The sequence below is a fragment of the Elaeis guineensis genome, chromosome 10 (genome assembly GCF_000442705.2).
Source record: "Elaeis guineensis isolate ETL-2024a chromosome 10, EG11, whole genome shotgun sequence".
Taxonomy (NCBI): Eukaryota; Viridiplantae; Streptophyta; class Magnoliopsida; order Arecales; family Arecaceae; genus Elaeis; species Elaeis guineensis.
Window position 1 is genome coordinate 42,401,662 of NC_026002.2, and position 72,089 is coordinate 42,473,750.

Below are 72,089 nucleotides of genomic sequence, written 5' to 3' on the forward strand. Positions count from 1 at the left end.
GATTGTACCTACAAAAAATCCTCTTGCTAGAATTTATCAGATGAGGGACCCTCCGATGCTTAAGTTATCTAGAGTTCAAGGAAGAGTAGAAGAACCATAGAAGTGAGAGCATAATAAGCTCAAAAAAAGCTTACTCTGATCCACCTCCTACCTCTCTTTATATAGGATGGGATGTACCATTACTTTGTAACTTCCATCCCTTGGAGTGTGGGAATGTGGGAGTTATCAAATTCATTATGGATTTAGTGGGTAAATCAAGCCCATGATCTCTTGGTTATGAATAGTTAATGCCCCCATCATGTGTTGTAACCATTCTGATGACCTCTAATCTTTGGTCATGGGTTACAATTCCATAGTAAATACTCGATTAACATCTGAGTTAGGCGATTGGTTCAATACTAATATAGTTGTCGGTTTATGAGTAGTTGTGCTGCCCGACTAGTCTTTGAGTATTGTTGATAGTCATCCGAGTAGATTTGGCAATGTAGGTGATTGTTGGTCCTCAATCGAATAGAAAAGTTGGGTATCCACTGAAGTCATAATTTCAAGTAAATGCCCCAATAGTTTCCCCGCACTCCTGAGTCTGAAATGGTCTAGAGATGTTGGGCGATGAGAGTAAATTGGGGTTTTGGAATTTGAACCAATGTAATGAAATACAAAGTATTTGCATAATATAACTTGTTACAAAGACTTACTGATAATACATTCATAGATTCTCAACATTCCAAGTTCGAAAAATTTCAATGCTGTCTAAAATATTCAGAACAAAAGAAAAAGAGTGGGCATGAGATTTGATCTAGACACCCACCCCTCTTCCTCCACGCCATCCATCCTCTCCTGCTTCCTCTTTGGTGTGATGCCTAAGCTTTCATCCCCTCTCTTCCATGGAGCGAGACATGCGAGCGAAGCAGAGGAGTGGCATCTGTGACTCTTGCAAAGCAGATTCAGAATATCCGAAACCAATTTCTTCTGCTGCGTAGAAGGTATATCAATACCTTATCTCTAAAATTTTTAAATCTGAAATCTATCATCCTTCCTAATTTTTAATCTGCATTTGGATTCAGATTGAAAGTTTTTCTTTCAACTGGTATCAAAGCTAGGTTTCGATCTGAATGCAAATTAAAATCTAGTAGTAATCATGTATGCAGATTTTTTTTAAATTTGGTTTTGACCAGATTTCTGTTTTGAAATCAGATCTGATTTTGATCTGATTTCCTTAAAGTTTTGATCTGATTTTGATCAGATCTTAATGAATAGGAATCAGATCTGATTTCATATTTTTTCTGTAAAGTTTTGGATATGTTTAGAATAGGTTTTTAAAATCTGTTTTGAACATATTTTTTTTTAGGACATATAAATCTGTTTTTGAATAGATTTTTAGAACTGTTTAGAAAACAGATTTTTTATGCATTTTGAATCTATTTTTGAAGCAGATTAATAGATATATTTTGAACAGATTTTTTAGATATTTTTGGATCTATGTTTGAATAGATTTTCAGACCTGTTCAGAACAGGTTTCTGGTTCTGTTTAGAACAGAATTTCATGGTATTTCAGTCTTGTTATTAAACCAGATTTTAATTCATGTTTAGATCAAATTTTTGAGCAGATTTCCATGCATATTTAGATCTAAAATGAATGATTCATATGATGTTTAAATTTAGGTTCAGATCTGAATTATTTTTGGTAATGTTATGTTATGATCTAATAGGATTAGATGCATAATTTTTGGTGATGTTTTATTTTGATCTAATAAGATTAGATGCATGATTATGATATGATCATTTATCTTAGTAGCCTAGTATTCGGATTGAGTTAATCACCATTGCCATTTGATCATAAGAGGAAGCAAGGATTAAAATCTCTCTTGCCTATTTGATGGATTCTTTTATGACATGTAGGGGTGCCACTATGATCTCATCTCATGAAAAAGAACAGCAAAAAAAATATTAAAATTATTTTAATCACTAAATTTGTAATTATAAATAAGTTTAGATAGGATCTAAAAGAGATTTATGATTTATTTTGTTGCTATTTTTTGCAAAATATTTAGATCTGAAAATAGGTTTCATAATCTAAAATTTCATGACATATGATGTAAATTTTGCATGGAACTTTTGTAAAATAGTTTTGCAATTGAAATTATTTTAATACATAATTTCATACACTTAATTGATAATTAAGATATGAAATTAAAAGATTTAAATATGAGAATTGAAGATGTTAAGACATTCCATAAACCATGAGGTCATGGGTTAGTTCAAATCAGGTTATTTAACTGGGTTAGACCTAGGATTGGGATCAAATACAATATGGATCAAATTGAGAAATTAATTAAATCTATTTGAGAGTTGAATTAGATGAGGTCAAGATTTTTCTAGATCAAACTTAATAGTTGTAGCTTGATCAAGTCCATATTTTGATTCTAACAAATGAACCTTGATTATGGCTCAGTGGTTTGGGCTTGGATCAAAATGCTGACCTGACCAATTAGTATCTAAGATAAGTTTGGCAATCCGATCGGTGGCTTTTAATTGACAGCCTACTTACTTGGCTATTTTGATGGTGTCTAAGATAAGCTTTGGTAGACCTCCCACCGATCTCACTTACTTTGCTAACTTGATCAATTAAGTTTTGAGTTAGATTGCTTCATAATTCAAACTAATCCATGCCATTAGGGTTAATCAGTATGACTGATTTAGATGTCTCTGGACTAGCTTGTTCTTAATTCTTTTTGATGGCTTGGTGAAATCAGTGGAAGAATTTTCAAATTACTGGTTAATTTCTTCTCTTGACTCTAAAATATATAATTAAATTATCTAAATTATTAGATCCTCAAAATGATAATGTTAAGGGGTTAATAAGTTCATAGCCTCCCATTAAGGTGGATGGTAATAGGTCCAATAGTCTAATTAAGCATTGGAGGTGCCACATGCTTGGTGTTTATCTGACTATTGGAATTACCATTCATTATATGATAACTCAGCTATGACTTTCTAGTGAATGATCAGTTGGCCGAGCCACACTCAGATCTAATCATTTGTTAGTTAGATACACTGAGTATGGTCATGTTAATGGTTGGACCTAATCAAAATTTTTAGTGGAGGTGCCACACACCTGCTGAAGCAGAGCCTGGGGCAAAATTATTACTAAAAATTATTTAAAAAAATAATTGATTAAGAATCTATCTATAGATGTACAGAGATTGATCGAGCCATACTCGGGCCTATGTGCAGTCTATATGGATTCTGGTACCTGCTAAGGAATTAACCTAATTTTTTGAATTGGAGATAGAGACTATCATTTCGTATAAAATAGTAGGAGAACCTTTAGACTAAAGTTCAAATCTTTAAGATTAAACAATTCATATACTAATAGGTTTTATGTTTTCTTTTATACAGTAATGGCTAACACCTTGTCATTCTGATCACTGTTGGATGTGATAAACTTATGGGACCTAATTTTGATAGTAGGTATCGAAAGCTCAAAATTATCCTGGAGCACGAGAGGATCTTGTATGTACTTACAGATCCAGCACCTGAGGAATCCACCCCGAATGCTTGTGGTGTGATCAGAGATACTTATCAAAAGTGGCTCAATGATCGAACCATTGTGCGTTGCATCACGTGGGCAGCTATGAATGATGAGTTTAGTCGTAAATTTGAGAATACTTAACCAGAGAAAATACTTCAAGTATTGAACGAGTCCTTCGACACTCCTGATGATGTTGAAAGACAAAAAATATTTTGTGCTATCTCAATGCTTGGATGAAGGAAGGGACGTCGATCACTAATCATGTACTGTACATGATCGAGCAGATCGAGCGTCTGAATAAACTTAAGTTTTCCTTGTATGAGCAGCTCGGGAAAAATGTGATCCTAAATTCTTTGCCCCAGTCTTACCTATCCTTTCTTAGTCATTATAGAATGATTAAGCCTGCAATAAACTACCATAGTTTGCTAGGATTACTGCAAACCTTGAAGAAGGATCACTAGCTTCATAAGGAGCCAATGAATGTAGTGGGTGATTCCTCTTCTGGACATCATCCCTTTAAGAAAAGAAAGAAGAAAAAATAAAAATAAGGTGCAGCGTACTGGGGCATCTAAGTCCAATCAGATCAAGAAGCCCAAAGCAGATCAGAGTCAGGTAAAGTGCTTCTTCTGCAAGAAGCTCGGTTACTAAAAAAGGAATTATCCTCAGTATCTTACATCCCTTGAACCAACAGGCCTAACAAGAGAAAATAGCTAGCAGTTGCTGGACAAGGTAATTATATGACAATACTTTGTAACTTCTTTATTTGTGATACTACTGTCTGGATATTGGATATTAAAAATCTTATTAATATTTATAATTTATTGCAGGAACTTCAGGTCAGTAGGAGGTTTGAAGACAGTGAGAGATTCCTGAATGTGAAAGATGAAAGTCAAGTTTCAGTCCTAGCTTTAAAAATTATCAAGCTTTTTTTTAATTCTAAAATTATCATTTTAAGTGATTATCACTATTGTCTGTCATTTTTATTAAATATAATTTCTATAGATCTTTTGGCCAAAAATGGATATGAATTTTTAATAAAGAATAATTTTTATGATATCATTGTGAATGGTATTACTATAATGCATGGATAACTAAGAAATGACATTTACCTATTATCACAGCCTATTAATGCAATATACACGTCTAACAAATATCCTAGATTAGATGATGTCTTCGATATCTATCTTTGGTATTGTAGGCTAAGTCATATTAACAAGAACAGGATAAACAAATTGCTCCAAGAAGAAATTCTCAAAGTCAATGATTGTGAATCATTGTCGATCTATGAATCATGTCTTCTTGAAAAGATGACTAAATCACCTTTTATTGAAAAAAATGAATGAACCAGTGAAGTTCTAAGTCTAGTATATAGTGATGTATGTGGATCAATGAACACTTATTCCAGAGGTGGGTATTACTATTTCATTATCTTTACAGATGACCTATCTAGGTATGGATATGTCTATCTTATGAAACATAAGTCCGAATCATTTGAAATATTCAAATAATTTTATAATAAAAAAGAAAAGCAAACTGAAAAGTATATTAAAACTCTTCGATTAGATCGAGGAGGTGAATATCTTTTCAATGAGTTTTTGATATATCTAGAAGAGAATAAAATTCTCTCAAAATGGACCCCTACTGGGACATCGTAACACAATGAGATATTCGAAAAGAGAAATTAAACTCTATTAGATATGGTTCGATCTATGATAGAATTTGCCAGTCTGCCTATCTTGTTTTGGGGATATGCTCTTGAGACTATCAGCTATGTTCTTAATAAGGTTTCGAGCAAGTCTGTCGCAAAAACACTTTATGAGATAAGGACAGGGCATAGACCGACATTCTCTCACATTAGGATTTGGAGTTGTCTGACTTATATCAAATATTTAAAGATAGATAAACTTGAGTCTAGGTCAGATAAATGTAAGTTTATAGGATACCCAAAAAAAATTAGAAGATATTATTTCTACCTTGCTGAAGAGCAAAAGATGTTCGTTAGCTCTAAGATAGTCTTTTTAGAAAAAGAATTCCTTAGTGAAAGAGCTAATACCACTAAGGTCGAGCTTAATGAAGTTTGATAGGTAGAACAACCAACACAATCAAGTGACACACAAAACTAGATTTGATTAGAGAATCAAATCCGAAGTCCATTATATAAGCATCATTAAAGAGATCCGATAGAGTACCGCATCAGTCGTACAAATACTATAATTTCTTGATCTGAAATGGTGATCCTGTTGAACTTGATGAGAATAATGAGGATCTGATCACCTATATGGATGCTATGCAAAGGTCTGACTCTAAAGAATGACTTAAGGATATGAAATTCGAAATAAAATCCATGAAGATCAATGGTGTATGGACACTAGTTGATCTACCTAAAAGGATAAAACCCATAAGGTGCAACTGGATATTCCAAAAGAAAAGAGGCATAAATAGAAAGGTAGAGACCTATAAGGCCTATTTGGTTGTCAAGGGATATCGTCAATATTATGGTATTAACTATGATGAGATATTTTCTCCTATGATAATGCTAAAATCTATTTGGATTTTGCTTGCAATAGCAGCATACTTAGATTATGAAATCTAGTGAATGGATATTAAAGTAGCTTTCCTGAATAGAGAGTTAGATGAAGAGGTGTATATGACACAGCCTAAAAGATTCACAACCATAGATAAATATAAAGTATTCAAGCTACAAAAATTTATTTATGGATTAAAGCAGGCATCTTGGAGCTAGAACATACATTTTGATATAACAATCAAAATATATGGCTTCATTAAGAACAGAGCAAAGCCTTGTGTATATAAATGGGCTAATGATTCTGTGGTCATCTTTCTTGTACTGTATGTGGATGACATTCTTTTAATTGAAAATGACATCTCTATATTATAAAGTATAAAGCTTTGGCTATCTTCATAATTCTCTATGAAAGATTTGAGAGAAGCATCCTACATCTTAGGAATGAAGATCTATAAAGATAGATCTAAAAGATTGCTTGGATTGTCCCAATCCACGTATATTGATACCATACTGAAATGGTTCAACATGATAAATTTCAAGAAAGGCTATCTTTTGATAGGTCAAAAAATTACTCTCTCTAAGAAGGATTGTCTGACAACCTCACAAGAGAGAACATATGAGTAGAATCCCATATGCTTCGATAGTGGGATCTATTATGTATGTCATGACATGTACGAAGTTGGATGTTGCCTACTCACTAGTGGTAGTGAGTAGGTATCAATCTGATCCAGGAGAAAATCATTAAAAGGTTGTAAAAATTATTTTCAAGTATTTAAGAAATACTAAGAATCAATGGTTAATTTATGGAGATTCTGACGTAAAACTTATGGAATATACAGATTTTAGTTTTCAATCAGATCATGATGACAGCAATAGTGTGTCTGGTTATATGTTTACGCTCTATGGTGGAGCGATATGCTGAAAAAATTTCAAGCAACATACAATAGTGGATTTTATTTATGAAACAGAGTACATCGTGGCATCTGATGCTGCCAAAAAAATGGTTTGGTTAAAAAAGTTCATCGATGAATTTGGAATAGTTCTCTCTCTCAATGGTCCAGTTCTATTATACTATGATAGCACTAGTACCATAGCTCAAATCGAGAAATTCAAGTTTCATCAAAAAATCAAACACATTCTGTGTCGCCATCACCTTGTCCGTAAGTTCATGGATCGAGGTGACATCAATCTTTAAAAGATCAATAGAAAAAAAAATCTCACCGACCCATTTACTAAAGCCCTCAAAATCAAGAAGTTCAATGATCATAAGTTGAAGATGGATATTAGATACTACTTCGATTGACTTTAGTCCAAGTGGAAGATAGTTAGGAATGTGTCCTAAAGTCAATTATCTAAGTTATAAATGATTGTACTATTGTATATGAATTGTAATTGAATTATATTAATAAAATTTATTTTTTGGCAAGCTCATCATAATTTTGCATCTTCAATTTAGAACTCCTTTTATGATGACGTTCTTGGAGCTATTAATTATCGATAAAAGAAGATTTATCCAATAATTCTTAAATTTAGTTCACGATCAAATGATATATTATAACTAGGATGATAACATTATCAAGTATAAATCATTATGTGTTATATAGGTTGGTTATCCTCATAATCAAGAAGTGTGGAGACATTGGTATGGCATACAGATGAAATATAGAAGTATATTTTATTGAATAGTGATTCAAATGCGGAGTGCTCTACTGTTAAGAGCTGCTCACAAAGGATATGGATATAAGTGTCCCTCCAACCTGAGATCATCATGGTGACTTACTAGCAACTCACTGTGCTTTGGTGTCAGACTACCTATATTTTTAATACAGTGATGGAAGGTTTTCAGATGCAGTCAAGTACTTGCGAAGTCTGTGTGTGAGTCAAAATGGGATTGATCTGCTCCTGATTTAAGAAGATAATGCTATGATGTATTTCAATTTAGTAAGATCTTGGCTAGGGTAATCCTAAAAGAATAGTATCTTACAAGCCAATCGTATGATTGATGTGATGGGACTATTCTGTATAATCTTTTTACTCATGTATATGATATTGGTTATTTTATATATGAGGCATTATGTTTCATCATTTGCTGTATCATATTTTATTTATGACTATGACAAATTTCATAGATTAGGACAATAATTTTAGAGCTACGATGAAATCATGTCAGTGAGACCTAAAATTTTGATGGTCAAGTCTAAAATATTCTCAGTCGTAGGATCATCGAGTCGGAGATCGATGATACCGATAAGATTGGTACATCCTATATATGCTCTCGATGGAGAGGATGATTAATCTCACAATCACTTGTGTGGTGACACTCATACAAAGATGTAGGTGCTCATCAGAGAATGAGTTCATTGAACTGATCCATAGAAAAAATATCTGATGAAGCCTTACAGCATGTCAAAAAATAATTCTCCAGTGAGAGTGGTGCAAGTGATCTTTAGATCTAAAATCATCATGGTACCTCGTGTATGTGGATCCATGCTTTGGTTCATTCCCTAGCATGACTCTTTGAGACATATATGGGATGTTCTGAAAATGGTGAAGTATGTATGGAGGTTGTGAGTGGTCAATAAGGAATCGATCACTCTTTATAAGAGGAGAGAATATCCTATGTGATCTCATAGGATGATGATTTAGAGAGTCTCTAGCCACAGCAGGGATAAACAGTAGAAAGTATTTCTACTGATGCATCAATCGAGTCATCATCATCAGATCGAGATACATATGGATAGATATTTAGGCTTGACATGATTTCATACCCATGGTCTGTCTGGAATGTTGTGTAATCGAAAAATTAAATTACACAGTAACTCATCATTGAAGGATAATTTTGATATTTCTACTAAATTTTATATCTTCTGGATAGTCATGACATATTATTAGACATCAATCTTAACTTATGGACTTGTAAGAATTAAAAAAGTTTAATTTAAAAATTAATTAGAAGGTATTCTGATTAATTGATATATTTGGACTGACCTAATCTAATCGGATTGGTTTAGGTCATGAGCCTGAGTCTACTGCGGCTAGATATGGAACCCAATGGGTCACACATATTAGTATTTTGATCTTGATCTAATCTAATTAGATTTATTATAAATTTTATAGGTTAATTGAATTGCTAGCACATGAATTAACCCATGTTTCCAATTGAGTTTGGTGCAAAGGTGTTTGTGCTAACCTTATTCCTATTGCCTTGACCTAATAGGATTAGGTTCAAATATTTGATTTACTAGTTTGGCTAACCAATCCACTTGAAAGAGTTTCATCTGGAAATAAACTTCTCCACGCCACATTATCACGTCAAATAAAAGGAGGCATCCCATTTTAAATGTGCATCCAGAAGGAGGCTTCTGGATCACTCCTCTTAAAACCCCTGCCACTTATTCCCATGCATTGTTTTATGGGATGCACCATCAAATGGAACATAGAAATTTGTGGGCATAGAAGAGGAGGAATCCTTTTGTGTGAAGGGTCTTCTTTGCTATTTAATTAATGGGACACCCACCACTTATTTGCGTTGAATAGAAGGAAGAGTCCTTCTTTATTAAGTCTCTTAACAACCTCCCTTAATATTCTACGCCATTTACTTATTGGACGCGCCATGTGATGGCACATTGGTTTCCTAACATAGAAAGGAGAGTCCTTTTATTCTTAGAATTCCTCCATACCTCTTTGGTTTCATGCACTAAATTTATTTCTCTACATGAGAGAAGTGGAATGCCGAGATATATAGCACCAATGGAAGTGTTCCATGCCCCTTGGACTCTTATAAATAGTGGGCGCTACCTATGGTTGTGGCGTGTATTCCATAAGGAGACAAGGCATAAAATTTGTGAAGGAAAAAGAGAAAGAAAAAATCTAAGATAAAGACAAAGGAAAAGAGAGAAGAAAAAATAGAAAGAAGAGACAAGAGACAAAAGGAAAGGCAAGGGATGCTATTCTTTGGATTTAGAAATTTCTAATTGTTGAATTTTTGAATCAATTGTGGGTAGTGAGATCTTTTGAAAAAGGATCTATGGTGTGGCTTTTATGGAGATTTGAAAGCAATCAGATGGTGGTGCAATCCATTTTTGAAGAAGGAAAGTTGATAGTGTTCTTATGAAAAAGGCTGCAGTACTACATCGAATTGGAAAGGACTCTGATCTATCTCGTGTGGGTCACCATTGGAGGGCACCTATTTTGGTGTCTTGTGGAGACCATTGTTCACTAGATCCTCATCTTTAAGAAGGTATAATCTCTTATCTTAATGCATGCTTGCAATATCTGATTGTAATTATCAAGGTGTTCCTAGGTTATGTATTTTGGTTTGCATGTTTTAAATGTTAAAATTTATTTTTAATAGTTGAATGCATGTAAAAAATTTTGAAAATTATTTTTCACTATGTGACCAAAATCCAACAATGATATCAGAGCCATCCTTAATTGATTCAATCAAACATCATGTTATTGTTATGATATTGATTAGATCAAATTCATGTCATGTCAAAAATTTGATTTTTATTTGATGTTTAATTATTGTTTTGTTGCATCCTTCATTAAGAATAAATGTTATTAATCTATGATCAAATCTTGGTATGTAATTCCATGGCCTTTAGACTTGTGTGACAAATTTAGGATAGATCTTGCGATCTATTTTTCATGTAATTGTAAGTCTTGTGCATGCGATGCATGGAACCTTAGAATATTATATGTGATATACATTGTCAAGACATAGGGTTGTTGCATATGATGCACTCACCCTAAATCCAAGGGTTGTCTGCCAGTATTCATCATGGTGGGTCTTCTATCATGGTTCTTGTCCTAAGCATGTGGGCAGCTGAAAAATCTGATCATGATAAAAAGATGCTCCAAATAGTAATTAAGATTTTTGATTGATGGATTTGATGTTGACTACAATTCATTGACCCAATCAGATTGGAATTTATAATTGTAGATCAAATTAAATTCATAGTTCTAATTAGATTAAAAATTATGTTTAATTAAAGTTGATCTAATCATCATTGACCTAATCTGATTAGGACTTGAGTCTTAGTTGATCGAATCTTAGCAAACCTAATTTGATTAGGATTTGTTTAAGAAATGATTAACTTATCTCGAGAAGGTGATATATGGTTAACTCAAAATTAAAATTGGATCAAGAGTTGAATCCGAATCAAAACCCTAGATGGATCCTATGCCCATGAAATTAAACATTTTAAGTAACATGATCATGAATGATATCACAATTAGAATAATATGGATAGTTCATTTTCATGCTTTATATAATTGTTATAAAATGCATGATGAATGGTTATGGACTAAAAATACCCATGTGATGGATGAATTATTGAATGTATCTGTGATGGCTGATTGTATGGATGCATCTACAATGGTTGCAATAAGGGCTAGATACCCCTGATGTATTATATTTTCAACTATACTTTTCTATTCCTTCCTTTATATGTTTCCAACTGCTGATTGGGACTTTTACATATTGATGTAAAATTAAGGATAAAAAATTTTATTTGAAAATAGATAAAAAATATTTCTTTCTATTTTTGAATAAAAAAAAGATGGAGCATTCGTAAAAGCTTTTATTGAGATGAAGACTAGACTACCAGATGATTAGAGAGCAAAGGCACATATAGATCGACCATGAGATGGTTCTGTCTGTGATGCACCTAGGGTTAGATGCTTAATCCATCCAGTGACTCGGATGGATTACATTAGAAAAGTCTATAACCATCTGATTATTTTTATATGCTCTTATATGCTGGTAGTTAGAATTTAATATAAATTGCATATGATGAATTTATATGTTATAGATGTGCTTGAGATCTAAGTCCCTCATTAAAATTATATTAAGTCATAATGACAAAGTATTAAGAACACTACCCATACCTTCATATCAAGCCAGTATTATGTCAAGAACCATAGTAGATTTATTGTGCAACCATAAGGCTTACTATAGGGACCGATGTGATACTATCTTGATGCATAATGATGCTTATGATTTTTAGATCATGCTAGATCAATAGAGTATGTCAAAAGCTGTAATAATTTTTTTATGCTATCCACAAAGCTTGCTATAGAGTTTGATGTGATGTTGACTTGGTGATGCTTATTGCATATTTGGGTACTGCTACCTTATTGTATCATCCATAAGGATGGTATTATTTAGATATGATCATATAAAAATGAAGGATACGACTTAACTAAAAATATTATAATTTATTGTACTATCTATAAGACTATAAGTATTTTAGAGGCAAAAGATATATTGAAAGTTGCGTGAGATGTAATTGGTAAGAGTTACCTACTTTTGAACTCATAGGAGCTTGTTGTGCTATCCACAAGACTTTTTATGAGAAATTGAGATCTCAACCCCACTTAAAAATTTGATGATAAGGTTTCTCACTTTTTATACTGGAGGACTATGAAATTTGCCAAATAAATGGGAGACATAATTAGATAAAAGATTTTATCTAAATTATGCATGTCATCATGAGTAGTCCTTTTATGTTATTGTTCATATATATATATATATATATATATATATATATATATACATCTTCACTATCACTACATGGTATATCTGATGACTTTTAAAATGATCGAATCTTGTGGACTGATTGAGGAACCTAAGAATAGTTCTCACTTAGAAAATAGTCTCCTATTCTCTTAATTTTGATTCGATCAGGAATGTGCTATAAAGAAGAAAAATCGCATATGTGATATGGTGGGATGACAGTTTGACTGTCAAGTGTATCCTAATTAACTTAATCATGTGATTAAGTCAATTAGGTTTTTTTTATGCATGGTGAGTTAAATTAGGATTTGATCCTATTAACACTCTCTGATTCTTTCTGTTTTTGGATAGCATCATTGAGAAGAAAAAAATGAAGAATGTCTCCACCATAGGTACCTTATAGCAATGATAAGTATTGAAAAAGAAATTGCAAGGGTTGTCTTGCAAGTATGAAGTAATAGTAGAATGCAAATGTTGCATTTCCTATAGGTTTGTATAAGATATAAATTAGTTTATCATTAAGTGCTTCAGCTTCAGTTTCTTGGATATTAGATACCATCTATAGGTCCCACTTTTGCAAATTATTGTAGGGATTGCAAAGCTAAAGAGAGGTGACTTCATATTCTTTGGTGTTGGTGGAGAGTCCATCTAGGCTGAAGCTGAAGGAACCTATTTGTATGTGTTACCTTCTGGCAAGATTTTGAAACTAGTAGATTGATATTATATGCCTAAATTTGTCAAAATATTATTTTAATTCTTTTGTTATTGTAACATGATTTTGAAATTAATGTAAAAGGCAAAGATTGCTCTCCTTTTGATAAATTTTATGGTCATAGATTTTATAATAATGATCTCATATTTTTTATCACTGAATGATATTGTTTTTCATGTTGATGAGAACAAGAAAGAAAGAAAATAGGGGTGTCACATATTTTGGGCATTGCTAACTTGGCCATTTCAGTGTATCAAAGATAAACAAGTAATACAAAGAAGAATTCTTTGATCTACATAATTTTGAATCATATAAAATTTGTAAGTCTTATCTCATGGGTAAAATGATCAAGATCTCTATTTATTGGATAATAAAAAAGGTGAGTAAGTTGTTAAACCTCATACATATGAATATTTGAAGGCTAATAATAATTCAAGCTAGAGATGAACACCCCATATGAGATATGGTATGGTCCATCATATGCTTCACAGACCTTCCAATCTTATTCTAGGAATATGTCTTAAAAATTGCTGCATATATTTTGAATAAGGTACCATCAATATCTATTACTAGCACTATGATATGAAAAGAGAAGAGGCAAGTTGTCCAGCTTATGTAAAAAAAATTGATGTACATAAGTTTTATGCTAGATCAGATAAGTATAGATTTATAGGTTATCTTAAGAAGAGTATGTGATATTGCTTCTACCACCCTACTTGATAAAAAATATTTTATTAGTAGAAATATCACTTTTTAAAAAAAGAGTTTATCCAAAAAAGAGACAGTAGAAGGATAATTGAACTTAAGAAGTTCAAAACCTGCAAACTATCCCATTATAACATGTGGATAGTTCACAAGTTGATCTTTGACCAGATGTGCTCACTAATGAGGTACAATCATAACACACACCACCTCTTCGAGGGTCAATCAGAGTGAGTAAATATTATTTTGATATGAGCTTATTATTGAGAATGATAATACACCACACATCATTAAGAATAATGATTCTATGACCTATTCGGAAGCAGTCATAAGTAGAAACTCTGGCAGATGGCTTAAAGCTATGAAATCTGAAATGGACTCCCTGTATATCAACCAAGTATGGATTTTGGTTGAAGCACCTATAGGTGTAACCCAATAATTGCTAACTGGAATGTCCATCTAGATGTAGCTTACTATAGTGTATACCATCTAAAGAGTTTGTCTCTAATGGGAAGACAAATCTATTTATGGATTAAAGCATGCACCGAGGAGTTGGAACATCCATTTTGATGAGATAGTCAAATTATTTAGCTTTATCAAATTATGGATGAATCATGTGTGTACAAGAAGACAAGTGAAAGTCTCACTAATTTCTTGATTCTATATGTGGTTAACATACTGTACATTGGAATTGATATTCCAATGTTGCAATCAGTCAAGATCTTGCTATCATAGAAGTTTTCTTTGAAAGTCTTGGATGAAGCATCCTATATACTTAGTATATAGATCTATAGAGATAGATCTAAGTGGGTGCTAGGCTTATCCCAGTCTAGGTACATTAATTTTGTATTGAAGAATTTCAACATGGATGGGTGTAAAATTATTTACTTACCTATGTATGTTATGTACTAAGCCTGATGTGACTTATGCCTTGGGCATTACCATTAGATTTCAAGCAGATCCAGGATAGGATTGTTGAAAAATTATAAAAAGTATTTTCAAATACTTGAGAAGTACTAGAGAAGCAGTGAATTAGAAGAGTTTCAAACAGTAAACTATAGTTGATTCAATTTACTGTTGTAAGTGAAGATTGCTAAAAAAAGTTGTCTGATGAAGGAGTTCATCATTGAGTTTGGTGTAGTTTCACCAGAAACCCATGCAAATCTTAAGATATTTTCACCTCATTCATGATGTAATCATAGAGTGAGTTAATATAAAAAACTACATAATAGACCAGTTTACTAAACCTTGTCACAGCAGTAGTGGGATCGCCATCTTGATTGTGTGGACATTAGGTATAGGGGCGATTGGCTTTAGTATAAGTGGGAGTTAAAAGAATAGTATCCTATAAGCCAATCGCATGATTGATGCAATGGAACTATTCTATATAATCTTCATACTCATATACATGATATTGATTATTTTATATATGAGGTATTATGTTTCATCATTTGTTGTATCATTTTTTATTTATGATTATGACGAACCTCATAAATTAGAAAAATAATTTTAGGACCATGATGAAATCATACCAGTGAGACTTAGAATCTTGATAACTTCAGTCTAAAATATTTTCAATGATAGGATCATCAAGTCAGAGATCGATGATGTCGGTAAGATTGGTACATCCTATGTATGCTCAATGGAGAGGATAATTGATCTCACAATCACTTGTGTGGTAACACAAAAATAAAGATGTAAATGCTAATTAGAGAATGAATTCATTGAACTGATCCACAGGGAGAACATCTGATGGAGCTTTCAATATGTCAGAAGATGATTCTCCTGTGGAAGTGGTGTAAGTGATCCTTAAACCTAAGATCATCATGGTACCTTATATATGTGGATCCATGCTTTAGTTCATTCTCTAGAATAACTCTTTGAGATATGTGTGAGATATTTTAGGTATGGTGAAGTGTGAATGGAGGTTGTGAGTAGCCAACAAGAAATCAATCACTTCTTATAAGAGAAGAAAACATCTTATGTGGTCTCATAGGATGATGACTCAAAGAGTCTCTGACTAGAACAGGGATGAACAGTAAAAAATATTTTTACTGATTCATCAATCGAGTTATCATCATCAGATCGAGATATATATAGATAAGTATTTAGGCTTGACATGATTTCATGCTCATATTCTGTCTGGGATGTTGTGTGATCGAAGGATTAAATTGCATGGTAACTCACCACTGAAGGATAATTTTGATATTTTTATCAAATTTTATATCTTTTAGATAGTCATAACATATTGCTAGACATCAATCTTAACTTATAGACTCATAAAAATTAAAAAAATTTAATTCAAAAATTAATTAAAAGGTGTTCTAATTAATTGATGCATTTGGACTGACCTAATATAATCAGATTGATTTAGGTCATGAGCTTGAGTCCACTGCTGACTAGATATGAAGTCCAATGGATCACACACATTAGGATTTTGATCTTGGTCTAATCTAATTAGATTTATTATAAATTCTATGAGTTAATTGAGTTGCTAGCATATGAATTAACTCAAGTTTTCAATTGGATTTGGTGCAAAGGTGTTTGTGCTAACCTTTTTTCTATTGCTTTGACCTAACAGGATTAGGTTCAAATATTTGGTTTTCTAGTTTGGCTAACCAATCCATTTGAAAGAGTTTCATATGGAAATAAACTCTTCCATGCCACATTACCATGTAAAATAAAAGGAGGCATCCCATATTAAATATGCATCCAGAAGGAGTCCTTCTGGAGCACTCCTCTTAAAACCCCTGCCATTTATTCCCACATATTGTTTTATTAGACACACCATCAGATGGATCATGGGGATTTATGGGTGCAAAAGAGGAGGAATCCTTCTATGTGAAGGATATTCTATACTATTTAATTAATGGAACGCCCACCACTTATTTGCAATGAATAGAAGGAAGAGTCCTTCTTTATTAAGTCTCTTAACAACCACCCTTAATATTCCATGCCATTTACTTATTGGAAGCGCCATGTGATGGCACCTTGGTTTTCTAACGCAGAAAGGAGAGTCCTTCTACTCTTAGAATTCCTCCACGTCTCTTTGGTTTCATGCGCTGAATTTATTTCTCCATGTGAGGGAAGTGGAACACCAAGATATGTAGTGCCAATGGAAGTGTTCCATGCCCCTTGGACTCTTACAAATAGGGGGCGCTACCTATGGTTATGGCATGTATTCCATAAGGGGATAAGACATGGGAGTTGTGAAGGAAAAAGAAAGAAAAAATCTAAGATAAAGATAAAGAAAAAGAGAGAAGAAAAAATATAAAGAAGAGACAAGAGAGAAAAGGAAAGGCAAGGGTTGCTATTCCTTGGGTTTAGAAATTTTCAATTGTTGGATTTCTGAATCAATTGTGGGTAGTGAGATCTTTTGAAAAAAGATCTATGGTGTGGCTTTTATGGAGGTTTGAAGACAATCAGCTAGTGGTACAACCCATTCCTAAAGAAGAAAAGTTGGTAGTGTTCTTATGAAGAAGGCTGCAGCAATACATCAAATTGGCAAGGACTTGATCTATCCCATGTAGATCACCATTGGAGGGCACCTACTTTGGTGTCTTCTAGAGACCATTGTTTACCAGATCCTCATCTTCAGGAAGGTATAATATCTTACCTTAATGCATGCTTAAAATATTTGATTGTAATCATCAAGGTGTTCCTAGGTTATGTGTTCCAATTTACATGTTTTAAATTTTAAAATTTGTTTTCAATAGTTGAATGCATGTAAAAAATTTTGAAAATTATTTTTTGCTGCACGACTGAAATCTAACCAATCCTTATGATCAATTAAAGGATTTATGAGGTCAAAACACAATATGGATGACTTGTCAAGAGTTTGACAATTTAACTCTGTGCTCATCTTAAGCATTAGGTTAAAAGGATGAATTATACGGTAACCATATGCTAGAGTTCTAGAATATTGCTTTGTAATTATTCAACCTATCTAGATATCAGATATCATTGCTAAATGGTCACTTCGATTAGTGTAGGAATTAATTTCTATACTACCGGCTTAGTATTCGAATCTATGGAGTCATGCACATTGTCAAGCGATGTGGAAGAGGGCTGGACCTAGAGTCTGTATGTTCAATTTGGAAGTAGGTGACTTGATTGAATAAATAAACTTACTTGATTGAGAATTAAGTTTTGAATCATATAGAATTAAATACTGACTATGTCTAGCTAGCACTAGGCATGAGCTATAGGATTAATTTCAAGGATCAAGTTAAATTAATTTCTAATCCAAGGGATTTGAGAGAATTGAGTGTGAGTCCTAATTCGATTAGGAACTGAACTTCTGATAAGGATCTGATCTATAATAGGATTAGATTCAAGATCTAATTAATTTAAATCAGATTTAATTTAATTAGACTTGATTTTATTTATGACCAATTGGGTTTAATCATCTAAGTTAGACTTAAAATTTAATCCTAATTAGATTAGAGTCAACAGACTTTCGAATATGATTTGAATCATATTTGAATCGGATTCGAATTAAGCGTAGATTGGAATCAAATTTGATTTGGTCACTTAACCCTAAAAATCCTGGGCTTTTCTCTCATGATTGACCAACCATTAGGGAAGAGGGGCACTGAGAAATCCTGCCCCCCTCCCTTGCGCATGCAACAATATGAGGAGGCGCAACTTTAGCACCTCCCCTCCTCCTTGGGTCTCTTTTAGGGATATGATGCAGTTTGAATTAGATTCAAATTAGGGCTCTTATCTCTTGACGACATACCATATTTGGTTTGTGCGACAAACCATAAAAAGGGGCGATGAAAAAGGGTGTGCGATGGTCTAAAATCACAAAAGAAAAATGGTGGGCGTGAGATTTGATCTAGACGCCCCTCTTCCTCCTCCACGCCATCCCTCCTCTTCGTCTTCCTCTTTGGTGTGATGCCTATGCTTTCATCACCTCTCTTCCATGGAGCGAGATGTGCGAGTGAAGTAGAGGAGTGGCATCTATGACTCTTGCAAAGTAGATTTAGAATATTCGAAACCGATTTCTTCTGCTGCGTAGAAGATATATCGATACCTTGTCTCTAAAATTTTTAAATCTGAAATATGTCATCCTTCTTGATTTTTAATCTGAATTCAAATTCAGATCAAAAGTTTTTCCTTCATCGTGCCCATGGCCCTGATGAAAACGACAATAATTCTTCTTGTTATGAGCCATTGGTGTAGCCTTCATCGATTGAGGCTTGCAGAGATAATTTTGCCCCTCGATCTTCATAAGAATCTATGCCCAAGGAGTAGAGAGGGGCGGTATAGGTGTTCTACTTGCAACCCAAACTTCTTAGCATTGGACTTTATCATCGTTAAGGAGCCTCCTTGTTAGTGTAGGCTTTATTAGACCCATTTAAGGCTCACTTCTTTGGATTCTTCTTTCCTTCGGCTTATCACCAACCAGTTATGCCTTCCTAGGTGCGAATATACTTCTATACATGCTCGAGGAGTTTGGAGTAGGATCTGAAAAACTTCTTATCTAGGGAATAAGTAAATCTGAAATTATGAAGCCCCTGCTTCATGATCGATGACATGGCCACTAATTCATTGAGGTCGTAGATCTCCAACATGGTGGCATTGAAGCATGCCATTAATTCTCTTAGAGATTTCCCTTCTCACTGGTAGATGGAAAAGAGGTTGTTAGAATTTTATGACATCTTTTTACTGGTGCTGAAGTACACCATGAACTGCTACTCGAACTATTCAAAAGAATAAATGCTTCTAGGCTAAAGTCTGGAATACTAGACCCAAGTAGATTTTTGGAGAGTCGACGAGAAGGCTAAATAGAGGAGGGTATCTATAGCCCTCTGAATCATCATGAGAGCCTTATAGCTCTCAAGGTGGTTGAGTGGCTTGGTAGAATCATCATGAGGCTCCAGTTGAGACATCTTGAAATGAGTCAGAATCGGCTCATCCATGATTCATCGGGAGAAGGGAGGATGGGTGTTGAATCTGAGGCCATCTAACAAGCCCCTACTATCCCCTTGAAGCACAGTAAGTTGTTCATTGAAAAATTTCTCCTTGATCTCATCTGTACCCATCATGTGATCAACTAAGATTCTAGAAATGTAGTTAGCTACCACATTTTTAAAATCTTTTCTATCTCAGATTTTGAGATCAAATTTTTGGAGCAGAAGGATCCATCTGAGCAATCATAATTTAGTATCTTTCTTTGAGAGTAGATGTTTCAGAGTCGCATGATCAGAATACACTAAAACTTTAGACCCTAACAAATATGAACGAAATTTATCAAGGATAAATACCATCATTAATAGCTCTTTTTCCATCATGGTGTAATTTAATTGGGCATCGGATAGAGTTTTGTTAGCATAACAGATCACATATGGCTCCTTGTTGATTCTTTGACTTAAAATGGCTCCTATTGCAAAATCGAAAGTATCACACATGATTTCAAACGAAAAAGATCAATCAAGAAATTTTATTATGCGTGCTATTGTCAGGACTATTCATAACATGGGGAAGACTTGTAGATATTTTTCATTAAAGATAAATGACGTATCCTTGACCAGCAGATTGCACAAGGATCTTGATATCTTGCTAAAATTTTTGATGAAGCATCTGTAAAATCCAGCATGACCTAGGAAGGATCATATTTGTCGAACTGAAGTGGGGGGTGATAGTTTTGAGATGATCTTGATTTTGGCTTTATCTATCTTAATCTCCCTTTCCAAAATAATATGTTTCAATACGATTCTTTTTCGAACCATAAAATAGCTCTTTTTCCAACTTAAAATCAAATTTGTCTCCATACAGGGCTTAAGGACTTTGGAGAGATTATGGAGATAATTCTCAAAGGTAGTTCCAAATATGAAAAAATCATCTATGAATACTTTGAGATATTTATCCAGCATATCTGAGAAAATAGTCAAGATGCACTGTTGAAATATAGCAAGTGTATTGCAGAGCCCGAATGATATACATCGAAAAGTGAAAGTGCTATAGGGGCAAGTGAAGGTGGTCTTCTCTTGATCATCCAAAAATACAGATATTTGATTGTACCCCAAATAACCATTCAGGAAACAGAAAAAATGTTAACCTGCTAGCCGTTCTAGAATTTGATCGATAAAGAATAATAAAAAATGATCCTTCCTAGTAACAGTATTTAGTTTCTTATAGTCAATGCACACTCACCAACTAGATGGTATGCGAGTCAGAAGCAATTCACCTTTTTCATTCTCTACCATTGTAATACCTGATTTCTTATGTACTACTTGGATAGGGCTGACCCATTTACTGTTAGATATGAGATAGATGATTCCAGCATCTAACCATTTTACACCTCTTTCTTCACTACTTTCTATATTTTCAGGTTCAGTCTCCTTTGTATGTCTCGATGGGGTTTGGTATTTGCCTCACAATGAATGTAGTGCATACAGATGGAGGGATCAATTCCTTTCAGATCAGTAATGGACCAGCCGATAACCTCTTTGTTTTCTTTCAGAACACCAACCAATTGTGCTTCCTGATCTGGGATCAAGTCTGATGCAATGATCACCGAAAGGGTGTCATTAATTTCTAGAAATATATACTTGAGTGCAGCCAGAAGTGGCTTCAATTTTAGTATAGGTGGTGATTCTAATGACGGGGCTGTGAGTGTATCGCTAATACGAGCAATGGCTCGTACTTGCTTATCCAAGGAAAAATAGTTTCAGCATTTGATGTATCAACTAGAGTATTTATTTCTTCGCTATCTCTCTCCATATCATAGTCATCTACTCCAAAGTGCATCAAGTGGGTGTCTCAAAAATCATGTGCAAAAATTATTGATGTTGCTTCCTCTATGATGTCCTCGAATGTATCTATTTTGAAGCAACTATCCGTTGATAGTCCCTGGGATGCATCGAACACATTCAGTCTCAGTTTCTTATTCCCAAATGATACATTCATGATTTCTGTCCTACAATTGATGCATGCATTTGCCATAGCTAAGAAGGGTCTGCCTAAGATAATAAAAATTTATCTTGGATTGTCACTCAATTCTATGTCAAGGACTAAAAAATTAATTAAAAAATAGAACTCATCTACCTTGATCAAAATATCCTCGATCAACTCACATTGTGTCTTAATTGATCTATCAGTTAACTGTAAAGTGACCGACGTAGGTTTCAGTTTTTCAAACCAAAAAAGTTCATATACCGAGCTAGATAAAAAGTTCACACTGGCTCCTAGGTCTAGGAGAGCTTGTTCAATGTGAAAGTCTCCTATAATGCAAGAAATGGTAGGGGCACCTGGATCTTTAAGTTTTGGAGGGATAGCGTGCTGGAAGATAGAGCTAGCTTGCTCGGTGAGGCATACTTTTTTAGAAGTTATGATCGAGATTTACATTTCTGGATGCATAATTTTTTCAAAAATTTTGCGTAAGCTGGGATCTATTTGATTACATCTAAAAGGAAGAGATTAATTTGAACTTGCTTAAACAATTTCAACATCTCATCGAGTCTTCCTTCCTTCTTATTCGCAGGAGTAGGAGCTTTTAGGGCACTCAAAAATGTGGCTTTAGGCAAATAAAGTGATTCTTGTGCAGTTAGTTCATTCTCTACTATTGGATCCTTCTTGTTCTTGGGTGATTCGAGCTTGATCAGAGGTTTAGGGTTGGTCTCATTGATTTTACTCATGTGTTCAATGACCTTCTCACTTCTGAGAGTCATAATTGATTTGGCATGTTTAGAAAATATTTTTGGGGCATTGAAGCTCTCAACCATGAATTGTCCTCTTGGGTTCCTCTCAGATTGGCTAGGTAATTTTTCTCCTCTCTTATTGAATGCGGTTGCTAGTTGACCTATTTGAGTCTCTAGCTTAGTAAGAGATTGCGTGTGGGAGTTAAGGATCTGGGTGTTAACTTCTAATTATTCTAATGCTTTCAAAATTTTCTCCTTAAAAGCTGAACTATGACCAATGGTAGATGGTTGCGGAGGATTTTGAAACTGGTGGTATGGTCTATACTTATATGTCAGGTCCTGATAATTAGATCTAGGTACAGCAGGACCAACCACTGGCTGTGGTCTCCAAAAAAAATTTGGATGGTTTCTCCAGCCGGGGTTATAATTATTTGAATATGGATCATTTCTTGATCTATGAGCTTGTTGTATTTGAGCTTGCTGGACCTGCTCATGTACAAACTCAGAAAATTGAGGTACGGCTGGGCATTCACTAACAAAATTAATCGGGTTTGCACACAATATACAAACATCTTGGACTGGATTAGGAGGAATCGAGGAGTATTCAATATTCAGGAGACGATCTAATTTCTGAGATAATTCATCTACCTTACTGTGGATATCCACGATATTTCCAATCTAATAGATTCTACTTCTTTTCTGTTGAAGCAGGGCTGCTCTCTAGAGGTGACAGACATATGATGCAGGGAGTTCTCACTAAGTATTTCAAAAAGCTACCAAGCCTCATCCTCACTCTTGAGCATGAATATCCCACCACACGATGCATCGATCATTTGTCGGTGTTTCTCTGATAGACCATCATAGAAATACTGCATAAATTGCCATTTGGGGACAGCATGGTAGGGGCATTTACGAATGAGGTCCCTTAACCATTTCCATATCTCATGAAAAAGTTCACCATCCAATTGAAAAAAACTAGTAATAGCTTTTCTAATTTGATTTATTTTTTCAATTGAAAAATATTTCTTAAGAAATTCTCTATGAAGATGGTCCCAAGTTGAAATGGTTATAGAATCTAGGGAGTTTAACCAATGCTTGACTTTATCCTTAAGTGAGAAAGGGAACAGTTTCAACCTAAGGGCATCATTGAAGAAGTTTTAGATTTTTACTATAGAGCATATCTCAAAAAATTCGTCTAAGTATTTGTATAGATCCTTGTTCGACAGACTATAGAATGATGGTAGTATTTAAATAATGCTAGACTTGATTTTATATTGTGCCACCTCCACAAGAGGAGGTTGGATACATGGCGAGTAGTGTAAGATAAGGGGGTAATACCCTCTTCCATCTATCTTTCTTCCTTGGAGTTCTTAGATCAAGTCTTCCAACTATCCTACCGCTGTCTGCACAGAAGAAGACGAAGAATTCAAGGCACATCCACTATCAGATGCAGAGAGAAGATCATCTTGATTTCATCATTTTTGTATCGAACTTCTATTTCTTTTTTATTGTATGCTTCTTTATTTAGTCAATGAAAAATATTTTTATTGCAATCTCTTTGTTTCTTTCTTAATTTTTTGTAATCTATTATTTTTTTTATTTGTATTTTTGAAATAATCGGTTTAAAGTCCTTATGGATACGATCCCGACTCACCCTATCTACATAGTAGTGAGTAGGGTTAATTTTGGTGTACTACGATATGTATCAAATTTTGATAAAATAACATCAATTATTACAATATTTAGTGCCTCTAGTGACTTAAATTAAGTGTTCATCACTGCATAAGCGTGGCGAACTATTGCAGGTCTACCATGACCACGGGGTGGGAAGCACTAGGCTCCGTATATTGATTTGGGTGCTCTTCGCACCTTGAAAGCATCTGACAGTGCTTATAGATGTATCATGGGCTCTTGTTCTTGCCATGGTTCTCTTTTTTTAGGGGGATATCTTTCCTTCTATTTGGCGTGCCAATCTGCTGCAACTAAACTCTGGAGAGTTATATGGTTGGATATCGAGTAAGTTGCGCTTCACTATCTGGAGAGATTGTACCTATAAAAAGTCCTCTTATCAGAATTTATTTGGTGGGAGATCCTCGGATGCTTAAATTTTTCGGAGTTCAAGAAATAGTAGAACCATAGAAGTGAGAGCATAATAAGCCCAAAAAAATTTTACCTTGGTCCCCCTCTTACCTCCCTTTATATAGAGATGGGATGTGCTATTGCTTTGTAACTTCTGTCCCTTAGAGTGCAGGAACGTGAGAATTATCGAATTCATTATGAATTTAATGGATAGTTAATCGGCCCATAATCTCTCAGTCATGACCCGTTAATGCTCCCATCGTGTGTTGTAACCATTCTAATGACCCCTAACCTTTCAGATCATGGGTTACGATTCCATAGCAAATACTTGGTTGACATTCGATTTAGGCGATCGGTTCGATACCAACATAGTTATCGGTCAATGAGCAATCATGCTGCCCGACTAGTTTTTGAGTATTGTTGATATTCATCCAAATAGATTTGGTGATGTAGGTGATTGTCGGTTCTCAATCGAGTAAAAAAGTCAGGTACCATCGAGGTTATAATTCCAAATAAATGCCCCAACAAGTAGCATGATAATAATGTTTCATTCTAATTTTACAAAGAAAAGGAAAAGTACTCCCCAACAAGAGAGGGAGAAAGAGAGAGAGAGCATGTTAAAAGGATTCAGTTGAAATTCATGAAATATACTTTACTGATTATTTTAAAATTAGCAATTACTAGATGAAAATTATGTGGCCAAGTATTGAGATGTTAAAAGGAAAATAGGATAAAAAGAGATATCCACAAGCCACCTACAGCAAGAGGACGAATACAATTAATGGAGTTACTTCAGCAGAAAATTTTGACATAAATAGTTCTGATTTTTAAAAAAAATCAATACCGTGCCTCTGGAAACAACCAAATGATCAGAAAAAATAAGAATATTTCACATCAAAATGATTTAAAGAAGAAGTAGATCCCATCTCATGACAGAAAACTACCGCGCGCATTGCCGCATGGAGGATAAAAGCCTACGAGATAAGCAGATTGAAGCACTGCTAAGATTTTGAAGTTGCGGACCAAAAAAAAAATTAACACGGTGGAAGCATGTTCATTAGGAGGTAATATATGTTCAGAATCTAAATATCCACATACTACAATGTCAAATTCCAGCACCCCTACATATGTTTCTCCTTACTTCAAGGATAAACAAAGAAAAACAGGTAAATGCAAGTCAATCTAAAACATATGAAATGCCCATAATTAATTATGGACAGCCAAGATGACACACCTCACCTACAGTATTTTTTGATATTTTTATGAGAACACCATCCTGTCAAGATCTTTCCTCTTGAAGCTCAAGCAATTCTTTAAAAAGTTCCTTTGGCGATCTCACAGTAGTGGGGGTGGGGTGCATCTCCTAGTCTAAGATGTGATCTGTCAGCCGATCAACGAAAGGAGACTCGGTATACAGTCCTTGCTGGTTAGACGAAAAGTCTTGATTGCCTAACATACCGTGAGACTTTTAATTAAGTCGGATGGTTTGTGGAGCTTGATGATGTGAGCTAGATACGGACAGATGTCCTCAGAAGGTGTTGCTCAGGTTAGGAGGGGGAGCTCCTTCTTGTAGAGAGAGATGTGTTCCTGCTTCCCGAATGTATTGACCCACATTAGTTTAGTCGTGGGGGACGGTCAGACAATTGATATGATCCGAGACTAGTGGGTAGCCGACATTCTACTTTTTTGATGGCCGATCTTCATCAGTGCTGAGGTGGATGATACCCTTATCGTCATAGATATATTTCAGACGGTGGGATGAGCTGGGACGAGTAGCTGGTGACTCGATTCTTTAGTGGATAACTGGTCGAGAGGATTATAACCTAGGTGATACCATCTGCTGAGGATCCGAATGTTAGGGTCTGGTGATCATCTTGCATCCCAGGGTGGTAACTAGGGACCTGTTTGACTTATACAAGGAGGAGACGGTCAAACGGATGGAGGGTGCTTGGATCTGGACACTTGGTACTCATCAAGGGTGTGCCTTTTCATCTGGAAGGTAGCATGGGGTCGGCTCCCTATTGGAGCTCTATTGCCATCTCGGGGGATGAATGTCTCACCCATGTGTCCATGTTGCGGGCTTGAGGATAAGTCGATGGATCACATTCTATTCCGATGCACTTGGGCGGTCCGGATGTGGCAGCTTGCTAGGCTTCTTCCCATGGTCACTCTTGGCAAGTCGTTTGGCCATGTCTTCCTGGAAGCCATGCGTCGGAGTACTTAGGTTCAGTCTACATGGCAAGAGGACATCAGGGCAGCTTATGTCGCTTACTAGATCTGATTGGCTCAGAATATCGATCTATTTGAGGCTAAGTGGATGTCGGCAAGATTTATGTTTGAGAGGGCCTCTTCACAGGTTCTAGATATTCTAGAGCCTTCATTGCCCAGGCCGATCTTAAGGAGTCAAGATATCCGAGACACCCCTCCTCCCCCACTCTTGTAGTGCCCCATAGGGTGTTTATTTCTTGGGAGCCGCCACCTCTAACCTTCCTGAAGGTCAACTTCAATGGTAGTGTGACTGGTGGACATAATGGTGTTGGCTTCGTTATTAGGGGGCCGGATTCCAGATTCATTATGGCGAGCGGTAGCCGTTTGTTTGATACCAGTGTCCCAACGCCTGAGCTTCGAGCCACTTGAGAGGGCATATCCTATGCTACATGCGGCTCTATGCCGATCGGTTGGTGGTGGAAGGGGAGTCAGCCAAGGTAATTGGTTGGATTCGAAGGCGAGGGGGGAGCATAGTATCCAACCCTCTCCTTCATGACATCTGGCACAAGCTAGTAGGATGCATCTTTATCGAGGTTAGATATGTATATTGGAAGGTAAATAGTGCTATCGATTGGGAGGTGAGCTATATTACCGACCACTCTGGAGCAGAAACATGGTCCGATGCTTTTTTTTTGTCAATGTCTTTTCATGATATTTTTTTTTCTGATTTTTTGGATTGTATTCATATTCGTATTGTATGAATAAACCATCTTACCCAAAAAAAATTTATGAGGATTATCCATCGACCTTTTTTTAAATCTAAGTCCAAACATTAACAAAAATATGATAAATAAGCTATTGTGGAGATAACTCATTCATTTCAAAATAGCAAGTGTCCGTAGCCAATAATGAGAACTTATCGAAACAAATTGTTGCTTAAAAATATAAGGGTTTGTTTGGATGATTGATCTAAAAATTTCATTGAATTTACGGATTAGACTAATACAACCAACCAGATAATAGAAATACATGCCAATGATTTTTTAAAATGACTAAAATTTATCATTTCACATAGAGAACTAATAAGATGATTATTTGAACGAATTATAAAACAAATAAGATGATCATAAGTGGTCTTAGTTTAACATATATTTCCAATTTGATCTGTCCAAATAGACTTACAATTCTACAAAGAAGGCCCAGCCCTCGCCATGTCGGCCAAGATATATCCAAACGTCCAGTTTACTCTTGCCAAAGAGATGGGAAAAAGATACACTGATGTCGAGAGGCGTCTGAGGTACGGAAGTAAGGTTGTTTAGCCGTTATGAAAACCATAGCCTCGAACCACTTGGTCTACCATTATGCGGTCAAAAGACAACATACGACCTGCCTGTGGGTCTAAGATGACCCAGGACCTGGGTTCGAGGACAGGAGAGAGGTTGAAAAGGTTTGAAGGATAGCAGAGAATAAAATATACCAACAATTATAATACACGAATGCTGAGCAGTCAGACATCCGCTGGCTGATCCGTCAATCACGAAGTCTCCCTTCCCATCAAATCCTGACCGTCTTTCCCCTCCACCCTATCGTGCACGCGCGCCACGCGCCCCTTCTGTCCTCCTTTTCTCAGGAGCCATCAAGCGGCTGGCCACGGGTTGTTAATATATTGGTCCCGTTCCAATCCCAACCGTCCATCTCAATGACCCTGATTCCTGTTATTTTCTCGGCCCCCGATTTTTTTCTCAGGAAAATCCCCGGAAAAGAGAGCGAAGCAAGAAGCACGCCTGGCGTGGGACCCTACCACCGCACCCCTGGCGGTAACCTACTCCGCCAACAAACCATAAATCTCAAATCCTGCTCTAGTGGCACCCGTCCATCGAACAATATGCGACCAATCCGACGGTTCGAGCCTAGTGTAGAGGGCAGCGCATTCTAGACTAAACCTAAGACGAGGAGTAGCGTAATACCGAGTGGGTAAAACTCTACCAGAATATTACAAGAATGCCATTCTTATGAGCCGGCTCCACTGCCTTTCGTTTCCGCCATCTCCTGTTCCTTCCTCTCATTCTCCCTCTCCTCTTTATTACCTTAGCGTCTCTCCTCTGCCAAATACCTGTACTCCTCAGAAAGACCCGTACTTTTCTCTCTCCACGCACTCTGTTCCAAGCCATCCAAGCCCTTATCCTAACCCTAAACCTAGCTCCAAAAAGCTTAATCCTCGCTCGCTCGCTCGCGATGGCGGAGGATGACGACAAGTGACGCCGGAGCGGCAGTGGTGGAAGTGGGAAGGGAGGGACGGGGAGGTTTCGGACTGGAATGGCCGCGGAGAACGGGGAGGAGAAGCTGCTCGCCGCCGTCCGCCACATCGCCAAGACGCTGGGTCGGACGGAGACCATGGCTGACGACATCCTCCAGATCTTCTCCACCTTCGACGGTCGCTTATCCCGCGAGAAGCTCTCCGAGAAACAGCTCGTTGACGGAAGCCTTGCCAGCAGCGGCGTCGCCGACGGGGACGACCGCCTGTCGGTCTCGTCTATCGACCGGACGCTCCGGTCTCTGGACCGCCAGATCTCCCTGTTCGCGGCCTCGAAACGCCTGATCTGGTCTGACTCCGCCGACGCATCGGCGTTTCTCGAGGCTGTCGACCAACTTTTGGCCACGATCCATGACCTCGATACGCCGGCTCCCGGGAACAAGCCACTGCTCGACCGGGCGGACCATCTCCTCCAGCAGTGCATGCTCCGGCTTGAAGACGAGTTCCGCTCGCTGATCGATCGGTCCGACGGTGGATTGCCGTTGGAGCCGGCGGCGAGAGGGTGGTCGCCGTTCGATTCCGAGGGGAAGGACAGCGATGGCGAAGACGGCCCAGTCCCGATGGCCCACCCAGTGACGGACTACGACCTCGTCATTGACGCCCTCCCTCCGGGCACCGTCTCCGACCTCCACGAGATCGCACGGCGGATGGCCACCGCCGGCTTCGGCCGGGAGTGCGCCGAGGTCTACGCCCTCGCCCGCCGGGACTTCGTCGAGGAGAGCGTCGCCCGCCTCGGGTTCCGTCCCCGGACATCCGAGGAGGTTCAGGGCGCACCATGGGGTGTCCTTGAGGACGAGATTGCCCGCTGGATCAAAGCCCTCAACATGGTCTTCCGCATCCTCATCCCAAGCGAGCGCCGCCTTTGTGACCGGATCTTCGCCGGCCTTCCCCCATTCGCGGACCTCGCCTTTGCCGCGGTCTCCCGCGCTCCAGCGATCCAGCTCCTCTCCTTCGCCAACGTCGTTGCGATCGGTAGCCGGGCACCGGACCGCCTCTTCCGCGTGGTAGACATGTACGAGGCCGTCCGGGACCTCATCCCGGACCTCGACCCTATCTTCTCCAACCAGTACTCCACCTTCCTCCGGAAGGAGGCCGCCACCGTCTCTAAGTCCCTGGCGGCGGCGATCCGGGGTATCTTCGTGGAGTTGGAGAATCTAATCCGGCGAGATCCGGCTTGCGCCGCTGTGCCCGGCGGCGGCCTCCACCCGATCACCCGCTACGTGATGAACTACCTCCGGGCGGCGTGCTCCTTCCGGCGAACAGTGGAGGAGGCCATGGAGGACGACGCCGGGACCCCCGTCCCGCCCGATCCGGACCGTCCGTCCTCCTCCATGGCGGTTCAGATCGCGTGGATCATGGACGTCCTCCAGGGGAATCTCGAGGAGAAGTCCAAGATCTATCGCGAACCGTCGCTGAGTTGCATCTTTCTGATGAACAACGGGCGGTACATCATCCAGAAGGTGCGGGACAGCGAGCTAGGTGTGCCCCTTGGGGAGGAGTGGATCAGACGGCAGATGGCGAGGGTCCGGCGATGGGGAAGCGACTACCAAAGGGCCACGTGGAGCAGGGTGATCGCGGTACTGCGGACGGACGGCGCTTCCGGGTCCGGGTCGGTGGCGGCGAAGGCGATGCGGGAGCGGCTTCGGATTTTTAATGCGTACTTCGGCGAGATACATCGGGCGCAGACCGGGTGGGTGGTGGCGGACGAGCAGCTGAGGGCGGAGATAAGGATATCGGTGTCGGAGCTGGTGCTGCCAGCGTATCGGAATTTCTTGGGGCGGTACCGGAACTTGGTGGAGGCGGGGAAGCACCCTGAGAAGTACGTCAAGTATAGCGTGGAGGATGTGGATGCGGGGATTGGGGAGTTGTTCGTGGGGACGGGGAAGAGATCATAGCGGAATTAGGTAAATTACAGGGGTTAGGTTTTTTTTTTTTTTTTTTTGGTAAAATAGGGGTTAGGGTCTTTTAAGGATGTAATTTTGTGTAAAATGGCTGTTGATGTTTGTTGTTAGTTTGAGCTGGAGCGATTGATTGTAGTTGCTGTGTGTATATTAGGGATGGAATGCCTCAAGTAGGGATAGCAAAATCTGATCCGATCTATCAAGCCGATTCACGTTGGATTCATCTTAAGTAGGTTTGGCTTTGACTTAAATGTCAGATTATAAATGGATTGATCTGTTTAACTCATTTATTGAATAGATTGGATTGAGATTTAAATTTATCAGTCTGTTCTGTTTAATTTATTTATGATTTTTATTTAAAATTATTTTGATTGTGACCTTATAGGTCCTTAGTAACTGTCAATTCAGGATGAGTGGTCTACATTGTGTCTCAACTTCAAAGATTTTGTAATTTTTCATTAATATTATTTTGATCAAAGTTTTGCTGAATCGAAATACAATGATGCATCATCTTCAATTTTATCTGAAGCGGTCAATCACATATTGATTCGTATTTAGATTTCACAAGTACTTAATTGCATTCAGATTTTTTCGTCACTGAATTAAAAATTCGGATAGTTCGACATTAAAGTACAGTGAGTTGTTTGCAAGTCATCGAGACAGCCTCAGATCAGAGGGATATTTATATTCATATTCCATCAAAGCAATTTTTGACAGCAGAGCGTTTCGGAGATGGTCACTTTCAGTGAAATGTACTTCTATATATCATCCGTATGTCATATCCATATTACATGTGTTGGTTAAGAGGACAACAATTAATATGGCACACAATGATCTACACTCGATACAGTTATTATTTTTGTAATAATTATATCATTTGATTGCGAGTAGAATTTAAGAATCACACGATAAATCTTCTTTTATCGTTTTAGAAGTAGCTCTAAAGACTTCATCATAACATATAAGTTCTATTTAGAAAGATGTATTCCTTATGAAGAACCTGTCAGATAATATTTATCAATTTATAATTTATATATATGTATGGAGCACAGTCATCTATAATCTAGATGATTGATTTTAGGATATTTTTCAACACTATTGTAAGAAGTGGGGGCACTAAAAGAGAAACTGTCCTCACTACATTATCTTTTTTGATCCGAACAAATCGAATAAGAAGAAGAAGCAAACTATTGTCGGGCAAGGTATTTATACGATAACTCCTTACAATTTCTCTATGTGTGATTCTATTATCTGGGTATTAGATATCGAAAGTCCTATTAACATATGCAATTAATTGCAGGATCTGCAAGTCGGTAAGAAATTTGAAGAAGATAAGAGATTTCTTAATGTTAAAGACAGAAGATCAATTATAGTTTTAGCTATAAAGATTATCAAATTTGTATTCAAATCTAATGTGGTTGTTCTCAGTGAATGTCACCTCTGTCTTAATTTTTTATTGAATATTATTTTTATAGGCTTTTTGGCCAAAAATAGTTACGAAATATCAATAAAAAAAAATTTATAATATCATTTTGAATGGTATTACTATTATAAATAGATAATTGAACAATGAGATTTACATATTATCATAGTCTGTTAATGTAGTATATGTTGGAGCACGATCCTGGCTACTCCCACGGATTTTGGGTGCAGCAGAACCAGCAACGAATAAATCTGGAGACTTCTGGACTCGATTGAAGGCTCTTGACGAAATCAGCCTGGTTGCTATCTTCTTTGTCAGCCTTTCATTTCAGATGAAGAACGCCTCTAAGATCACCTCTAAAAAATTCAAGATCTGGTACCCAACCAGATCAGGCCTGGATCGAGGTCTTTCAATTCGTAGATCTCGAATCGGGGCGTTCTAGATAGAGAAGAAGGTAGATAGAACCAGACCTTGCAAATCTGTCCTGCTGTAGCCTTTCCTGTAGATCTGTTGATGGAGATCTCACCCGCACCTCAAACGACCTCAGATCAACTCCAGATCTGAGAGAAACTTGTACCAATCTCTTCTCAAGAGATTTCAGGTCCTGGACCTGAAGTTTGGGCGGCTGCAAGAGAGAGAGGGGCAATCTGGTTGGCGGCACAAAGGGGGAGGGGCTAGCGCCTCCCTTGCTTTTCTTTCCTTTTATGAACCTGGCGGCAAGAAACCCTAGGGTTTCTTGCTCCTGGGGTGTGGAGAATAGCTGGAGAGAGAGGGAGAAGAGAGAGAGAGATTTGGGAGAAAGAGTTTTTGTATTCCTTGGTTTAATCAAAATTATACACAGTACATGTATATATAAACACAGGGTCAAGTGATCCAAACCCAAAACTCCCTTGACCAACTCTACGGGAGATTAGGTTAACCCAAGTCCATGTACACCCATGACTCAACCTAATCTCACCTATCCTGGGCCCAGACCTGGTTCATAAAGAGTTGGTCCCTTGAGGCCCACATAACCTAGACCTCAAGAATCCGAAAGGTCCACAGCCTTTCAACCTAGGACCCAACTAGCCTTAGAGCCTCCATGAAGCCCTCATGAATGATGGACCTTGGCCTTAGCCTTGATCCCCTGGGCCTTGGGCACACCACCTGGATCACAACAATCTCCACCTTGATGTCCCAAGGCCTCAACCAGCTTCACTCTATCCATCAGCCGAATCAGCTCAACACATCTCTGAAAGCTGTCCCATGGAAGTACCTTCGTAAGTGCATCAGTTGGGTTCTCCTTAGTGTGTACCTTTACCAGCTCCACCTCGCCATCCTCCACAAGCTCTCTGATCCGATGATTTCGAATGTCGATGTACTTTATCCTTGCATGATAGACTGAGTTCTGTGCTAATAGAAGTGCACTCTGGCTGTCACAGTGCACTCTAATGGCCTCCTGAGTAAGGCCCATCTTCGTCAACAAATCCTTTAGCCAAATTGCCTCCTTAGCTGCTTCTGTCAGCCCGATGTACTCCGCCTCTGTAGTGGATAGGGCCGTGATAGGCTACAGACTCGATCTTCAAGAAATAGAACCTCCATACAGGCTAAAGATGAAGCCTGTCGTAGACCTCCGGGTATCCACATCTCCACCGAAGTCTGCATCTACAAAACCATCAATCAGCCCCTGAGCCTCCCTGGACATGTCAGAGTATCCCACTGCACCTCCTCGCTGTCCGTAGTAGATGCCAACTCCAACTGAACCCGTCAAGTATCTGAATATTCACTTCAGAGCTCTCCAGTGCTCCCTGCCAGGCTGCGCCATGAACTTGCTAACCTGACTCACTGCATGAGCGATGTCTGGCCTACAACAGACCATCGCATACATCAAACTCCCAACTCTTGAAGTATAAGGAACCGTCTCCATCTCCTGAGCCTCCACCTCAGTCTGTGGCATCATGGTCTTCGAGAGTCTGAAGTGACCGGCAAGTAGCAACTCCACCGGCTTTGCTCCCTTCATCTCGAACCTCTCTAAGACCTTCTGTATGTAGCCCCCCTGAGATAGATGCAGCACCCTCTGGGCTCGGTCTCTGAAAATCTTCATGCCTAGGATCTTCCTTGCAGGACCCAAATCCTTCATCTCAAACTTTCGAGATAAGGATGCCTTCAGATCCTGCACAACCTTCCAACTCTTGCATGCTATAAGCATGTCATCCACATACAAGAGTAGGAACACCCTAGAACCATCCTCAAGAGACTGAACATAAACACAGGGATCAAACTCGCATCTGGAAAGTCCAATGCTGCGCACATAGGAGTCGAACAGCTTGTACCATTACCTCGGCGACTGTTTCAGCCCGTATAGTAACTTCTGCAACAGACAAACCTTTTCCTCTGATCCTGGATCCCTGAAACCGGGTGGCTGCTCCATGTAAATCTTCTCCTCCAAATGCCCATGGAGGAACACTGTCTTGACATCCATCTGCTTCAGCTCTAAATCCTGAGCTGCTACAATACTCAGCAACACTCTGATGGAAGTATGTCTGACGATGGGAGAGAAGAGCTCGCTGAAGTCGATGCCTTCCTTCTGGAAGTATCCCTTGGCTACTAACCTCGCCTTGAATCTGATACCTCCCTGCTCTGAAGGCCCTTCCTTGCGACTATAGACCCATTTGCAGTCAATGGGCCTCTTCCCCTATGGCAACTGCACCAATCGCCACGTCTGGTTCTTGTGGAGAGACTACATCTCCTCGGACATCGTCTGGACCCACCGCTCTCTGTCCTGGCTCTCAATAGCCTCCTGATACATATATGGATCTCCATTCACTGTCACCAGGACATATGACAGTATCTCCTCGAAGCCATATCGGTCTGGTTGCCTGATGGTCCTCTTAGGCTTGTGTAGGGCAACACCGATATCAGTCCTCGGTCCAGCTCGCTCCTGCTGGACCTCTCCACCTCGATCATCCATTCGAGTCCTCTCCACCTGTGGAGACACCTTAGGTAGGTTCTCCACCTGAATGTCATGTCCTCCCGTAGTACCTGCAAGAGGCAAAATCAAAGAGGTTAGCTGTCCAGCAATGCCCTGCTGGACCTCCTCCTGCTCCTGCTGCTCCTCCATGCCTGCTCACCTCCGTAGGACTAACTCCTCATCAAAAGTTACATCCCGACTAATGATGACCTTCTTTTCCAAGGGATCCCACAGCCTGTATCTCTTGACTTCTCACGGATAGCCTAGAAACATCGCCTTGCGTGATCTGGCGTCTAGCTTGCTCCGCTCACCAGCTCCAATGTGCACATAGGCCATGCACCCAAATACCCATAGATGGCCCAGCCCAACTGTCCTCCCAGACCACACCTCCTCTGGAAGCCTGCCATCCAACCTGGTGTGAGGTGATCGATTGATCAAGTAACCCGCTGCGTCAACTGTGTCAACCCAGAACTCCTTTGGAAGCCCTGCCTGCAGCCTCATGCATCGTGCCTTTTCCAGAAGTGTTCTGTTCATCCTCTCAGCCACCTCATTTTGCTGTGGAGTCCCCTTAACTGAGAAGTGTCTCCTGATCCCACACTCCTCACAGTAGTCCTGAAACTCTCTGCTGGTATACTCTCCGCCATTGTCTGACTTCAGACACTTCACGCTCTTCCCCTGCTCCTTCTCCACCTCCGCTCTCCAGATCTTGAACTTGGTGAAGATCTCTGACTTCTCTCTCATGAAGTAAATCTAGAGTTTCCTTGAGAAATCATCAATAAGGGTCATGAAGTATCTGACCCCATTTCTAGCTAAAACTGGGGCTGGTCCCCACACATCCGTGTGTACTAAGTCTAGAGGGGCTGCACTGCGGGTTGTACTGATGTTGAACTGAACTCTCCTCTGCTTTTCCATCTGGCAAGGCTCACAGATCTCTCCTGTAGCACCATCCTCCAGATCAGAGATGAGTCCTCTCCTACTCAACTCCCTCAGCCCCTTGTCACTCATGTGGCCTAGGCGGTAGTGCCACATCCTGTAAGCCCTCTGCTGGTCCTGTACTGCAGCTGCTGCATCAGACTCTTCGGTCACCATAGATCCCTCCATGCGATAGAGGTTATTGTCCAACCTCCTGCCTCTCATCACCACCATAGCTCCATTGGAGATGTTTAATACTCCGCTTCTAGCCCTACTGCTGAAGCTGTATCCACTGCGCTCCAAGTAGCCTAGTGACACCAGATTCTTTTCCAGCTCCGGGATGTACTTTACATTTGTCAATGTCCTCACAATCCCATCAAACATCCTCACCCTGACTGTCCCTATCCCAGCCACCTTGCAAGGATGATTGTCGCCTAGAGTCACTGATCCCTCATCTGTCTTGGTGTATGTTGTAAACCAAGACCTATGTGGTGTGTAGTGATGTGAGCACGCAGAGTCTAGTGTCCACTCCTCTGTGTAATACCTGCGACCATCTGATACCACAAGTAGATCATCCTCCACCTGCTGCCCAGCAACTGCACTCACTAATTCTGAGCCACTTCTTTCTCCCTTCTTGCTCTTCCATAGTGGACATTCTCGCTTGAAGTGCCCGAACTCGTTGCACTTGAAGCATTTTATCTCTTTCTTTCCCTTCCTAGACTTGGACCGCCCCCTGGACTTGCTTCTGCCTCTGCCTCTACCTGTCCTCTCCCCTACTGCCAAACCCTCTTGGGGAGCCCGATCTCTGATCAACTTTTTTCTTTGCTCATTAGACCTCAGTACCGAGACCATGTCCTCATATTCTAGAGTCTCCTTGCCGTAGAGCAGTGTAGTCACCAAAGAGTCATATGATCCTAGCAGCGAACATAAAAGCAATAGGGACTTGTCCTCCTCATCCAGCTTCACTCCGATATTCATCAACTTCGTGCACAACTGGTCGAACCTCTGAATGTGGCCAATCACATCTGATCCCTCCTGCATCCAAAGACTGTACAACCTCTTCTTCAGCATTAGCTTGTTGCACATATTCTTCCCCATATACATGGTGTGCAACTTCGACCAAAGGCCCTTCAGGGTCTTTTCTTCCAACACTGAATACAACGCCGCATCCGCCAAACATTCTCTGATCACCGAGCATGCTTTCTTCTCCAACGATGCCCACTGTCTATCTGTCATTCCCTCAGGCTTCTCATCCAAATCCTGATCCAGATCTGCTTGCACCAGAAGATCCTCCACTCAGATTTTTCACATGAAAAAATTTTTTTTGCCATCAAACTTCTCAACATCGACCTTCATATTGCTGTCCATGACTGGATCCAAGCCAAACAAGCAATATAAAATCAAAAAGTGTAGAATATACCTTGATGGTACCTTGCTGAAAATTTTCAGCACTTGGAATCTTCAACTTCTCGTGCTTGGAACTGCTTCCTCACCACCGTGGCTCTGATACCAACTATTGGAGCACGATCTTGGCTCCTCCCACGGACCTTGGGTGCAGCAAAACTAGCAACGAACAAATCTAGAGACTTCTGGACTCGATTGAAGGCCCTTAACGAAATCAGCCTGGTTGCTGTCTTCTTCGTCAGCCTTTCGTTCTAGATGAAGAACACCTTTAAGATCACCTCTAAAAAATCCAAGATCTGGTACCCAACCAGATCAGGCCTGGACCAAGGTCTTCCAATTCATAGATCTCAAATTGGGGTATTCTAGATAGGGAAGAAGGTAGATAGAACCAGACCTTGCAGATCTGTCCTGCTGCAGCCTTTCCTGTAGATCTGTTGATGGAGATCTCACCCGTACCTCAAACGACCTCAGATTAACTCCAGATCTGAGAGAAACTTGTACCAACCTCTTCTCAAGAGATTCTAGGTCCTGGACTTGAAGTTTGGATGGCTGCAAGAGAGAGAGTGGCAATCTGGTTGGCGGCACAAAGGGGGAGGGGCTAGCGCCTCCCTTGCTTTTCTTTCCTTCTATGGACCTGGCGGCAAGAAACCCTAGAGTTTCTTATTCCTGAGGTGTGGAGAATAGCTGGAGAGAGAGGGAGAAGAGAGAGAGAAACTTGGGAGAAAGAATTTTCGTATTCCTTGGCTTAATCAAAACTATACACAGTACATGTATATATAAACACAGGGTCAAGTGACCCAAACCCAAAACTCCCTTGACCAACTCTATGGGAGATTAGGTTAACCCAAGCCCATGTACACCCATGACTCGACCTAATCTCACCTATCCTGGGCTCAGACCTGGCCCATAAAGAGTTGGTCCCTTGAGGCCCACATAACCTAAACCTCAAGAACCCGAAAGGCCCACAGCCTTTCAACCTAGGGCCCAACTAGCCCTAGAGCCTCCATGAAGCCCTCATGAATGATGGACCTTGGCCTTAGCCTTGGTCCCCTGGGCCTTGGGCATACCACCTGGATCACAACAGTGTATACATCCGACAAATATCCTAGAGTAGATGATATGTCCGATATCTAGCTTTGGTACTGTAGGTTAGGTCATATTAATAAGAATACGATAAATAGGCTGACACAAGAAAAAATTCTCAAAGTTAGTGATTGTAAATCACTGCCAACCTGTAAATCTTGTCTTCTTGAAAAGATGATCAAATTATCTTTTACTGAAAAAGGTAAGCGAGCCAGTAAACTTTTAGGTCTAATACATACTGATGTATGTGGACCTATAAATATAAGTACTAGAGATAGATATTATTATTTTATTATGTTCGCAGAAGATCTATCTAGGTATGGGTATGTTTACCTTATGAGACATAAATCTAAGTCGTTCGAAATATTCAAACGATTCCATAATGAGATTGAAAAATAAATTGATAAGAGTATTAAAATTCTTTAATCAGATCAAGGAAGAGAATATCTTACTAGTGAATTTTTGACATATCTTGAGAAGAACGGAATCTCTCTTAATGGAGCCTTTTTGGAACGCCCTAACATAATGGGGTGTCTGAAAGGAAGAATCGAATCTTATTAGACATAGTTCAGTCCATGATAGGTTTTGCGAGTCTGTCGATTTTTTTTTGGGGATATACATTAGAATCAGCTTGTTACTTAATAAGCTTTTCAGTAAGTCTGTAAATAAAACTCCACATGAGATGTGGACAGGACGTAAGATGGTACTCTCACACCTTAGGGTCTGGAGATATTCTGCTTATGTCAAACGTTTAAAAACAGACAAGCTCGGACCTAAGTCTAACAAATATTTATTTATAAGGTACCTAAAAGAGACTAAGAGGTATTACTTTTATCAAGTTGATGAACAAAAGGTGTTCGTCAGCAATAATGTGCACTTTTTGGAAAAAGAGTTCCTTGATGAAGGAACAGGTGTCTCAAATGTCAAGTTTGATGAAGTTCGATAGGTAGAAGAACCAACACCAATGACTGAACCTGAATCAAATTTGATTAAATCAAATTTGGAGCCTAATGTAGAATCAGCCTTAAAATGATTCAATAGAGTATCGCATCAGCCAAATAGATACGTGGTTTCTTGATCTGAGACAGTGATCTTGTTGAGCTTGATGAGAACGATGAGAATCTAATCATCTATATAGATACGATGTAAAGGTCTAACTCTGAGAAATAGCTTGAAGCCATGAAGTCCGAAATAGAGTCCATGAAGGTCAATAGTGTGTAGACACTTATTGATCCACCTAAAGAGGTAAAACCCATAAGGTGTGAGTCTTCAAAAGAAAAAAAGGTACAGATAGGAAGGTAGAGACCTATAAAGTCTATTTGGTTACCAAGAGATATCGTCAGCATTATAGTATTGACTATGATGAGATATTTTTTTCTGTGGCAATACTAACTCCATTCAGATTATGCTTGCGATAGCAGCATATCTGGACTATGAAATCTGACAAATAGATGTGAAGACAGTTTTTCTAAATGGAGAGCTAGACAAAGAGGTGTATATGATACAACCTGAAGGGTTCATATCTGCAGATGAGTCTAAGGTGTACAAGCTTCAGAGATCCATTTATGGATTGAAGCAAATATCACAGAGTTGGAACATGCATTTTGATAAAACAATCAGAATGTATGGCTTCATTAAAAATGGAGAGAAACCCTACACATACAAGTTGGTCAATAGTTTCATTATTGTATTTTTATTTTGTATATGGATGACATTCTCTTAATCAAAAATGATGTTCCTGCATTTGCAAAGAATAAAAGTGTGACTGTTGTCATAATTCTCCATGAAGAATCTGAGAGAAGCAGCCTATATCTTAGAAATAAAAATTTATCGAGATAGATCTAAGAGATTGCTTGGGCTCTCTCAGTTCATGTACATAGATACCATGCTAAAATAGTTTAACATAGAAAATTTTAAGAAAGGCTATCTTTTGATAGGCCATAGAATTTCTCTCTTAAAGAAGGATTATCCGACAAACTCTGAAGAGAAAAAGTGTATAAGTAAAATTTTATATGCTTTGACAGTAGATTCTACAATATACGCCATAACATGTACGATGCCGGATGTGGCATACTCACTAGCAGTAGTGAGTAGATACCAATCTGATCTGGATAAGAATCATTGGAAGGTTGCACAAATCATCTTTAAATATTTGAGAAATACTAAGGACCAATGGCTCATTTATGGAGAATCTGACTTGAAACTAGTGGGATACACTAATTCTAGCTTTCAGTTAGATCGTGATGATAGCAAGAGTGTGTCGGGATATATTTTTATCCTAAACAGTGGTACTGTCTGTTGAAAAAGTTTCAAGCAACATACTACGACTGACTTAGTATGCGAGGCAGAGTACATTGCGACATCCGATGCTACCAAGGAAGCTGTGTGACTAAAAAAATTCATCAATGAGCTCGAAGTGGCACCCTCCAGTTGAAAATTATATCCTAAAGTCAATTGGCTTATTGTAAATAATTAAATTTTGTATATGAACTATTGATCAATGAATAAAAGTTATTCTGATCTTTTCATCTCAAGGTGAACATCTTCATTATTAAAATTCTTGTATTGTGATGAAGTCCTTAGAACTATATTATGACCGATAAAAGAGGATTTATCGAATAGTTCTTAAATATGTTCGTGATCAAATGATATGTCATTAAAAGGACGATGATGTTTATCAAATATAGATCGTTGTGTGCCATATAGAATGGTTGTCCTCGTAACCAAGGAGTGTAAAAATATTGGTATGACATACAAATAAAATGTAAGAGTACATCATCACTAAACAAGTGACTCACTTGCTAAGTGCTCTGCAATCAAGAGCAGCTCGCAAAACGTATGGACATAAGTGTTCCTCAGACCTAAGATCACCATAGTGACTTGCAAATAACTCACTGTACTTAGGTACCGAACTACTTGTATTTCTAATACAGTGATGAAAAACTACTAGATACAGTCAAGTACTTGTAAAGTCTATATGTGGATCAAGATGGGATTGACTTCTCTAAATTATAGGAGTTAATGCATCACTGTATTTTAATTTAATAAAACTTTGATTAGAATAATCCATGTGATAGATTTAAAAGATTGAAATACGATGTGGATGACTGTTTCAAAGTTGATAGTTAAATCCTAGGTCATCTTGAGCATTAGGATCAAAAGGATGAATTATGCAGTAACCATATGTCAAGGTTCTTGAATATTACTTTATAAATATTTGATCTATTCAGATGTTGGATATCATTGCTAGATGGTTACTTTGATTAGTATAAAAAGGAGTTCCTATGCTACTGGCTTAGTATTCGAACCTATAGAGTCGTGCACAAAAGTCAAATAATATAGAAAAGACTTGACTGAATATTTATATATTCGATTTGGAAGTATGAAACTTAATTGAACATGTATATTAACTCGATTAAGAATTAAGTTATAAGTCATATAGAATTAAACACTGACTATGTTCAACTAGCACTGCGTATGAGGTACGGATTTGATTTTGGAGATAAAATAAATCAAATTAATAATCTAAGCAATTATGTGAGAATAGATTGAGTCTTAATTATTTTAGATCAGATTTAATATAATTAGACTTAATTTTATTAAGATTTGATTGGATTAATTTATCAAGTTGGACTTGGATAAGAATCCTAATTAGATTAGGATTAGCAGTCTTTTCGAAATTGGTTCGAATCGGATTTGAATTAGATTTGAATTGATCTAAATCTGAATCAAATTTGATTTGATACACTTAGCCACTTTTGTCTCCTTATAGGCCAGTCAAGGTGGTTGGGAAGGGGCTAGAAATAACCTCCTCCCCTTGGACGTGCGCCATAATGAAAGAAGATGCTTCTCCTACTCGCATTAGGGATCCTTGTGCTTTATGGAGTTTGGATTTGATCCAAATATAGAGAGTCCTAATCCTTGCACCTAAAGAAGTTTGATTTGATCTAGGATCCCTTGCCTTGATGTGAAATTCAGTGCAAGGGTAAAATGATAATTTTAATTTTTTTTAAAATTTATGATTTTACAGTGAAAAATATTAATTAATCTAATTAATTAATATATGTTTATCCTACACTAGGATCTAAATATGATATATAGCATGCATGCATTTAAATTTAAAATTCGAATTTGAACAGTAAACACTTTACTATAATGTGTTCAGAACACAATACCTTGTGCGGGTGGTAGATCACCATAATTTGATCACCATCGGGAGGCTATGATCACCGCAACATAGCCACACAGGGTGTCTGGCCTCTGCAGATCATCCACACGAGGCTCCCAGTTTGATCGGCTCCTCACGAGTGCTAGCTCGTTGTAGAGTCCTTTTGACGGCTGATGCTGATCGAACTCCTTCGATCGATGTCTGTCGATTCTTCAGATACTCCAGATCATCAGCAGACATGCTTGAGAGGATGTTAAAGATCTCTCTAAAATTTGGTGGGCTCACGACACTCGTAACTCACTAACTCACTTCCCGAACCCCAAGCTGAAACCCTAAGGAACACTCTGAAAACCCTGCACCTAATTTTCTTTCTTTTCTTTCTTTTTCTCTCGGAAGGTTTTGGACCTTCACCTCATGCACAAGGCTTCCTCACGCCCCACTTTCTTTCTCAAAAATTTTCTACTCACGCCCCATCCTTCTCCTCTTTTTAAAACAACGTCAAACGTGTCTTATCCGCATGAGAAGATAAAGACAAGTGGTTACACATTTGAATTCAAATCAAATTTGAATTCAAATGAAAACCAACTCATCCCTATCCACTTATGATGTGAGAAGAGAAGGGCATGGACCTTTTGTGCATAGAAATATATCACAAGAAACCTTTTCTCGTGTAAGTTATGTGGCGCACAAGATGGATAAGCATGAAGGCACAAGAGATAAGTTACCATTCAAATTCAAACACGCTTTGAATTTGAATGGTTAACTAATCAGCTTTATTCATCCATATGGTGCACAAATATGGGCGTGGGGAGGGCTTTGCATTAGAGAAAATTCATGAGAAATTTCTTCTCGTGAATTCAAATGGGCGCAGAGATATTAGGTGATGCAAGGATTCAAATTCAAATGGTGGTTTGATCTTAATTGAACCAACCTAATCAAAATAGGTTAAGCACAATTAGACTAAATTAAATCCAACTTAATTAGGTTTAATTAGGCTCAATAAAATCTTAATCAAATCAGAAATTGATTAAGTCCAACCCCTGATCAAATCAGGGACCAAACTATCTCGACGATTAGGTCAACTCTTAACCTAATCGGGTCAAACCCAACTGAATCCAATTCAATTGGACTTGATCCAAAAATAATTACTTAATTAAATTGAGTTAATTAGCGATTAAATCACTAATTAAATCTCTCATAAATATTGAGTCTAAATTCGATGGACAATCGGGTATTAAAGTTCATCAATATGAAACCTTGATCGAAGAGTCCCAAACCAGTGGGACTCTTGACCCCGGTACCCAAAATACGTGGGACTCATGATCAAAAAATCTTGATTCTCGATCACAGAGTCTCAGACACATAGGACTCATAGTCCATGAACATTAGGACTCTTCATCAGCCATCAGATCAGATAGGAACCTCTAATGTGTGTGACCCCACAGGTTCGAACCTAAGCCGGTAGCACAGGAATCAATTTCTATACTAATCGAAGTGACCATCTAGCAATGGTACCCGACATTCAGATAGGTCAAATAGTCGCAATCACAATACTCAAAATCTATGTGAATATGGTTACTGTATAATTCATCCCTTTTGACCTCTGTGTTTAGGATGACTTAGAGTTAAACTGTCAACCCTGATTAGATCATCCGAGTCGTGCTCAACTCAAACAGTCCTGTGACTCCTCACTAGGACTACCTTGGCCAAGATTTTGCTAAATTGAAACACGACTGTACACAGCTCCTGAATAGGAGTGGTCAATCCCATCTTGACACACGCACCGATAAGTCAAGTACTTGACTACACCCAGCATCCTTCCGTCACTGAATTAGAAATTCAGGTAGTCCAGTGCCTAAGTGCAGTGAGTTGCTTGCAAGTCACCGTGACAGTCTCAGATCGAAGGGACAGTTATACCCATATCCCATCGAAGCAAATCTTGACAGCAGAAATAGCTCTGGAGTCGGTCATGTTCAGTGTAGATGTACCCTTACATCTCACCTGTATGCCATACTAGTGTCTCCACACTCCTTGGTTAAGAGGACAACCAACCTATATGGCACACAACGACCTATGCTTGATAAACGTTGTTGTCCTTGGTAACAACGTATCATTTGATCGTGAACTGGTTTAAGGACTAAACGATAAATCCTCCTTTGTCGAGTCTAAATAGTCCTAAGGACTTCACCACAACATAAGAGTTCATTAGAAGATGAAATAATTTGTGATGAAAAATATCAAAATAATTTTTATTAATTTATAATTTATGTACTAATACAACAAAGAGCACAACCGTCAACATACTAACGATTGGCTTTGGGATACTATTCCCAACAATCTCCCACTTGGCCTAAAGCCAATCGTTGCAGTATCTAATACCCATCTTCGACTTGAAGTCATCGAACTCCTTCACCGCAATGGCTTTAGTGAATGGGTCGGCCAGGTTCTCCTTCCCATCAATCTTTTGAAGGTCAACATCACCTCGATCCACGATTTTTCGGATGAGATGGTAGTGGTGCAGAATATGCTTCGTCCACTAGTGTGCCTTCGGTTCCTTCACCTGAGCAATGGCTCCAGAGCTGTCACAGTAGAGCAAAACTGGACCAACAAGAGAGGATGCTACTCCGAGCTCGATGATGAATTTTTTCAGCCACACCACTTCTTTGGCAGTATCTGATGCAGCGACATACTCCACCTCGCAAACTGAATCAGCCACTATGTGCTGCTTGGAACTCTTCCAACAGACAGCCCCACCATTAAGGGTAAAAATAAATCCCGATACACTCTTACTGTCATCGTGATCAGACTGAAAACTAGAGTCTGTAAACCCTATAAGTCTCAAGTCTGATTCACCATAAACAAGCCACTGGTCCTTAGTATTTCTTAAATACTTCAGGATGGTTTTAACAACCTTCCAGTGATTCTCTCTTGGATCAGATTAGTATCTACTCACTACCCCTAGTGAGTATGCCATATCTGGTCGTGTACATGTCATGGCATACATGATAGATCCCACAGCTGAAGCATATGGAATTCTACCCATACAGTCACTCTCTTGAGGTGTTGTCAGACAATCTCTCTTTGAGAGAGAAATTTCATGGCCTATCGGTATATAGCCTTTCTTGAAATTCTCCATGCTGAACCTTTTCAGCATAGTATCAATGTACGTGAACTGGGATAAGCCAAGCAACCTTTTAGATCTATCCCTATAGATCCTCATCCCTAGGATGTAGGAAGCTTCTCCCAGATCCTTCATGAAGAATTATGACGACAGCCAAATCTTTATTCCCTGTAATGCAAGGACATCATTCTCGATTAAGAGAATGTCATCCACATATAATACAAGAAATACCACAACTGGACCATTAGCCCACTTATAAATGCAGGGCTCTTCTCCGTTCTTAACGAAGCCATACGTCTTGATCGTCCTATCAAAACGTATGTTCCAACTCCGAGATGCCTGCTTAAGTCCATAAATAGATCTCTGTAGCCTGCACATCTTAGACTCATCTGTGGATGTGAACCCTTCAGGTTGTATCATATACACCTCTTCGTCCAGCTCTCCGTTTAGAAAAGCTATTTTCACATCCATCTGTCAGATTTCATAGTCCAGATGGACAGCTATCGCAAGCATAATCCGAATGGATTTGAGCATTGCCACAGAAAAAAATATCTCGTCATAGTCTATACCATAACGTTGACGATATCCATTGGCAACCAGACGGGCTTTATAGGTTTCCACCTTTCCGTCTGCGCCCCTCTTCCTCTTGAAAACCCACTTACACCCTATGGGTTTTAATCTTTCGGGTGGGTCAACCAATGTCCACACATCATTGACCTTCATGGACTCCATTTCAGATTTCATGGCCTCTAGCCATTTCTCAGAGTCAGATCTCTGCATTGCATCCATGTAGGTGATCGGATCCTCATCATTTTCATCAAGTTCGATAGGATCGCCGTCCCAGACTAAGAAATCATAATATTTGTCCAGTTGACGTGGTACTCTACCAGACCGCCTTAAGGGTGCAGGAACAATGGGCTCCGGATCTGATCTAACCAAATCCGGTTCAGGTTCAGCTACTTGTGTCAGTTTTTTCACCTGCCGAACTTCCTCAAGTTTGACCTTAGAGGCAACAGTCCCTTCACCAAGGAACTCTTTTTCTAAAAAGATTACTTTAAGGCTGACAAACACCTTTTGCTCATCAGCTAGGTAAAAATAATACCCTTTGGTTTCTTTTGGGTACCCTATGAAATTACACTTGTCAGACCTAGGTCCAAGCTTGTCCGTAATTAAACATTTAACATAAGCCGGACACCCCCAAACCCTAAGGTGCGAGAGTACTAGCTTACGTCCTATCCATAACTCATATGGCATTTTGGTTACAGACTTACTCGAAACCCTATTTAGAAGGTAACAAGCTGATTCGAGCGCATATCCCCAGAGGGAGATCGGCAGACCAGCAAACCCCATCATGGATCGGACCATGTCTAACAAGGTTCGATTCCTCCTTTCAAACACACCATTATGCTGTGGTGTTCCAGGAGGAGTCCACTGAGAGAGAATCTCATTCTCCCCTAAATATGTCAAAAACTCATTGGAAAGGTATTCACCTCCTCGATCAGATCGAAAAGTTTTAATACACTTTTCAGTTTATTTTTCTACCTCATTTTGAAATAGTTTGAACATTTCAAACGACTCCGACTTATGCTTAATTAAATAGACATACCCATACCTTGATAGGTCGTCTGTGAAGGTTATAAAGTAGAAATATCCACCTCTTGCACTTGAGCTCATGGGTCCACATACATCAGAATATACCAGACCCAAGAGTTCACTGGCTCGCTCACCTTTTTCAGTAAAAGGTGACTTGGTCATCTTCCCAAGAAGACAGGACTCACAAGTTGGAAGTGATTCACAATCACCAACTTCAAGAATTTCTTCTTGAGCCAACCTGTTTATCCTGTTCTTATTTATATGACCTAGCCTATAGTGCCAAAGATAGACTTCTGACACATTATCTATTCTAGGGTATTTACCGGAGGTTTGAACCACATTAACTGCCTGTGATAGTAAGTAAATTTTATTATTTATTTGTCCAACAAATATTGTAACACCATTCAAAATGATATTACAAATATTTTTTTTTATTAAAAATTCATAACCGTACATGGCCAAAAGGCCTACAGAAATAATATTTAATAAAATACTTGGACAATAGTGACATTCACTCAGAATTACATTACGAGAATTGATTACAAGGTTCATGATTCCTAAAGCTAGAACTGAAACTTTGCTTCCATCTCCAACGTTCAGGAACCTCTCACCGTCATCAAATCTTCTACTGACTTACAGACCCTGCATCGAATTGCAAATATGATAAGGGCTTCCAGTATCCAATACCTAGGCAGTAGTATCACAAATTGAAAAGTTGCAAGGTGTTATCATATAATTACCTTGCTTCTTCTTCGGCCTGTTTGGATCCAGGGAGGCAATGTATAGAGAACAGTTCCTCTTCCAGTACCCCTGCTTCTTGCAAAAGAAGCACTCCGCCTGGCTCTAATCGAGCTTGTGCTTCTTGGTCTGACCCTGTGCAGACGTCCCAGCATGTGGCTGCACCTTCTTATTTTTCTTCTTCTTATTCTTCTTCCCTTTCTTAAAGGGTCGACGACCAGAAGAAGACCCTCCCACAACATTCACCAACTTTATATAGAGCTGGTGGTCCTTTTCAAAGTTCTACAGCAACCCCAACAAGCCGTGGTAGTTCACTGCAGGCTTTGTCATTCGAAAATGAGTAAGAAAAAGGAGGAAGGACTTGGACAATGAATTAAGGATCGCATCCTTATCGAGCTGCTCATACAGGAGAAAGCCCAGTTTACTTAGGTGCTCAATCATTTTGATCATGTACAGTACATGATCAGTGATTGAGGCCCCATCCCTCATCCGAACATTGAAAATGGCACAACTAGTTTTGTGCCTTTCAACATTGTCAGGTATGCCAAAGGAGTCATTCAACATTTGAAGCATCTCCTGTGACTAGGCGTTCTCAAACCTGTAGCTGAACTCATCATTCATTGCCGCCAGTATTATGCATCGAACGGTGGTGCGATCATTGAGCCACTTCTGGTTAGTGTCTCGGACCGTGCCTCTAGCGTTCGGGACTGGCTCCTCTGGTGCCGGATCCGTTACTACATAAAAGATCTGCTCATACTCAAGGAGGATTTTTAATTTTCGATACCAGCTATCGAAATTAGGTCCCATGAGCTTGTCATTATCTAATAATAACCGGAGCGACAGGATAGTGGTCATAGCTGCATAAAGAAAAATCAGACCTCTATTAGTACATGAATTATTAATACTAAAGACTTAAACTTTAGTTTAAAGTTTCTCCCAATATTTTTATGAACTGGTAGCCTCAACCTCCAATTCGAGGAATTACTTTGATTCCTTAGTGGGTACTAGAATCCACACAGACTACACACGAGCCTAATTTTGGTTGGTCAACCCATGTGCATCTATGGATAGGTTCATAACCAGTTATTTCTCTAAACAACTTTTAATAATCAATTTTGCCCCAGAACCTAATCAGTAGGTTTTGGCCTCCACTGAAAAGATCTGGTTAGGTCCAACCATTAACATAACTTGATTTGGTGAATCGGACCAATAAATAATCAGACCCGACTTTGGCCGGCCAACCTGACCACCATCTGAAAGACTCAAATCAAATTATCATACTATGAATGATAATTCCATTAGTCAATAAGCACCAGGCCTTTGGGCCTCCAATGATTATTAAACTAATGGACTCATTATCACTCACTTAATGGGAGGCTATGACTTAGTTATCACTATAACTTAACCATTTTAGGGACCTAATAATTTTGAGAATTTTATTAAAGGATAGAAGAGAAGAAATTAACTAGCCAATTTTAATCCTCCCACTAACTTCACCAAGTTAGATTAAAAAGATTTAATTAAAGCCGGCATTAGGAGCACCTAAATCAGTCACACTGATTTACCTAATGACATGGGTGAGCCCTAATCACCAAGTGATTTAATCAAAATCTAACTCACCAGGTTGGTCAAGTAAGTGAGATCAGTGGTGGGGATAAGCCATTAACTCATCAGAGATCGAATCAATGCGAGTAGCTCCCACTTAAGAACCATTGGTCAAACTGCCGAACTTACCTTAGACACCAACCGGTTCATTAGTTTTAATTTGATCAACTTAGTAAATAGGGTTCCACCGCGTAGCCATGAATTAAGTCCATCTTGGTCTAATTAAAGATATGGACCCATTCAACTACAACTATTGGAGTTGAGTCTAGAGTGTCCTTGACCTAATCTAATTCAACTTTTGATTAGATTTGATCAATTACTCTAATTTAGTCCATTTCTTTAAGCTAACTATAGATCTCACCCAATTATGGACCTAATCCATCTAACCCATTGACCCACAAGTTTATGCAATTATCTTGGGTCTTAATTCACAATTCTAGACCAACTTGACAATACTTAATTCTTTTAATTAAGTATTTGGGCTGATGGATCAGCATTTGGCTTTTTGAAAATAATTTTTAAATTTGAAAGATTTTATTTTCTGTTCACCAAACATGTTGACTCATTTCACAAATAGATCAGCATATTTCATAAATAGCAATCCTATTGCTAATTACATAACAGAAAATAACTCAATCAAAATAAATCATGAATATTCTTTTAGATCTAATCTAACACATTCATGATAAATTTTATAATTGAATCTTTACAATTAAGTCCTATCGCTGTTTCATCTGCATGGGATATAATTGCAACGGCACCCCTACCGTCATAGGATACCCCATCGAATGGGAGGAGAGGGCCTTTAAACCCTACTTTTCTCCTATGACCGGATGGCCATGGCAACCAACCCAATTTGATTACTTGCTACTTGGATCAAGTATATCTAAATATACCAATTTCAAAATTTAAATTTCAAATTTTAAATTTTTGAATTTCAAATTTCAAACAAATTTCAAATTTTTGAATTTTAATTTTTGAATTTTAAATTTTGAATTTTAAATTTAAAATTACAATCAAATTTTAAATTTTAAATTTCAAATTTCAAATTTTAAATTTTTAAATTTTGAATTTTAAATTTTAAATTTCAAATTTCAAAATTCAAATTTCAAATTTTGAATTTCAAATGTTTGAATTTTGAATTTCGAACAACTTTCAAAATTCAAATTTCAAAATTTGAATTTTAAATTTTAAATTTAAATTTTTAGATTACAACTTAATCTACGCATGTAAATTCATATATCATATCTTAGAACCCGCTCTGATACCATTTGATGCGAAATTCAGTGCAGGGGTAAAATGGTAATTTTAAATTTTTTTCAAATTTATGATTTTACAGTGAAAAATATTAATTAATCTAATTAATTAACATATATTTATCCTATACTAGGATCTAAATATGATATATAGTATGCATGCATTTAAATTTGAAATTCGAATTTGAACAGTAAATACTTTACTGTAATATGTTCAGAACACAATACCTTTGTGCGGATAGTAGATCGCCACAATCTGATCACCGTCGAAAGGCTTTGATCATCACAATGCAGCCACACAGGATGTCTGGCCTCTGTGGATCGTCCACACGAGGCTCTCACTCTGATCGGCTCCTCATGAGTGCTAGCTCGTTGTAGAGCCTTTTTGACGGCTGATGCTGATCGAACTCCTTCGATCGATGTTTATCGATTCTTTGGATACTTTAGATCATCTATAGACATGCTTGAGAGGATGTTGAAGATCTCTCTAAAATTTGGTGGGCTCATGACACTTGTAGCTCACTAACTCACTTCTCGAACTCCAAGCTGAAACCCTAGGGAACACTCTGAAAACCCTGCATCCAATTTTCTTTCTTTTCTTTCTTTTTCTCTCGGAAGGTTTTGGACCTTCACCTCATGCACAAGGCTTCCTCACGCCCCACTTTCTTTCTCAAAAATTTTCTACGCACGCCCCATCCTTCTCCTCTTTTTAAAACAACGTCGAACGTGTCTTATCTGCGTGAGAAGATAAAGACAAGTGGTTACACATTTGAATTCAAATCAAATTTGAATTCAAATGAAAACCAACTCATCCCTATCCACTTATGGCGTGAGAAGAGAAGGGCGTGGACCTTTTGTGTATGGAAATATTTCATGAGAAACCTTTTCTTGTGTAAGTTATGTGGCACACAAAATGGATAAGCATGAAGGCACAAGAGATAAGTTATCCATTCAAATTCAAACACACTTTGAATTTGAATGGTTAACTAATCAGCTTTATCCATCCATATGGCGCACAAATATGGGCGTGGGGAGGGCTTTGCGTGAGAGAAAATTCATGAGAAGTTTCTTCTCGTGAATTCAAATGGGCGCAGAGATATTAGGTGATGCAGGGATTCAAATTCAAATGGTGGTTTGATCTTAATTGAACCAACCTAATCAAAATAGGTTAAGCATAATTAGACTAAATTAAACCCAACTTAATTAGCCTTAATTAGGCTCAATAAAATCTTAATCAAATTAGAAATTGATTAAGCCCAATCCCTGATCAAATCAGGGACCAAACCATCTCGACGATTAGGTCAACTCTTAACCTAATCGGGTCAAGTTCAACTGAATCCAATTCAATTGGACTTGATCCAAAAATAATTACTCAATCAAATTGAGTTAATTAGTGATCAAATCACTAATTAAACCTCTCATAAATATTGAGTCCAAATTTGATGGGCAATCGGGTATCAAAGTTCATCAATATGAAACTTTGATCGAAGAGTCCCAAACCAGTGGGACTCTTGACCCCGTTACCCAAAATACGTGGGACTCATGATCAGAGAATCCTGATTCTTGATCATAGAGTTTCAGACATGTAGGACTCATAGTCCATGAACATTAGGACTCTTCATCAGCCATCAGATCAGATAGAAACCTCTAATGTGTGTGACCTCGCAGGTTCGAACCTAAGCCGGTAGCACAGGAATCAATTCCTGTACTAATCGAAGTGACCATCTAGCAATGGTATCTGACATCCAGATAGGTCGAACAGTCACAATCGCAACACTCAGAACCTACATGAATATGGTTACTATATAATTTATCCCTTTTGATCCCTGTGTTTAGGATGACTCAGGGTTAAACTGTCAACCCTGATTAGATCATCCGAGTCATGCTCAACTCAAACAGTCCTGTGACTCCTCACTAGGACTACCTTGGCCAAGATTTTGCTAAATTAAAACACAACTGTACACAGCTCCTGAACAGGAGTGATCAATCCCATCTTGAGACACGCACCGATAAGTCAAGTACTTGACTACACCCAGCATCCTTCCATCACTGAATTAGAAATTCAGGTAGTCTAGTGCCTAAGTGCAGTGAGTTGCTTGCAAGTCACCATGACGGTCTCAGGTCGGAGGGACAGTTATACCCATATCCCATCGGAGCAAATCTTGACAGCAGAAATAGCTCCAGAGTCGGTCACGTTCAATGCAGATGTACCCTTACATCTCATCTGTATGCCATACCAGTGTCTTCACACTCCTTGGTTAAGAGGACAACCAACCTATATGGCACACAATGACCTATGCTTGATAAACGTTGTTGTCCTTGGTAACAACGTATCATTTGGTCGCGAACTGATTTAAGGACTAAATGACAAATCTTCCTTTGTCGAGTCTAAATAGTCCCAAGGACTTCACCACAATACAGGAGTTCATTAGAAGATGAAATAATTTGTGATGAAAAATATCAAAATAACTTTTATTAATCTATAATTTATGTACTAATACAACAAAGAGCACAACCGTCAACAGGCTGACGATTGGCTTTGGGACAATATTCCCAACATGCCTATATAAGAAGAGATGTGGAAAAGTGAAAGAAAGAATCAATCTTAGGCTTGGTGTGGAGAATCCTCAAGGTGTGGGCATCCCCTTTCTTTTGGACGTGCTCTCTCTGGGCTTCTCTCTCTTCTTGGGCATCCTCCCTCCTCTTGACTTGGTGGCATGTGGGCTACTCCAAAGCCTTGAAATTAAATCTCAAGGACACTTCTCTTTTCTCTTTGAAGAAAGAGTTCATGTCTCTCTCCTACAGTGTTTGGCGTGCACGCGAAGTAGAGGATTTGTGCATCCGAATCTCACGAAGTATATTGATTGAGGAGCTTCTTCAACATTAATTATTATCTGCTACAAATCAAGATGAGAATTCATAAGTATTATAAAAATTTTAATTGCTAATCTATTCTACTTTTCTAACGACTGATGCGATCGGACGAATTTTTTCTTCACCTTCATTAATGGTCCAGTCCTACTCTACTGCGACAGCATTGGAGCCATTGCTCAAGTGAAGAACCAAAGGCCCATCAATGTATGAAATATATTCTACGATGCTACCACCTTGTCCGAGAGATCATGGATCGAGATGACATCGAGCTTCAGAAGATGGATGGAAAGAAGAACTTGGCCAACCCATTTACAAAAGCCCTCGGTATTAAGAAGTTCGAAGATCATAAATCAAACATAGATATACAATACTGTACTGATTGACTTTAGTCCAAGTGGGAGTTATTGAAAATATGTCTCACAATTAATTGTCAGTCTGTTGACAGTTGAACTTATATTGATAAATTATATATAATTATTAATTTTTAATAAAATATTTTTTGACTTTTTCATCACTTTGTGTACATCTTCAATGAACTCCAGTATTGTGATGAAGTTCTTAGGACTAATTGAATCGATATAAGAGGATATATCATTTAATTCTTAAAATTAGTTCACAACTAAATGATATACTTTTAGGATAATAGCTATATCAAGTGTAGGTCATTGTACACCATATATATTGATTGTCCTCTTAACTAAAGAGTATGGAGATACTAGCATGACATGCAAGTGAGATGTAGGAGTATATCTCACTGAACGTGACTGACTCTCGGATACTTTACTGTCAAGAGTTACTCCGAAAGGATATGGGTATAAGTATCCCTCTGATCTGAGATCACCACAATGACTTGCAAGCAACTCATTATGCTTTAATGCTAGACTACCTAAATTTTTAATTTAAGATCAGGAGGTTTCTGGATATAGTTAAATACTTATAAAGTCAGTGTGTGAGTCAAGATAGGATTGACCACTCTAAGTCATTGGAGAGCCTGCTTAAATATATTTTTAATTTAGCAAAATCTTGATCAGGGTAATCCTTGTGAGGAGTCACAGGATTAATTAGGTTGAAACATAATTAAGATATATTGATCAAGAGTTGACAATTAACTCTGAACTCATCCTGAGCATCAAAGATCAAAGGGATGAATTATACGGCAATCATAATCCATTAGGTTCTTGAATGTTGCTTTGCACACATTCGACCTATCCGGACATCAAGTACCATTGCTAAATGGTCACTTCAATTGATACAAAAATTTAATCCAGTACTATCAGCATAGATTTGAACCTATGAGGTTACGCACATAAGAAGTATCCCTCTGATCATGTGGCTGATCGACAATTAAGAATTGTCCAAGGATAAAATCATCGATGCGATTGATGATTAATCCTGAGCAATAGTTACAGTAAATTAATCCACTGAGGGTCAGTGATGTACAGGAGGATTAATCAGTAATTAGATCACTGATTAACTCAATTTGATTGAGTATTAAAATCTAGATTAAGTCTAATTGAACTGGATTCAATTAGGTCAAATACAGTTAAGTTATAAGATGACCTAATCGCTAAGGAAAATTAACCCTGATTTGACCAGGACTTGAATCCAATTAACCCCTAATTAAGTTAGGATCAAATTAGATTGGGTTTAATCACTTCTAATCAGATAGAGTTTGATTAGATCAAATTTGGTTTGAATTTGAAATCAACTTGAATTTCGAATTCAAGATTGAATTCACAAATTCGAATAATTGAAGTCCCTTGCACCACCTACCTTCTCCATCCCATTTCTCATTGTACAAAACTTGTTTGTATGTGAGATTTCTCTAGTAAAAACTTCACTTTGTTGCCCACTTGGATAAGAATGTGGTTGATTTTGATTTGAATTTAAAAGAAGTTTTAAATCTAATTGAAACCTCATCCTAATCCCTTCCACCCACCGGATAATTTGAGGTGTTCTTTTTGTGCGACAAAAATGAGAAGCTCCTGATGGTTTTCCATGCCCATTTTTGATTTTCCATGCCCATTTCCTTATGTTCGGCACTTCTTTGATCAGAGGATTGATGGGGATAAGATTGGCTTGGTTTGAGTTTAAATGAAATTTGAATTCGAACTTGAATGGGCACTTATCCTATCTTATCATCCTTGATCGGCAACCATAAAAAGGGTTGTTTTTTGTGTGTTGAACCTTAGATTTTTTCCACCAAGAGATAAAGCAAGAGAAGAGGGGCCAAACTAGGGGTCTTGGGTGTGAGGATCTGGGGTGGACGATTGCTTTTGGCATGTGATTAGAAGAGAATGATCTCTTCTTTGGTGAGAGTTCAGCCTTGGTGCTGAGTAGTTTTGGAGAGAGAATTCTAGATTAGATCTAAGTGATTCTCTACTATTCCTCTATCCTTCAGTGACCTCCATCGATCCATCTTAAATCTTGAAAAGATCCGAAGTGATTGGAGAAGAAGATTCAATTAGATCAGCCCTCAAAAGTGGTTTTCACGAGCTAGCACTCTCAGAGATAGCAGATCGGAACCAGAGCTTTGTGTGGATGTTTCATAGAAGCCAGACATACTGTGCAGCTGCGAGCAACCAGCAAAGACCTCCAGATCTACATTCACAATCATGGTGTTCGACTATTCGCACTCAGGTATTGGATTCGGATCCCTGATTATTGTAGATCAGATCTGCTGCTTTACTTATTTTCATGCACATGATGCAAATTTTGTTATTCAGATTTTTTACATATACTTATACATGCCATAGATCCATTTGTAGGATATTTTATTATCAGATTATGTGCTTGCATTGTAGATTAAAATGTTCAATCTGAAGTTATTCCACTGTAAAATTTTAATAATGCATGCATGAAACCCCTACGGTTTTTCTACAGTTGCCTCTCATTATTCCGCTTCCCCACCACCATCGAACTCACCCTCGCCTAAGGCATGCCTCTTCCTCCTCTATTTTTCCACCATTCATCAATACCTCTTACATTCCTAATCAAAATCTTAACCTTTTCAAATCGCTCTCATTCTCGTCCGCCCCCGCTACCCTAAACCTCAACATAGACCTCCAATTTTTTTTTTTTGTTTTCTTTTCTTTCAATGGATGTTTATTTAGAATTTTATCTGTAATGTAGAGCCTGATTTCAATGGATGTTTATTTGGGATTACTTGGCAAGCAGAACTTTGCGACATCTCTTTTATCTTCTACAAGCTGATGCATATCAAATACTTTGCAGTATGCTTGTGTAAAAGGTGGGCTATGTGTTAATTGATTCATCTCCCTGTTGTGCTGTCGAGATTGGTTTCTTCTTGTTTGATCTATTTAGGTATCATTTACTATTTGTTGAGTTATATTATATGACGGTTCTCATGATTCATCCTTATTATGATCAACTGTCACACCTCCAAACCGAGATTGTGAATCGAGGGTCATGGCAACCGCTGCATACTCATAGAAAACTCTTCCTATAAGCATGCAAGGCATCTTATCAAGCTATCTTAAAACAACAGCGAAATAATTAGACAATAATTTAAATTCAAAATATAACGATCTACATTTCTTCTTTAATGTCTCAATAAATTCAATAATGATTCATAGTCCTTACATCAAATTCAATAAGATTTTCAACCGAAAATAAAAGTATAGAGATTCTACTTCTGATCACTCTTCCATTCATATCTTGTATCATCTTAATTCCTCAACATCTGTAAAAATAGTAAAATAGGAGGTAATGAGCTAGACAGCCCAGTAAGCAATGATCACTTCTCAACAGATTTCATCAAGCATTTAAGTAAATAATCATTTATAGAAAATAAGCATATAGAGTTCATCAATTCGAAATCAATTTCAATTATGCAATATAATTCATGCCAAATTTATTTTTTTTTCAAAAATTTAAGTTTCTTTTCAGATTTCAATTTCTTTTGTTCTTAAATTCTTTTCGTCAACCATGAGCTATGACCATATTTTTCCTGTAGCAGGGTCATAATACCACGTATCTGCTTGTAGTAGGCTGCGAATCATCTGGCAGTCATGTCCTTTGGAACCGCTGGTCTCACTGGCGGTTTGTCGCTGGTCTCTCTGACGACATGTCGCTGGTCTCACTGGCGACATAAACCCTCAGGATAATCAATTGCCAACGTATATGCCTCCCATTGGCGGGGTCCTTTACATAGTCAGGTTGTCAATTCATAATGTTACTTATATCATAATTCTTCATAAATCATATTTCATATTCTAATTTTGATAATAAAAATATATAATCATGTAGTATCGAAATAAATCAATATAATGCATCATGGAATCAATATGTTCAATCATGCTTCATCATAACATTTTAAATAAGATATTTTCATAACAAAATACCATTCATCCAATTCATGCATCGTTTTATAAATCATGTCAGAAAAATGCATTATAATTTATCGATAAATCTAGAAAAAGTGAAACATTACTTACCTCGAATGCATTCTAATAAATCTACATAATTCTATAAATTTTCTTCCAAAAATTCTGTTCGTAGATCATATCGCGATATCCCATGATCAAACATCCACAATCCTATACAGAATCAATTTCAATAATTAGAAAGAATACGAATACCATATTTCAATGATTTAGATTGGGTCCGATCATCTGATTTCATCTAATCAAAATCTAATTAGGACCTAAATGATCTAAAGTTTGACTATCAGATCAAATCGAATAAGAAGTGATAGGATCGAGATTTCTTCATCGATTTCATAAAATCAAGTGGAGAGAGAAAATCAGAGGAGAGAGAAATCAATGAGATACAATTCGAATTGATCAGATGACACAATCCAACATTACGATTGGTCCAATATCTCGATTGATGAAATCAACATGATCAAATCAAGTCATGGCTAGATCGAGATCATGGATGATCAAATCTAAAGATTCATGGTCTGATCAAGGTGGGTGCCAGTACGCTGTCTGACAATCATCGATCAGGGTTCTTCATTAGAATCAGATCAAGACTATTAAAAAAAAAATTATTCACTAATCTTTTTAGAGAGAGAATCAATCAAGAGAGAGAATATTTTAGAAAGAGAAAATTCTAGAGAGAGAAAATTTTAGAGAGAGAAAGCTCATCTTGAATTTTTCAGACAATATGATTCAACAAATTCTGATCGATCAGATCAAATCATGCTGAAATTATCATGTGGATAATTCAATAAGATCATGAGAAATAAAATCTAAAAATACCTGATCTGATCAAAGTGTATGTCGGTGTACCGTTCGACGATCACAGATCAAAAATTCATCACGAGAATCATTTAAATTCATCATCATTCTTCTCAAAATTCTAGAAATCTTAGGAGAGAGAAATAATCTAGAGGGAGGATTCTAGAGAGAGAAAATACTAGTTCAGACTGAAGAGAGAGAGGGAAGAGAGAAACTCTCCTTCTCACATTTTATTATTTATATCATTATTTATTAATTTATTTATTTTATTTTTTTCTTTCTTCTTTTCTTTCTCTCTTTCTTTCTCTTCTTTTTTTTTCACAAAAGAGAGAGAAGAGAAAATCCTATTTATTATTATTATATTATTATTATTATTTTATTTTTTTTCTTCTCTTTTTCTTCTTTTTTTTTTCTTTTCTTTTTCTTTTCTTTTCCTTCTTTTTCTTTTCTTTTTCTTTTCTTTTCCTTCTTCTTCTTCTTCTTTTCTTCTTCTTTTCCCGTGGGTTTCTTTTTGGGCCGAAACAGGGGACCGTGAGGTCCCCTCCATGGCTGGCCGGCCGACGGTGCAACCAGCGTGGGACGGCCGTTGACAGGAGGAGAGGTGACCCGACGGCAAGAGGGGGACCAAACCCGATGGTCGGCGGTGACCACCGACGTCGGAATCAAAGAGAAATGGCAAAAAATGAAGGTTACTTCCGCAACAAAATTCGGCGACTCCTGTCACCGACGAGCGTGCACATCGGCACGGGAAGGAAGGAGGAGAAGAGAGGAAGGGGAGGAGGCTTACCTCCGTCGCCGGCGAAGCTTTTTCGATGAGAAATTGGACGGCACAGAGACGGTCTTCTGCGGTGGATTTTCCGACGATTGCCGTCGATCGGGCTTAAAATCTTCGGTGGAAGGAAGAGAGGAGGGATCTCCTCCTTAAATAGAGCCGGAGGGAACTCGTCTCCGACTCCGATTGGGAGCCGACGAGAGGAGGAAGAAGACTCCCGAAGGGAGTCTTCTCCAATGTTTTCCTTTTTTTTTTTTTGGGCTTTGTTACATGGGCTGGGATTCTCACTCGGGTTGGGCCATCACATTCTTTCCCTCTAAAAAAAATTTCTAAAAAAAATTTCGTCCTCGAAATTTTTTTGCTTGAGTCTTCATAGTTTCTTACTTGAATCTCATCCATAAATATTTTAATATTCTAATTCTTGATATAAATTCATTCTTAAATCATTTCATAAGAAAAAAGTAAATACATCAAATATTGATCTGAAACGGAACCATCCATTTTCTTATTTATCAAGATCAACATCTCAAAGATTTTCAATATTTCAAAATTTTGAAATTATGATCTCATTTTTTATAAAAATTAATGTTCAATATCTCATGACTCAAATTAAAATCAAATCTATCACTTATGAATAGAAGAAGGTCAATGTTTCTATTCTTGCATAAGAACTTCATTCATCATCATTTATTTATTTATTTATTTATTTCAAAATATTAATCACTCTTAATTTCAATCCATCATAAGATAGAAAAACATACTTTTGTAAATTATACTATGACATCCTAATCAATCAAAATTCAAAAATATTTTCTCTTATTTATACTTTCAAAAATTGAAGATTTATCATTTCAATCTCATTCTCAAACTTTTGATATTTTAATTCTCGATACAACTTCATCATTAAGTCGTTTCATAAAGATCAATATCACCATTGTTGATTGAATTAATATCACTATTTCTAGTCATCAAAATTTTCTTACTCAAACCCTCAAACTCTTAAATATTCTAATTTTTGAAGCAAATTTTATCATTAAGTCATTCCATAATGAAAATCGATAACTCAAAAATTGATCTAAATCAAAACTATATTTTTCTTATAATCAAAATCAATATCTCTATTCTAAGTAAGTATATTAATTTTCTTTATCTAAACATTAACAACTCTTAATTAATCGATTCATTATCAAATTATGAATAACTCCAATCTATCTTTTGTAGAACAATCGTCAATATCAATAGATAACCTCAATCTTTTTCATTCAGTCAGAGAAATAATAATAATCAAAAGAGTTCAAACTTCAAATTTTATTATACTCTGAAGATAAATATTTGAGTATAATAATCTAAGATCGAAATCATCATTCGATAAACAATCTCAAATTTTTTCTAATAAATAGAGAATTATAAAATTTAATTCTAGGATAGAAAAATTTATCTCTAAATATTCTAAATCTAAAATCAAAAATCAAAGGTCCACTCATCCTAGAATTAGGATGCTAATTATTTTTATAGCATAGTAGGTGGAAGCTCTACTTTTGAAAATCACATTAGGGATATCTAAAATAATTCAAAATTTTAAAATATTATTCTTTCTAATATCAATAAATTTTTTGTATCAAACCATATCATCTATCATAATTTTTTAACTCAAAGGGTCAACATTTCTGACTTACTCAAAGTAATCCAGATTACCATGCTTCCGCTGCGCACTCTGATCTAACAATCAAAATTTCTTAGCTTCACCAAAAAAATTTTGATCAAATTATTTCTTTATCTTATCAATAGAAAAGATCTAAAATTTTAAATTTCAATTGAAGTCAAAGATTAACCTTCGAGTCTCATTCATACTTTTGCTGGTGTACAAAAATCTTGATTAACCCTTGAGTCCAATATCGTATTTAAAACCATCATATAGATTTGCTATAATCAATATGAATCAAATCTTAATTCTCATATCAATTCAATTCGATAATTTTCAAATCAAAATTCTTATAAATCAAATCAATGAAAAAAAATCTTTCGATGCTCCATCAAATTTGGACATAATCAGAATATATAAAAATTTTAAATCATTATATTATATATATATATATTTTTAAAATTTCTATCATCAGGATCTTCAATATCTATCAAATATCCTTTCATAACAATCATACAAGCTTCAAAAGATCAAATCTCCATTTAATAGTAGATTCAATTAGGGACCTCGTTAACAAAAGCAAAGGAGCTCCATATCAATTCCTAAATCCCAAATTTCTAAATTATAAATTCACATGGATCCCTTAATCTGAAATAAATATAAATCAGATCTTTTATCTTAATCTAAAGATATCAAATTTTTTTCATTAACAACCTCAACAATAATATCAAAAAAATCCTTGATCAACTTAGATACGAAATCTTTAAATTAAAATTTCATACACATCACGTAGTCTCCAAGAGACATAATAAGATCTATTATCTAGATCTAAAGATGATGATTAAAACTTTCAATACGATGAATATCCTACAATCTCAAAATCAATTTCATCAATAAAAAATAGATTTCTTTGTAATATCCTCAAATATGTATTCATCCTAATATGTCACTTTATATATGATCCACATACCAAATTCAATTTCGATAAATATTCTAATCAAGCATCATAGAATATTTTCTTAGCCCATTCTGGAACAACATTTTATTATCAAATCTTTATCTTGCCAATAATAGTTAACTTCTCAACTAGAAGTAATATCATAGTATTATTCTCACATCGAATTTGAACTTACGATTCACTTGAATAACCAATGATTAAATTTTAATAACCACAATGCACAATAAAATTTTATGTCAATCTTTTTGTGATTACTTTCGATCAAGATCTAACTAATCATATCATGATCTATAGATTATCCATCATATTTCAAACTCCATATGTCATAATCTCTTACGATCCTTTTTATACATAATCTCAATATTTAATCAAAATTTATAAATATTTCTCCCACTACGATCATCAAATATCTACACTATAATGTCCCTGATGTCTATCTACTTACACCCATTCTATATCTGATTCTATGTTTCATAATTCATCCATTTATGCTCTGATACCACTTTAATTGTCACGCCCCCGAACCGAGATTGTGAATCGAGGGTCATGGCAACCACCGCATACTCATAGAAAACTCTTCCTATAAGCATGCAAGGCATCTTATCATGCTATCTTAAAACAACAGTGGAATAATTAGACAATAATTTAAATTTAAAATATAATGATCTAAATTTTTTTTTAATATCTCAATAAATTCAACAATGATTCATAGTCCTTACATCAAATTCAATAAGATTTTTAACCGAAAATAAAAATATAGAGATTCTACTTCTGATCACTCTTCCATTCATATCTTATATCATCTTAATTCCTCAACATTTGTAAAAATAGTAAAATAGGAGGTAATGAGCTAGACAGCCCAGTAAGCAATGATCACTTCTCAACAGATTTCATCAGGCATTTAAGTAAATAATTATTTATAGAAAATAAGCATATAAAGTTTATCAATTCGAAATCAATTTTAATTATGCAATATAATTCATGCCAAACTCATTTTTTTTCAAAAATTCAAGTTTCTTTTCAGATTTCAATTTCTTTTGTTCTTAAATTCTTTTCATCAACCATGAGCTATGACCATATTTTTTCTGTGGCAGGGTCATAATACCGCGTATCTGCTTGCAATAGGCTACGAATCATCTGGCAGTCATATCCTTCGGAACCGCTGGACTCACTGGCGGTTTGTCGCTAGTCTCTCTGGCGACATATCGCTGGTCTCGCTGGCGAGATAAACCCTCAGGACAATCAATTACCAACGTATATGCCCCCCATTGGCGGGGTCCTTTACATAGTCAGGTTGTCAATTCATAATATTTCTTATATCATAATTCTTCATAAATCATATTTCATATTCTAATTTCGATAATAAAAATATATAATCATGTAGTATCGAAATAAATCAATATAATGCATCATAGAATCAATATGTTCAATCATGCTTCATCATAATATTTCAAAAAGATATTTTCATAACAAAATACCATTCATCCAATTCATGCATCATTTCACAAATTATGTCAGAAAAATATATTATAATTTGCTGATAAATCTAGAAAAAATGAAATATTACTTACCTCGAATGTATTCCAATAAATCCACATAATTCTATAAATTTTCTTCCAAAAATTCTGTTCGTAGATCATATCGCGATATCCCATGATCAAACATCCACAATCTTATACAGAATCAATTTCAATAATTAGAAAGAATACGAATACCATATTTCAATAATTTAGATTCGGTCCGATCATCTGATTTCATCTAATCAAAATCTAATTAGGACCTAAACGATCCAAAGTTTGACTATCAGATCAAATCGGATAAAAAATGATAGGACCAAGGTTTCTTCATCGATTTCATAAAATCAAGTGGAGAGAGAAAATCAGAGGAGAGAGAAATCAATGAGGTACAATTCGAATTGATCAGGTGACACAATCCAACATTACGATTGATCCAATATCTCGATTGGTGAAATCAACATGATCAAATCAAGTCATGGCTAGATCGGGATCATGGATGATCAAATCTAAAGATTCATGATCTGATCAAGGTAGGTGCCAGTATGCTGTCTGACAATCATGGATCAGAATTCTTCATTAGAATCAGATCAAGACTATTAAATTTTTTTTTTTCATTCACTAACCTTTTTAAAGAGAGAATCAATCAAGAGAGAGAAAATTTTAGAGAGAGAAAATTTTAGAGAGAGAAAGCTCATCTTGAATTCTTCAGACAATATGATTCAACAAATTCTGATCGATCAGATCAAATCATACTGAAATTATCATGTGGACAATTCAATAAGATCATGAGAAATAAAATCTAAAAATACCTGATCTGATCAAAGTGGATATCGATGTACTGTCCGACGATCACAGATCAAAAATTCATCACGAGAATCATTTAAATTCATCATCATTCTTCTCAAAATTCTAGAAATCTTAGGAGAGAGAAATAATCTAGAGAGAGGATTCTAGAGAGAGAAAATACTAGTTCAGATTGAAGAGAGAGAGGAAAGAGAGAGAAACTCTCCTTTTCATATTTTATTATTTATATCATTATTTATTAATTAATTTATTTTATTTTTTTCTTTCTTCTTTTCTTTCTCTCTTTCTTTCTCTTCTTTTTTTTTTCTTCACGAAAGAGAGAGGAGAGAAAATTCTATTTATTATTATTATTTTATTTTTCTTCTTCTCTTTTTCTTCTTTTTTTTTTCTTTTCTTTTTCTTTTCTTTTTCTTTTCTTTTCCTTCTTTTTCTTTTCTTTTTCTTTTCTTTTCCTTCTTCTTCTTCTTCTTTTCTTCTTCTTTTCCCGTGGGTTTCTTTTTGGGCCGAAACAGGAGACCGTGAGGTCCCCTCCTTGGCTGGCCGGTCGGTGGTGCAACCGACGTGGGACGGCCATCGGCAGGAGGAGAGGCGATCCGGCGGCAAGAGGGAGACCAAACCCGGTGGTCGGCGGTGACCACCGACATCGGAATCAAAGAGAAACGGCAAAAAATGAAGGTTACTTCCGCAACAAAATCCGACGACTCCGGTCGCCGGCGAGCGTGCACATCGGCACAGGAAAGAAGGGGGAGAAGAGAGGAAAGGGAGGAGGCTTACCTCCGTCGCCGGCGAAGATTTTCCGGCGAAAAATTGGACGGCACAGGGACGGTCTTCCGTGGTGGATTTTTCGACGATTGCGATCGATCGGGCTTAAAATCTTCGGTGGAAGAAAGAGAGGAGGGATCTCCTCCTTAAATAGAGTCGGAGGGAGCTCGTCTCCGACTCCGATTGGGAGCCGGCGAGAGGAGGAAGAAGACTCCCTTGGGGAGTCTTCTCCCCTATTTTTCTTTTTTTTTTTTTTTTGGGCTTTGTTCCATGGGTTGGGATTCTCACTCGGGTTGGGCCATCACATCAACGAAATTGTTTGATCTTGATGAAATTGTTTGCCTTTCAGGAAATTGAAGAAGCTACTCGAAGCTAAGAGAGGAAAAGTGATTGTTATCTTTGATTTGCTTGGCCACAAGGTTAGAATTTAAGACCCATATTCAGTCAATATGTCTAATCATCCAAATTTCAAAACTGTGATCAGTTCGTTTTTGTTAGGTCCTTGACAAGCTTTTGAATTTGTTGGTCTTCATGCTCTTAATGTCTCCCGTATGCAATTTGGTTTTGGTTGGTAACCAGATAATTTTTTTTAATTTTTGAGATGATGTAAGGGTCTTTATTCTTTTTACATTGTTCCAAGAATCTTCTTTCCAGAATATTTTGTAGATGGTCCTGATGTGCCTTTAAATGGTTGATTCATGGACCATGACAAGTGGAAAGCATTGAATTGAATGTTGTACTGCTTGAATGTAAATTGTGCTCTGATGTCCTCTTGACCATTCATGAAATTTCTATCCCGAAGGTTGTCACTCTAATAATATCCTTTATTTGCTTCTGTTATTTTGCACTAAAGGCTTAATTCATTGCCATTTATTTTGATCTATGATTGGTGGATGATCGAAGATGTAAGAATAGGATACTATCATGTTACATAACTTTTATATGTAAACTCTTCTATTGTTCTTCTGTTGAAGATCTTGTTTTGTCTACCAGCTTCAAGCAAAAGGGTAGATGTGAGCAATTTCAAACTTTATAAATTCTATTCTCCAAACTGCCTATCCCTATGGGCAGAGGCAATCTTCATAGATGTCCTAGTTTTGCTTCCCATATTATTGCTACTGTTACATAGGAGCCATGCAGACTTCGACATCCTCCAAATTTTTTCTAGAATCAAGTCAGCAGTCCATGGCAGTGGCAACACCTCTTTCTCGATCTTGTAGTGGGTAGGCCACCGATGAATCAACGGTATGAATTTTGAGCCTCCTTGGTTCCAAGGTTAAGAAGTTTAAACCAAGGCATGAGCAAAGGTTTCTCCTTGAAAAAAAGACATGAGAAAGAGTCAATGAGGCTTAGTTGTGGAAATTGTTGTGCTTGATAGAGAATAAATGACTCATAGATACTTGAACAAATTAATAAGAACTTTATCATAGGACTTATATATTCTCTTCTGTTCAACTTGATCTGTTGCTTCTCTTCACTTGTCTCATTCAAGTTTGTGCAAAGAGCCTCTGAGCTTGTACAAGAGCTTTAAGGACAAAAGCAATATGCTCAAAGGCCCCAAATAATATGTTATACTTTTAAAGTGGTGTGTTTCTTTTTTCTTGATTTGTACTTGTTTCTATTTATGTTGCTTTCAATTTTTTTTATTGAATTCTTCCTACGATTTTTTGATCGAAATTATTAAAACTATTGAATGGCAACTTATTATACATGTTTGAAAATGAAATCATACTCTATTTTCTAATGATCAATTTTGTGTATGAAATGTTGTTTGATGCTAGTTTAAATTTCAATAACTTCTGTAAAGTTTGTTATCACTTATATGCTTCATGTAGGTTTCATATGGTGTGCATGTTTACTTTGATTACGAACAAACTCTTGGGGTTCTTATGAGGTTGCAATGAATTTTTATAAATATTATGTCATGTCAAAAGGATGAAATTGTGCCTCTTCATGTTCACTATTTCATAAATTTTATACTTTACAAGTTTTTTTTCAATATAGTCATCTTTAGAGTAGTGCTTGGCACCTGTCTTTACCACGAGAGTTAATGCTCCTCATGCATTTTCTTACATGTGTCCAGCCCATCCCCTCTGTGAGTTCTTTTTGACTTGTTGCCCCAAGAAGTGTTTCCCTTGGTGAGAGACGTGCCACCTACCTGCCTACTCCGTACTCTGTCATCAACCCATGACATATCCAAATACGTCTATAGATATGACAGCATAATAGGATGAACATATATTTCTAGAATCATTTCATGTATGAATTAGCCTGCAAAATATGGTGCATGAATGACCATATCCATCTCACAGTAAACATGATGTGGACCAACATTTTTGTAGAGTATCTTGGAGATATATATCATTATATAAGCAATAATTACATGGTAAAATGTTCTGCAGCTTCACCTACATTTAGTGATGTACTACTGTGGTATTAAGATATACTAGCTGTGGCAATCTTAGGTTGATCAGATCTGAATTATAGCAAATCTATTTGTGATATGATTTAATTTGGTGGGGTATGATTAGATGTTGTTTATGATCTTCCTTTTTTTGATAGTAATGTCAGGTTAGTGGCTAGAAATATTTTTTAAACTGTTAGGTCTATTGCTGAATTTGTATCTGGCTTGACGAGTATATCTTTGTAGAATAATTTCTATCTCTTCTTATGATAATATGTGGGAACAATCAATTATCTCTATATTATTATTCAATTATTATTATCATACAATAGATAAAAGTTGGATAAATAAGCAAGATCTAGTAAAAATTATTTTGAAGGAGTACAAAATTTCATTAAATTTGCTATTAAGAAAGGATCAATGAATAGAAAAATTTTTTGTTCATGCTAAAAATATGTAAATAATTTTTTTTTCAATCCATAAACTATCAAAAAATATTTGGTGTGGAATGATTTTATAAGAGGATATACTGAATAGGTATTTCATGAAGAATCCATATTACCATTTTCATGTAAGTAATTCTTACATATACAATATAGGTCTAATATTGAAACAAGTAATCTATAAAGAATTCCTGCAAGAGAAGATGATATAAGGGGTTTGCTCAAAGATGTTCTGAGATTTGGAATGAAAAATTTAGGAGATTTCAGTGAAGGATAAGAAAACATGTGATGCTCGAAGGATCTACATTTATTGATTATATACATGTTGAGAGACCCCAGCATTCATCTAATGATGAGACAAAATATCAGTATCATAATTTATTGAAAGATTATGATCAAGAACTATATCCAAATTGTAAGAACTTTTTGAAAAGTTTTTTTTCTCATGCATCTATTTCATTTGAAATATTTGAATAGATATTCTGGTAAGAGTTTTACTATGCTACTTCAATTATTAAAGGATGCATTTTCTGATGATACTATTTTGCCAACTTTTCCTTATGGAGAAAAAAAAAACTAGTAAGAAATTGAATTTTGGATATGAGAAGATCATGATTGTGTAAATGACTGTATATTGTATCAGGATGAAAATGCTAATCAAGAATCATGTAATATCTGTGGATCTTCATATGGGCATCACATAAAGAAGATGAGAGTGATCTATTGAATGAAATGGATGCTGCTCAGAGTAAAAAAAAAATCGGCTAGAGTTTTGCATTACTTTTCTTTGATACCTAGATTGAAAAGGATCTATGTATCATCAAAGACAGCTTCATCGATGAGATGGCATGATGAAAATCATACAAAAAATGAAATATTAAGACACCTAGCTAATGGTTTAGAATGGAAAGCATTTGATGATAGGCATCTTGATTTTATCTGAGATATTCATAGTGTTAGGTTGAATTTAGCTACTGATGGTTTCAATCCATTGCAAACACTAAGTTCTACTTATAGCACTTGATTAGTTGTTCTGATTCTTTATAATTTGCCACCATGGATATGTATGAAATGGTCTTCACTTATCTTGTCAATGGTTATTACAGATGATAAGAATTTAGGTAATGATATTGATATCCTTTTGTAATCTTTAATAGAGAAATTGAAATAACTATAGGAGAGTATCGATGCATTTGATGCTTGTAGTAATCAGACATTCAAATTAAGAGCTGCTTTTATTCAGAAAATCAATAATTTTTTTGCATATACCAATTTATCTGGATGGAGCATAAAGGGGTGTATTGCATATCCCTGTTGTGGGCATTCTATCCATTCACATTGGTTAAAATAGGAGAAAAGTTCTGCTATATGGGCTATCATCAATGGTTGGAAGCCGACCATCCATTTCGATTTCAACAAAATATATTTGATGGTATTATAGAATTGTGATCTGCTTCTATATGACCATCTGGAACTAAGGTTCTTATACAAATACATGACATGAATCATAGGCATGCTAAGCTTTCCAAGTATTCTAAGAAAAGAGGAAAAAAAGATATTGAAAGCTCAACGAATGAAGGATTGATAGAGGATATCATTACTCACAATCCTGATGCAAGAGTATTTGAGAATGTTGACAACTTCTATGATAATAATGATCATGTAGATGAAGGTCGAAATGATGATGACATAATGGAGGTATCTATACTTGAGTTGTTAACAATTGTAAAAGAAAAAAAAATATTTTTTTATTTATCTTATTGAAAGTATAATCTTCTGAAGCATAATCTTGATGTAATGTATATCAAAAAGAATATTTGCGATAATTTGATTGAAACATTATTAAATCTTGATGGAAGAGTAAAGATAATTTAACGGTACATTTAGATTTGAAAGAGACAGGCATAAAATAAGAGCTTCATCCTAAAGAGCTTGCTAATGTTAAAATTTATATACACCTACATGTTACATAATATCCAATCGAAAGAAAGATTTTTTTTTTTAAAATTTTTAAGAATATCAAGATTTCTTATGGCTATGCATCAAATATTTCAAGATATATAATCTTAAAGAGCAAAAACTTTTAAATCTTAAAAGTTATGATGATCATATTTTGATGTAAGATATTTTTTCATTAGCTTTAAAATCATCAATGCCAAAATAAGTTGTTGCTATTATTGCTCAATTGTCATCATTTTTTAAATCATTATGCTCCAAAGTTCTTGATCCATGAGAGCTTGATCAATTAGAGTTTAGTATTGCACTTACACTTTGTCATATGGAGAAGATCTTACCTCCCAAATTTTTCACTATGGTTTATCTACTTGTTCACTTAGTTGCAGAAGCAAAACTTCGTGAATCGATATACTATAGATCGATATATCCTATTGAAAGATGATGTTGCTAAACTTTAGTTGTAATTTAAAAATTTTTAATATAAGTAGTGTCGTACTCATATTATTGTTTTAATGAATTTTCAATTTTTTAAGGTATCTTATGTGTTTAAAAGATTATGTACCCTACAAAAAAATAGGTTATTAGTGACGGCTAATTATCGTCACTAATAATCTGATTCCTGTCGCTAATAATATTAGCGACGGACTTCCATCGCTAAAAGTTCATCGTAAATAAGGTCATTACTAATTATCATTATTAACGACTGTAATAAGTTTGTTGCTAATACGTATATTTAGTGATAGTATTAGCGATAATAAATCCATCACTAATATTTTTTTATTTTAATTTTTTAATTAAAATTTTAAAAAATTATTAGTGATGGCATTGCTAATGCTAATGCCATCGGTAATAGTCTTTACCGACCCAATTAGTGTCGCTAATACCATTGCTAATAATTTTTTATTTTTTAAAAAAATTTATAATTAAATTTTTTAAAATATATTTTAATTATAGTAACAAGCAATTATATTTTTTAAAATCTATTATAAATAAAATAATAATTATTTATTATAATTATAAATATAAAATTAATTATATTATATTAAAAATATAAATTATATAATTTTATAAATTTATACTACTTTACAAGGATTAAAATTACATACATATCAAAATAAAAAAAATCATGTGAGATTCTCCTCGTCGTCCTCCTCATCCTTTTCTTGCTACTGTACGTCCTCTCTAATAGCTGATGGATAAGAGTCGAATATCCCAATATCCTGTAATGAAGAAAAATAAAATATTATTAATAAGATTCGATACGAAAGTATATATATTGATATGGAGGTATATATTTTGATATACTATTTTGATTCTCGAATAAATTATTTCTATTCATTTCATTCGATGATACGAA

At 36.9% G+C, this 72,089-nt stretch overlaps 1 protein-coding gene, 1 non-coding gene and 1 pseudogene across 2 annotated transcripts; all 3 read left to right on the plus strand.

The window, feature by feature from the left end:
* The first annotated feature begins 23,532 nt into the window (after positions 1-23,532).
* LOC114914594 (small nucleolar RNA R71) lies at positions 23,533-23,638 on the plus strand. The gene has a single exon (XR_003802076.1). It is a non-coding gene; the product is annotated as a small nucleolar RNA R71 (small nucleolar RNA).
* Positions 23,639-28,799: 5,161 nt separating this feature from the next.
* LOC105052246 (exocyst complex component EXO70B1) lies at positions 28,800-31,466 on the plus strand. Its single transcript, XM_010932999.4, has one exon. The coding sequence runs from the start codon at positions 29,245-29,247 to the stop codon at positions 31,135-31,137; it is 1,893 nt and encodes a 630-aa protein (XP_010931301.1). The 5' UTR covers positions 28,800-29,244; the 3' UTR covers positions 31,138-31,466.
* Positions 31,467-70,144: 38,678 nt separating this feature from the next.
* Positions 70,145-72,089, plus strand: part of LOC140851951 (uncharacterized) — a 9,940-nt pseudogene continuing 7,995 nt past the window's right edge.

Bases quoted from the DNA above. Each gene is read 5' to 3' on its own strand.
- LOC105052246 (XM_010932999.4), top strand. From the start codon at position 29,245: ATGGCCGCGGAGAACGGGGAGGAGAAGCTGCTCGCCGCCGTCCGCCAC.